Here is a 72,089-nt window from a genome sequence, read left to right as displayed (position 1 = left end):
GCCTTTTGTATTGTGTGTGAGGACAACTTCAGCTGAATCAGCAAGACAAGGCAGTTTGTGGTGGATTTCTGCCATGCCAGCCAGGGAACTTTCAACATCTGCCATGAATTCTTAAAAATGTATGTCAATAAATTTGGCGATTGCAAAATAGTGGAAAATCCCTGCACACAGGAGATTACATTTTGCGGAGGTCTTTCTTGTCTTATTTTCAATGTTGTTTCTATTCTGTACATGCATTTTCCCCTTAGGTTTTTCTGTTTTATTTTGTAATGTTTAAAGGCCTTAAATTCACTTCCTTATATCTTATGGCTAACAGGCACCTCACCATCCACATTTATTTATGTTGAATAGGAACAGTCTACTTTGATGGTCTGCCCACATTGCTCACATCCACTTTTTTATTGTGAAGTATTGAAGACTGAGGGGGAATTATCTTCTTTTTTTTTTGTACTCCATTGAATATTTCCCATGGTCATGACTGAATAGCAGTGGATGTTGTCACATTATATTAGGTAAATTGTCACAATTGCATCTTTATCCTTTGTTATTTAGTAACTTTTCAGCAAAATATTTTTTTAATGAAAGTGTAAAATAATACATTTTCAAACCAATGTTTTGACGAACATCTAATCAATTATAATAATTGAATCATACAATAAACTGTATAAAACTACATCATTGAATACAGGTGAAAACATGCACCAGACTGGTTTTAAAGAGATAGTCACTCAAAAATGAAAATGAATTCACCCTCAGGCCAATGAAAAGATGTAGATGATTTTTTAAAAATAAATTTTGCATTACATCACCAATAGATCTTTTGCAGTGAATGGGTGCCATCAGAATGAGACCTGATAAAACAGCTGATAAAAGCAGAACAATAATCCACAAGTAATCCACTACAGTCCATCAACTAATATCTTGTAAAGTGAAAATCTGTGTGCTGCTGATTCAGTATCTGCTTGAGTCCATAATGAAAATATACCAACTTTATTTTTTTTATTTTTTTTTTAGAGCTGGTTTGGATGGTTTTCGCTTGTGAATGAAAAATGGATTACTTACTTGTGATGTTTTTATCAGATGTTTAAACTCCCATTCTGACAGCACCCATTCACTTTAAAGGATCCGCAAGTGTGGTGACACTAAATTTCTAAGAGTCTGTTCCAATTAAGACACAAACTCATCTACATCTTGGATGGCCTGAGGGTGAGTACATTTTAAGCAAATTTGTATTGATGAACTATTCCTTTAAGTACACAGTTAATTTTGGGGTAAAAATAGTCATAGTGGACATTTTTCATGTATATGCTGCGTTTGTGTTCCCTTGTCTATACAACAACTATGGCAATAATAATGGATATGATTATATTGCAAATATAGCCTGTAGAATTGAATTAACCAAAAACATTCTAATTTGCAGCTGGTTAAGCTCCCTGCAAGAATTAATTATTACATTATTTGTGCAGTTGATTTTTTGATTGAAAACTTTATGGATAGTATTATGTTTAACATTGCACTACACTACAACACCATGTCAAAGGTAACATTTTGCTATCACTTACATTTTATAGTGTTGGCCTCTTGGACATTTAATGCACTTTTTTAGTCTGTGTGAGAATTTAGGAAGTATATGCTGTGGTATTCACGGTACAACTTTACCTTGAAAAACAGGTGACTGCATTGATTTATGTGTTCATACGTTATGCTTCTTAAAATTGTTATTCCCTTAAACACTAGAATTCTAACCTTTGGGCCAAACGTTTGTCCAAAAGCAGTGTAATGAGTCAGCTGTGTGAAGTGGCAGTGAATCTATGTGTGTTTTGCATAACTCCAATGCTCCCTCTTCCCCATTCCGATCAAACCATGACACGGTGAGTCGGCTTAATCTACTCGTTCTTACTTGGCTTTGCGTGTGGTTTCTATGTAGTCAATTTGTTGAGATTTCAAAGGACAAAGTGAGTATGAAGCAAATAGCGTTTGAGCACTTGTATGTGATTTAGTTTGTGTGTGTTCTTCTGTGGTTTTTCAGGTGGATTAGAGACGTAAATGTGAAGGTAGGTTAAACCGCCACAGTGATGGAGGCTTGGCTACATGGTGACTTTCTTTCATTCTCCATTCTGTGTTATTTTTTATTTTATTTTTGGCTTGTAAGGTATTTTAGTAATGAATCAGACTTTAGAAAAGTGAGACAATTTTTCAAATATGTACAATATGAAAGTCTCGGCTTTTGATCTTGTCTGTTACTATGGCAACAGTCTTGAAATTATTTGAAAGTGTGAAAGGAAACTTGAAAGCCATTGTGACATTTGATTTCTTTAAGGTTAATGTTTTTTACTTTAATGATGACTTTTCGCTGTCAAAGGTCTTAATGAAAAACAAAACATAAAGTATAACTTAACCTTATGAACCCTATAAGGTGATTTTTAGTGAGTCAATACTATAGATTCATTAAAAGGAGTATTACCAAATCTTCAAACGATTCTGAAGTTAGAAAGACTGCTCTAAAAAGTATATGTTCTGCTGAAAAAATCACTTAACTTAAAAAAATCTTTGATTTCTGCTCATTTAGACAAACTCTTTATTCCTCCTTATGTTGTTTCAAAAGTGTATTATTTTCTATCGTCTGTGGAACACGAGGGAAACTTTTGAAGAATGTTCTGGACGCTCTGGTTGCACAAGGAATGGCGGTTTTAGGCATTAAAAAGGACACAAAAGCAAAGACAGAATTGTGAAAGAAATCCATCCAATAGGTCTCCTTTAAAATGAATGAGAAAAAAACGATGCTCAGTTCATGAGCATAGAATTTTCTGAAGTTCAGCTCATTGACTCAATGATCAGTCACATTGGTTAATAACTCAAACTAAACTATTTTATTACTGGAAATATAGCAAAACACATATAGAGCACATTTTATGATAGTTTTGCATTCATAGCATTCATATTGAAGATTGTAAGCTTCCGTACGATTATGGGTTATTATTTTTATATAATGTTTTATATTTTAATAGTCTAGTTTTATATATAAGCAAGTCTTTTTGTTGTTGTTGTTTTTTTTTAAGATATCGAAGTTTTCTTGCCTTATGTATGATATGAAGATAGTTGATTTGTTTGAGAAATCCTCAATGATATGTTGTCATTCTCACTTTCTATCCATAAAACAACAAACAAAAACATCTCTTATCTCTCTGACCTTCTGTGCTTCTACTTTTTTTCAATCCTATCCACTTTCTCTCTCCTTCTCTGTGTGTGTGTCTGTGGTTTTTGTCTATGTTATCTTTGCTTAGGTCTGTCTGAAACCCAAGTGCTTCTGATGACACATTACCCAAGTGCTTTGCTCTGATAATGCCTAACTCTCTCTCTCTCTCTCTCTGCCTTTCTGCATGTGTGTGTGTGTGTGTGTGCATGCATTTGTGTGTGAAGGGGAACCCAGAGTGGTGGCTTCCCAGTTTAATAGCGATGTGGTTTAGGGTGGATATGAGAGAAGTCAAAACGTATTTTCCACCTTTTGTCTTGCAAAGTTGCACGTATGTGCAGAAATGTGTTCAGTGAAAGTGTGCGAGTTCAGCTGTTCTGTTTGAAATACCAAAATGTGTTTGTTATAAGTAAAACTAATATGATATATTAATGTTTTTCATCTATCAAACACATTATATATAATACACACACACTCATATATATACGCACACATTTTTTTTATGTAATTACCATTTTAAGATAACACTTCATGAATTTATGTAATACAAGTTTTAAATAAAAATGAACTAATTTGTACTCTCTGCTTATGTTTTTTACTACCACATTTATTTGTTATCATAGTTTCGGCACAGTGCAAATGTGTTAAGTATTAACCTCGAATTCTTACAGTTAGCATAATTTCTTTTCCTCATGCTTCTCTTTTGCATTTCTTCTAAACATCATCAGCATTATTTTTTAACACTTTCCCTTGTATCAGCTTCTGTCGCTCTTTTTCACACATCCTCTCACCGTCATGCACTGTCCATCACTGACAGCCTCTCCTCCACTGTATTGACCCAATCACACCAACACAAATCTAAAACCTCTCCAAATCCCTCCCCCCGCTGTCATAAGAGAATATTTCTATGATATTAATAAGGTATTGTGGAAGGTGTGTGTATGTAGCTTTAGGGGAAGTGACTTGTCGAGTTGTTTTCATTTCGTACTCCAGCTCTCTTACGCTAACCGCTAACAAATCGCACACATATACTACTTCTCCTTTTTTCTTTTCTTTTGTGTATGATCTACTCATATTTGTGTATATGCATGCAACATTATTTGAGAGCATGTAACACATTCATGGTACAAAATGTACTAAAAATACACTCATGTTTCTAATATACTTCGTTTTAACTTGTGTCTGCAAAGACATATATATTTAAAACTACACACCGCCAAACTGGAAACCCCCTCATGAGGGGCTACTGTGTCTAATAACATAAATTAATGCATATCAATGGGAGTTGTGTTTGTTTTTGTACTTTTGTGTGTTTATTGAAGCAGTACTGCCATTTAATGAACCACTATAAAATGAGTGATAACGCTTGAGCAGGTGTTGTGGAATCCCCTGACTGCATTGCACTACACACACACACACACACACACACACACTCATCAGGGCTCACATGCACTCATGCCACACCCCTGCAGCACAACTTTGCTCACACAACTTTGATAAATAGACTTTTAAAATGAACTTTTCACTTAGTGGGCCTCATTTATGCAACACAGACAGAATTAAATAATCAATTAAAAATAATATTATAATATAAATATAAAATATTAATATAATTTTTGACATTAAAAAAGTTTTAATGACCACCAAGACTACATTTATTTGACTAAAATAAAAGTTATAATAACTAATAGTAATTACAGTAATATTCTGAAATAATATTATGATTTTTAAATTACTATTTTTATATATAGAAATCTTTATAAACCATGATACCTTGTTTTCAGGATTCTTTGGTGAATTAAAAAAAAACATTTATTTGAAACTCTCCTTTTTGGGAATAACTGATTGTGTTACTTGGGGAAAATGTATTGTTTTTATTATGATTTTATTTATGTTATTATTATTATTATTGTATATTATTATATTATTTATTGTAGTTTCTTATTTTCCCATTTTTCTTCATTTATGGAATGTTTTTAGGAATGATTAAGAGAAATTAATTCTTTGAATTTCATGAATGACTGTCATTAAGTTTACATCACATTCATAACAGCTGGAGTCAAATCACATGTTGAAGTGTTTCGATTCTAAAATATAAGTGGAAATGTGCTTGAAATGACATGTATTACAAAAGGACAGGTCTGTGGAAAAAAATCACCATTTACTCCTAATCACCACTGAAGAGGAGAAACCGGAAAGACTTGTGACCAAACCGTACTGTCATTTACAGATCAACTTTCGCTTTCATTTCACAGTATTCTGAACTAGTTGCATCACTGTAAATATGAAGATTCTGGAAAAAAAAAATTATATAGTATAACTGAGTGACACATTCAGAGCTTTTCAAGCTGGTGATGTCCAGTGACCAATGACGAGTGGCCCAAATTGTGTGTGTGCTGCTTCATTTGCTGTCAGGATCATTTAGAGGGTAACAAAAGCATGGCCAGCAGCCTGGTGTTGGGGGTTCAGGGCAGGGGGTATGCATGCATGCGTGTGTGTGTGTGGCGGGAGTGTGTATCGGGATGAATAATGAGCTCCATTTAGTCTTTTCATTCTGCTCTATTTCACCAGGTGAATGGAGTACAACACACACATACACAAACTGACTTAGCGCGGGAAGCAAGAGGCTGCTTTTTACTTTTTAGCAGCAAAACAACCCCACAACCCCCATGCATACACGTGCACATTCTTCATTCACATTCACTTTTCTGCCCTTTTCATTACTGTTTTGCCTTAATATGTGTTTGAATAGCTTGGCCTGTATGAGCAATTTTAATGTATACAGATTATTTCCCATAAGGAAATGTTCACTACAAGGATATGTCATTATTTTCAACAGGACCAGCAGTCACCCAACAGGCCCCTCTGGGCTTTCAGCTTACACAGAAGTGGTAGTTCTAGTTTTGCCCCTTTGTAAATGTTTGTGCATGTGGGTGAAGTGTAAATCTGAGTATGAGTTTCTATATGAAAAAATAAAATGAAAATATATTTTAAAGAACAAAATTGGTCCCCAATGACTTCCAAAGAACAGGAAAAAAATTGAAATAAACATTGACATTTTTCAAAATGTCTTTCATAAATGAGAGTGAGTAATTATGACAATTTTCATTAGCACACTGTCTCTTTAATAAGAAATCAACCTTTGTATTGCAGTTATTAGTTTTCAAGTATGCGGAGTAAAACCATGCATGTATTTTTCAAACTCATAATTTGAGAAACTGAAAACTGAATTTTACAAAAGCATATCATTTTATATGTGATATCACATAGAAATTACAAAGATGGCAGTTAATGCACCAATTGTCATTTGGAGTCCAGTGTGCTTAAGTGTTGCATTCTTAAAGGGTTAGTTCTCCCAAAAATGTAAGTTATATTTATATATAGATTCACCGGGCACTTTATTAGGTACACCAGTTCAATTGCTTGGTAACACAAATTGCTAATCGGATGGCAGCATTTAGGCATCTAGATGTGGTGAAGATGACTTGCTAGATAAAAATGAAAATTAGCCTATAAATTACTCACCCTCAAGGCATCCTAGATGTCAATGTCTTTCTTCTCTCAGACAAAACCAGTTAGAGTTATATAAAAAAAATTGTCTTTGATCTTTCAAGCTGTTTAATGCCGCTCAGTGGGTGTTGCAGTGCTTCAGTCCAAAAGTAGTGAAATAAAAAGCGCCATCCATAAAAAAAAAAAAGTTTCATATGGGTCCAGGGGTAAACAAAAGCTTGCTCTCACTGTTGTAAACGGAAACTCTTCCAGAAGGACGATGTATGAGGTCGACTTTGTGCATGCACTGCTCACAAGTGATGAATGCGGAAACGCAGCAGATAGATCAAAACAAAACATCGGTCACTAATTAGAAGTACAAAACGAGGATTTGGAAAGGAGAATGTCGGACGATTTCAGTAAGCCAAGAGGAAAGGTTTTCCTTTGCTAAAGAAAGAAAACTTTGCTTCCTTTCCACAAGTTAACAAACCTTGGTTTTCACAAGACTCACCGGCGCATATGCAGCACAGACCTCATACATCCCTGTGATCCGCTGCCAATAAAACCTTTTTGATTTGTTTACTCCTTGTCTCCTCGCGCCTTCGTTCATATGTTCCTTGTGTATGTATCATGACAGAACGGCTGACCGTAAGACAGTAAGTGTCACCCCTTCTACCATGTTTTTGTTTTCTTTTTTTCATTTTTCCCCCCTGTGTCTCAGAGGTATGAAGACCACCCTGCTGTGAAGCCTATCGGCCGCACCATTATAAATGCTGTTAGCCGTGGCTCACTCCAGTCTGCTGTCTGCACTGAAGACAAGTCAGCCGGACACTCAGAAGTCAAGTTAACCGCCCAAACTGGTGGTAGATATGGCAAACCCGCCGGACATTAATATGGGAAGCTTACACAGTATGTTTAGCACTCTCACCCGCTGACTACATGCCCCCCCCAACGATCCTGAAGAGGAGACTAGGGAAGAGGAGAAGGGTGTCGACTCTAGCCCCAGTGTTCGCTCCAGTGTTGGACCAGGCCACACCTTTTCCCCCCGAACCAGAAGAAAAGACTAGGGAAGAGGAGTGTTCCCTACTCCCAATCCCCAGTTCAGCCCAGGGAGGGCTCCCAATCCCCAAGTTCAGCCCAGGGAGGGCTCCCAATCCCCAAGTTCAGCCCAGGGAGGGCTCCCAATCCCCAGTTCAGCCCAGGGAGGGCTCCCAATCCCCAAGTTCAGCCCAGGGAGGGCTCCCAATCCCCAAGTTCAGCCCAGGAAGGGCTCCCAATCCCCAGTTCAGCCCAGGGAGGGCTCCCAATCCCCAAGTTCAGCCCAGGAAGGGCTCCCAAGCCTCAAGTAAGCCCAGGGAGGGTACGGTCCCATGCCATGACCCACAAAGGGTTTTGGAAACCGTAAGCATCCCCAAGTAATTTTGGGGGGTAGAAGGGCTCCAGCCGCAGAGGCCAGGGCAGGGCTGGGGCTGCGGCCTTGGATTCTACTCTGCCTTGACCTCCTGAGCTGCCTGTACCACCATGTCCTCCTGTCTTCCCTACTCCGTCATGTGCTCCATTGTTTGCTTTGCCGTTATGTCCCCCTGTGTTCCCTACTCCGTCTTGCGCCTGGAGTTGACAGATCCACCATGATGCCCGCTCTGGAGGCCTCTCTTCTAGTAACCCTGCTCTTAGAGGCCTCCAGAGCACCCACCCTGCTTTCCCATTAGATGTTATATGGCACGAGACGCGTCTTCTGGTAGGGAGGAGTAATGTCAGGGCCAGGTTTTGTCTCCATGTGTTACCATGGCCTTTTCTGAGTTTCCTGTTCCTGTCCCCATTATTTTAATTTGGTTCCAGCTGTTTAATTAATTATCCTATTTTGCCTTTGTATTTAAACCGTGTGACTCCCTGAGTCCCTGAGCCGTTAAAAGTCATCCTGTCATTCTGATGTGTTGGGTCCTGTGATCCCTTTGTAAATAAAACCCTTTTGATTTGTTTACTCTGTGTCTCATTGCTCCTTCGTTTCTCTGTTCCTCTTGTGTGCATCATGACAATATCAACACATGTTGAGGTGTAATTATGTTTTTTAAAAAGTAACAGGATTGTCAGTTTTAGCTATTTTCACATTTGAGAAGAGAGTTGACATTTTATGATTCCTTTAAAAGATTTCAACTGTCATTTGAAAAGCTGCTGGTTATGGAATAAAAAAAATATATATATATATATATAGATTGCATAAAAAAATATGTAGATTATCATATAGTAAAACTTAGCTTCTGTCAGCTATTCATTATTTAATTTTAAACGTATCTGGGGGAAACAATGCCACCCGTTTTGTAGAATGAACTGAATAATTTATAAGTTCATGTATTTAAACGGTTGGTGTCTCAAATTACAGTACTTCTGACATGATGTTTTCCAAACTGTGACCATTTTGAACTACGCTTTTAGGTCTAGAATTTTTTATTCTCAGTAGAAGTGCATTCCACTGAAATGCAAGAACTATTTGCCTGCAAGAAGCTTAGTATTTTAGCTGATTTCAGTGATTTTTTTTAAGTGTTCTTTTATTATCTGTTTCCTTGGTGTTCTTGCATCACTTTTGCCGTGTGTTGTAGCTTTTCTCTTTGACCTACTTCTCATCTATGAACTGTTGTACTGTTTTGTGTGTGTGTACAGTTAATATTGTTTTTCTGTGATTATCTGCCACTGGCACACTGCTCTATAGGTTTCTGCACTCTCACAAACGAACGGTCAAACGAACGCATGCCAAGACAGGGCCAAATCTGAGGACAGAGACAGTTTCTTCAGCTAATCACCATCAGTGCAGCGCTCCCTCGCTCTGCCCTCCTCCCTTTCTCCTCTTTCTTTTCTCTCGCTTTCTCTTTATCTGATTAATCTGTGTATGTTTCTCTGAATTTGAGAGAGTGTGTGTGTCTGAATTCACGTGTCTGGTTGCCAGCGGATCGTTTTGGGTAGGGGTCTGGTCCTGTGTTCTCTCCTCTATCGCTAATAAACCATCTGTCACCTCAATCCCTCACTGTGTTTGAGACTTGGTTTTGGTTTGCTTTTGTTAACACTCAGCACAGGCTTTCTCTTTATCTCACAGTGTTGCCTCATCATTTCAACCTTTACCTTAACAGACATATATTCACAGCGCTTCCTTCATCTTCCATCTTTCTCATTATTTCCGCTGTTGTAATTCTGTCAAAGAGATCAAATGTGTCTTTATAATTCCATTTGTGTGTTGTTTAAATGTTTGAGTCTGTTTTGCCATTGTTTTGAGATTATATGCCCTTGTTTTAAATAAATTAACTAGTTAATATACTTCTGTTGAGAACAGATGCCTTAAATTGATCAAAAGTGATCGTTAAAGGCTTTAATAATGTTTCAAAAGATTTCAGTTGTCTGTTATATCACATAAAAGGCATTCTTTAGAACTTTCAGTTTAACTATTAATTGTGAAAAAAATGTATCAGCGTTTCCACAAAAACATTAAGCAGCACAACTGATTTCAACATTGATAATAATGTTGCAAATCAGCATATTATAATGATTGTTATTATCAAGTGCCTGGATTATAATGTGCTTCATAAAAGCACATTGTGAGATGAATAATGTCCTGATTTATTCTTTAGGCTGATTTGAAGTTTTCTGTCTTCTATAAAACAAATAAATTGGTAAGGCTAATTTGAATCCTAAACATTCTTTGGATAATTTGTATCATATTATTCAGTCAAACGAATGTACTTTGAAAAACATCAGCAATGATTATTACTAAAAGGATAGTCCACCTGAAAATGAAAATTCAGTCATCATTAACTCATTCCCACATTGTTCCAAACCTGTATGACCTTGTTTCTTATTTACAACAAAAAAGACAATTTTGCATACTGTGTTGGTCCCTCTTTTCCATACAAATGAAGGTGAACTGGAGCATTAAAGCTTCAAAAGTACCATAAAATAATTTAAAAGTTGTCCATATGACTACATTAAAGGTCCTTTGAAGCTGTATGTTAGATATGTGTTATAAATGGATCAGAATGTTAACTTCATTCATCCTCCTCTCAAGCAAGTTTATAATTTGAGAAATGCTGCCAAAAGATCTTTGATTCAGTAAGTTTGAAATTGAGAACTAAATCAGATAAGGAACAAATGCAGTCAGTACAAAAGAATGATTTGTTGCTTTTCTCATGAACTTAATGTAGGGTGGATGTCAAGATTTTCAGTAACAACTCTGATATGTTTTGATTGAACTGCCCTTGAATTTTGCGCTTTTAATGCTTTTTAAAATCATGTTTTAACATTAATTTGGAACATACATTTGAATATAAATAATGTGTTGTTTTATAATACATTTGGAAACTCTGAACAGTCTTGATGGTAGTAGGTCAATTATGGTTATGAAATGAGTTAAATCTATATGACGATAACTGGTCTATAAAAGATTGATTGAATACGTGTGTTGATATGTGAGAAAATGTATATAAAACTTAATTTTTTTCTAAAATGTGAACACTAAGGAAGGACCTGCATGACCGTGACTGAGCACTTTACATTTTGCACTTTAAATAATAATATCGCAAGTGTCCATATTGGATATGTAGTTTGTATATGTATATGTTATATGAGTTTATTTGCAAAACCAGTTAACTCCATATTTCTTTTACGGTTCAATCATGTTTTTATTGTTTTATTGTGTTTAATAAAATATTATTATTATTATTATTAAAATGTTTTTTTTTTTTTTACCTAATCGAAATAAACCAACTGCAATTTGATTAAATTTTTTATTTTATTTTTAAAAACAGTTATCTGTTTTTGCTAATTAACTCTTCATATATGAATACACACACACACACACACACAGTCACAACCTCAACATATTTAAATGTACTCATATTTAACAGACATTAATTGTTGAGATTATCTCCATGATCTACCATAAGAACGTTTTTCCTTTTTCCGCACATAACACTGTTGTTTGTGCATCAAATGCGGTGTTTGCATGTAAGTATTGTGGTTTGGGTTACAGGAAAGTTTAAATAAGAAAAACATGTTTATCTATGCCTCCTACTGTTTATATTTCATGTCTGTGTTTGAACATTTGTATTATTTGTCATTATTGCAGCATCATAAAAAGACAGGAATTTTTCCATGTTTATAATTAATGTTTGTGTTGCAAATTTTGTGTCAGTCTTCTTGATCTTTCACACCAACACACACACACACACACATAGACTTATCATAGTGGCTCAGAGACATTGTACCTGCTAGTGGAACGGGGAGTGGCGACTAGGCCTGACCACAGAGGAAATCAGCCTATTGTAATCTTCCCAGTGGGTGCATGTGTGTGTGTGTGTGTGTGTGTGTTTGTGTGTATGGGTGGGTAAGTCATAGAAAGAGAGAGAGTGCAAGAGTGAAAAAATAAGGAAAATGGTGCTGCTGCAACATCCGGCTAATAATTTATTGTGACAGGTCGAACAAACTGAATTTATGTGCCAATCTACTTGCGACACAGAGATGCCTTGTTGAACACAAGAGAGGAAAAGGAGCTCTGACTCAACCGAAAGATATGAAAGAATGCCAGAATTATTGTTGCTATCTCATGTCTCCTATAGACTCACATACAAATCAATTCAAATTGGAGACATAAATGAATGCACGTTTCTAATTGCTTTGCACAAAGGCTGTGTTTTTGTATGTCAGTCGCACAGAAGGTGAAGTTTGCATTGAGGTGCCTGTGCATGTTTGTGTCTGCTCTGATTGTGTCATCATGTAAACTATCCATTGACAGGTAAATTGGTCAGAGCTGACTTTAACCGCAGTGGCCATCCTGAAACATAATCTCACAAACCGCCCTGATTACACTGCGCCTTTAAAATCAACACTGGGGCAATTAGCAGTGGTCATTTAGTAATGTATGTGATGGAACTGTATGGCGTTTTCTTTAAGATATCATTGTGGTGTGATATCAGTTCTGATTTATGTAAAGTAGACTCTCGTTCAACTATTGTAACTTAATTTTTATAGGATATATTGAGGTTCACTCACACAACCTAAATTGTATTTTTAGGTCTGTAGAACTGAAGAACAGACCTAAATCTTTATATATATATACATGAAAGCAAATAAATAATCAGTGTAAAGTAAATGTAAATGCAGTGGTTAGGTACTCATGCTTGCAAGCATTTTGTGGTGCCAGTGAAAAATACAATGTATATAAATTGTCTGTTTAAAATTTTAATTAATTCTACATTTTCAAACGTTTTAGGATTGGTAATATTTTTAAAAGTTTCTGAAAAAAGTATCTTATGTTACCAAGGCATTTGTTTGTTAAAAATACAGTAGATCAGTAATATTGTTAAATTGTGATATATTTGGACATTTTCTTTTCTTTTTGTGATGGCAAAACTGAATTTTCAACATCATTATTTCAGTCTTCAGAGTCACATGATCCTTCAGATATCATTTAAATATGCTAAGATGGTGAAACATTTTTTGTTATCATTAATGTCTAAAACTGTTTCCTTGCTTAATATTTTTTTGCAAACCATTATACTTCTTTTCTGGATTATTTCATAAATAGTAAGATTTTTTTTCAAGTGATTATTGGAAATAGAAATCCTATGAAACTTTTGTAATAAATGTTTTTTCAGTCACTTTAGATCAATTTATTGCATTTTTGGAACAGCATATATAAAATATTTTAGTATTGAAAATTATTAAAAAAATGTATAATATGATATAATCAAATAAAAATGTCATGTCAAACATATGATCATCATATAAAATGTTGTAGTTAATGTAGTTAAAGTGTTGTAGTTAATGCTGTTGAAACGTTTCATGTGTAAAATGAAAAAAAACGCTTTACATTAATATATACTTTTGACATTAAAAACCGAACCATTTTCATAAAAAATGTAAGTTATGGGGGTCAGATCCTCCCTTCCAACCCTCCTGTATAATTCGCACCCTTAGTTCTGATTAGACGGCTACAGAGACATACATGATGTCATTATTGAGCTCGGAAACGTTCCACACACTGTTTCCAACACAAAGGTCACACTCAGAGGGTGTGTGTGTTTGAGTGGAAGGAACTCTTTGCACCTGTGTTTTTGTTTTTTTGGTGTCACTTTAGGGTGGTGATACACCCCCCCCCCACCCCACACACACACCAGTACCATCACCACATCATTTTTTCATTCTTTCTTTCTTTCTTTCTTTCTTTCCTTCTTTCTCTCACTCTCTCTCTCTCAGACAGAGAGCAGGTGTGTGGGGTTTTGGAGGGCTGTGCTCCTGTTCTGAAAGTCTGCTCATGTGTCTTCATTGACAGGCCTTTCCGTTCTTGTAACCCACAGCACTCGCACACGCACGCACATACACACACACACACACACACACACAAACACACATTTACTGAACAGATGCTTGCACAAAAGAACATCAGCTGACACAGTAGCAAAACTCTTTTCAGACGATAATTCTCTGTTTCTCCTCTCATCTCCCCCTCGTTTTACCTCCCTTTCACCCTTTTTAAATAAAAAAACTTTTAGGTGGTTGAAAATGATAAGGCGTAGAGTAATTCATATTTGATCATCATCATCTCTGTCTGTCAGAAAACCACCCTATTTTGAACACGCATATCTGTCTTACAGTACATCAACGTTATGTGTGGGTGAAAGTTGTGATATTATTCTAGTGTACTGAACCATGAATAGCTCCACAGCTCTTCTCTAGCACCGTATCTGTGTATATTTGGCACCTCTGGTTTGTTTTTAGGTTATATGTGGGTTTGGGGAGGCCAGCGAGCAGGTGGTCAGGATGCTGGGCAGCTGCAAATTTAGGCCCTGGTCTGATCCGGGCCTCCGCCTTCAACAGCCACACAGGAAAAGCAATATCCTCAAGAGACTCAAGTGGAGTTTCTACACCACAAACATGCACATATACATGTTCAAATGCTAGTATACAACCCATCATTTTCATTTTTTACTTCATTTTCTCACCCGCACCAACACACACACACACAGTGGGGGAGCATCTGTTAGGGCTTGAGTTGGAAAGTGTTTCCATCAGTGTGAAGCCCTGGGGGACTGACAGCTCTCTACAAAACACCTCGCTTAAAGATCTCAAATTCACCCTCAAAAAACAGTCAACACACCCATATGAACAAATAGAATGTGTATCTAATGTGGTCTAATGTGTGTGTTGGCATTCAGGGAAAGCATTCCTAAGTTAGCCTGAGAGAATACAGTTGGTGGCATTTGCATATGTCCTACTACAAACCCTGATAGAGAGTTAATAGGTCATTCCAGATTCTCTCCATTCATATTCAGCCTTTATCATTTCTTTCCATGTTACAAGCTATACAGAACCATTTGAATACTACACAATTATAGTTATCACTCTGCCACAAGTGTTTGAGTAAACACTGAGTATGCCACTTGGTGAGATGGTCTTTGGAAAATGGCTGCGTTCACTTATGTGGTGTGTGGTGGTGTTTCTTCAAGAGAATTCAAATCAAAATTATCCATCGTCCATCTTACAGTGGACTCAAAAAGTCATTATACTCTTTGGCTTAGGTAGGCCACACTTAAAATGCATTAATGTATTTTGATTTTATTATTTAAAATAAAAAATACATTTTATTAAATATTTAAAAAGACATAGCTTAAACACTTTTTATGTTGCATTTTATTACAAGAAATATTAAAGTTGTGCTATATAAAAAAATAAAAAGATTTTAAGCATTTAATACTCTGTTAGCAGTTATGAAACAAAAGATATTTTTCATAAATAAGACCAATATATATTTGAATGCTGGCTTTCTTTACCTAAAATTTTACTAGAAAGACTTTTTGGAGCCACTGTATAACACTTAATTAAAATTAATAAATTGATTAAATAATAATATCTGCTTCAAATGCTGACAGTAGTTTTATTTTGGTTTTATTGACATCTGTGCAATATACATTTTAATTATTTATATTGGAAAAGAAACCAGTAAGCCAGAGATATTGATTTTTTTTTCCAAAACACACTTTATTTACAAGGCAGTTATAAAAGTTTGTATAAAAAAACGTATGAAAAAGTTCATAATCAGTGTAAAAAAAGTGTTTGTACTTGAAGCTAATACAAAAAGGCAGCGAATAACAAAAACGTTATTGCTAAATGCTTTTGATTGGACACTGCAATCTTAGTATCAAAGGCTGATTGTAATATCAAAAACAAGCCGACTAGGTATAAAAGCAACAATCATTTCAGTGTTTCAAAAATTAGAAATACCAATGTAAATCTGATTACAAATTGACATGCAAAAGTGTCTATGAAAACATGATTAAGAAATGTTTTATCATCTCAAAGGCAAACATGTGACCATTTAAACCCTTGATTTGAAAATGCTTGGTAAACCTTGTTTTTCCCATTTAGCGAATACAAAAACTAAAAAAAAAAAGTTTTGTTCTATTTAAATCTCTGCATAGTTGATCTAAACCCTGAAATAGTGCTAATACAGAGAAATTCGACATTGTGGTTTCGATCTTGAACGCTTTTGAAATGGCAACACTACTAAACAGGCAGAGTACCTTTGTACACTAGATATATCACCGTAAATCTACACTAGGCAAACTTGAATGTTCAAACTTGGCAAAGTCATTTTTAGGCATTGGGCATGGTTTGTTTTGGCCAGGAATACATAGCAGTGCTGTTAGGCATTGGGTGGAAATACATACGATCTCTGCAAGGGCAGTTCTGTCGGACACCCACAGATACGGAGTACAAATCTTGTCTAGTTTTGGGTGTATGATTTTGATAATGCTAGGAGGACACACACTCCTTACAATTAACACACATTTAGCGATTAAGAAGTGAGCAATACTGGGGTCAAACACTGGCAAAGGTGCCCACCGTAGTTAATTATTATTCTTAATACAAAATAATAATAAATTACTGCAAATTGTTCCTTATATTAAAATCCATAAAATTAGAACCCACATAGAGAATTCATTTCCCATATATAATACAAAATATATAATACAATATTATTCAATTGAAATTAAAAAAAAGGTAGAAAAACACAACATGAAAAATGTCTTTGGTTGCTTGAATCAAATGATGGCACAGCTTAAACATTGAGGACTAACATCGACTGTGCAGTCTACAAATTGGCTTTTAGCCTCTCCCAAATAATGTACCACAAGTGTAGGAGTGTCCCTCTTTTACTTCTTTTGAGAATGATTGTCTTCTGTCACTCTTTTTCCCTTTCTATATTTGTCTCTGTCTCATTCTATCTGTCTCTTTACATGACCAGTGCTCGCGAAGAATAATTGCTGAGGTATTTGTGCGTGGCTTCGGAGGGCATCGTTTGCTCTTCTGTCTTCCCACAAAGCACCTGTTCCCATGTGCTCAATTGCTGAGAGAGAGAAAAGGAGAGAGAGAGAGAGAGAGGAGAAGTAAAGATGGAGAGAAGTAGAAAAAGTCAATGATGAAGGTGATTGGTCAGGTTTTGCATGGCCTTCACAATTTTATGGCACAATTCAGCACCTGGAGTCATAAAGTCAATGTGTGCTACTACAAAATGGGCTATAAAGTTTTACGAACCAAAAATACATATTTAAGCAAAACATTTCATTAACATTTGTTTTCAAAATTTACATTTTGATGCTTTCTTTCATATTGGTTACATCTCGGTCACTCTTATACGTCCACAAAAATTAATGTCCAAATACGTTTCAGATGAGTACATATAGGGCTTTCTGGGGGTAGATATGGTACCTGCATAGGGCTTCCCATGGGTCTGCGGGGCAGCTGAGCTTTGTGTCCATCCTCAGTTTTCTCTGCGTTCGGAAGCATCAGCACAGAGCTAGTCAACAGATCCTATAATTTCCAGAGAAGAGAGACGTCAAATGTTAACTTAATGCTGAGAAATTACATTTACTCTGATGTGTGTATACAAGCAATATCAAAATACTCACAGGCATGTCATGGGCGGAGCCACTGGAAGGGAAGAGCTGGGTGTGGAGATCTTGCCCCTCCCACTGCAGACAAGCTGACTCCACCTATAGATCCCAATCCAAAAGATCCATTAACATTATTGACTACATCCAAATACACCATGCATAAATGACTGTATATTACTTCCATAATCCTGCGAATAATATCTAATGTCTAATTCACACACCTGCTCATACACCGAATGATCAGACAAGTTTGACAGCATACTGATATTACTAACAAATTCAAATAGCAACGTACAGACAAGAAGCTATTACATTTGAGCTATTTGAATATCACATTGAGATGTATTCAAATGAAGGGGCCCACATTATCCCAAACTGACCTCCTGTTTGATCTTCTTTAGGGGGGGCTGGTCAAGGTGCATCCCCCCAACGTTGATCTCACACTCCTGAGGCTCCTGTTTAATAGCACCAACCACTCCAGAGTCCAGTGAAGGACTATGGACCTGGAAACAGAACAGAATCTTGAATAAAATATTCCAAAGTAGTGATGCACCACATATCGGTATCATATCGGTTAATGGCCGATATTAAAGGCTTATTGGATTGTATTGGATATTTAATTGTGCATGCTCATTTTCTACTAACTCGAACTACTAAGTTATTTTTTTATAATTTAACACTAATAATTAATATAAAGATATAATAATGATTTAGCAAATCTTAAAAAAAAATACTGTACAGTAATGCTGTTTTTTTGCGTTTTATTTTACATTTTACATATGGTATAGAATTTTTTTTTATCAGCCATAGCATGAAATATTATAATACTTTAATATATATAATAGTAAAACAACAAATACATACATACATTAATAATATAAAAATACAATTAATTACATAAATTATATATATTTTTTAATATATAATTTATATAATGCACCTTTTTATGTAAATGTATGTTATTTAGTCTCACCCTCTTCAGTGGTCCATATTTGGTGTCTTGCATTGTCAGTGTGGATTTGAATGGAGTTGGTGTGCGAGGAGAGCACTCCATGATGGAACGCCTCAGGTTTGGGGTCCTGAACCTGAAACGGAAAGCACACACGTGTCTCATTACGATCACATTAATCACATTAAGTCTCAATTATTTAATTTAACTTGTGATTTTGCTTTATATGTGTATGGGAAAGAATGCAACTATAAATGCAGAGAATATTGGAATGGACACTTACAGCTCATTTTCCTTCTGAGGCCGAAGAGCAAGGTCTTTGTGCAGTGCTTTCTGGGAGCAGACAGGCGAGGACGTAACAGGTAAGCTTTGACTTTCTGAGTCTGGGCTCACTGATCCATTAAAGAACTGCAACAGAGAAAAATAGGACAACAATAAGATATTGAACTGAAAACCACAGCTGTGGGTGGACCTCTAAATGGGGTCAAAATCAGCTTAAATTTGATTTCAAAAACTGAGTTTCACATATGAGTAACAATACTGTCTCTAGGCTAAAAGTATCACGGTTATTATGGTAACTGTATGATCAGAGCATCACTAAAATTTAATGAAGAACACTGCAAGAATTTGCTATGCATAAAATTGCAAACATAACATAAATGGAGGAAATGTAAAAAATTGCTTGCATTCTTGTAATTGCACATCAATAATCCAGTGTTCATTGGAGATTATTTTCAATTGCCCCCTGGTAATCAAGAAAACAACAACATTCCTTCATGCACAATGCTAAGCTGACATCGAACAATTTTTATATTAAAATCAAAGGCTGTCTTGATTATCTAGTGTTTGACATTGCTACGAAACTAATTTACTAAAACAACCAATCATAAGGCAAAATCAACAGTGCCACTGATTAAACAATCATTCTGAAAAGATAAAATGAGTTAAGGCGTCATAAAAATGTAGAACTAAGAGCTGATGCAATACGCTCAAATATCTTTTTCTTACCACACACTTTATGACCTTAGAAACACTCATGGGTTCTATAAATGGGTTATGTTTGGTGACGTGACTTTTAGATGAGGCCTATGCGTGTTGACTAATGCAGACTGATATGTATTAATATGAAGAGATTGGTTCAGGGTGATCAGATAATCAATGAGTTATTGGGTGACTGATTGATCAGGGTAAAGCATTTTCAGGCTACCTGAGAAGGAGAAAAATGCAGGTGTCTGTTTGCTGAATGTTTGGGTGTAGAGCAAAGATATGTGAGGGCACTGCTGTCATTGCTGTGGGCGGGTGAACCCTGATTAGATTGAGTTTCCATTTTAGGAGATCTCCTATCGGAGTGTATGTTGGACCAGATAGATGGGGCCTGAGAAGAGGAGACCACGTGAGGACAGCGAGGGTTTCTAACATGGGATTCTTTCATGGTCTCTTACCGAATCAATAGCGTCAATAAACTCTGGTAAAGAGGAGCTGGCGTCATTGTTTGGGCTGTTCGTGTTGCCATGGGCGCTTTCTTCTGGTAGACATCCCTGCTCTAGGGATGGAGCCGGGACTGAAACCACCACACCAACTGAGCTATCCGTCAAAGAGCCTCTGTTCCACCCACCGTAGCTGCTCATGGAGATCTGTGAGAGAGGGCGAGAAAAAAGGTTTTAAGAGAAGCTCTGTGGGTGTAGAACAGAAATGAAGCAAAATGAAGAGAGGGATGCATGCAGGAAGAACAGTCAGAAAGAAAGGGAACTTGTCGAGTTGAATGATGTGAAGTGTTGGGAGGGGGTTCGGAGTTGCACAAGGAGTTAAACAGAGCTTGTGGTGTGATAAGGCACAATTGCATCATTTAGCCAAGCAGTTAAAATGTGAAATAGACCCCCAGATGCTTCCTCCAATTAATCACACACACACACACACACACACAAACACATACACTTACTGGTAGTGCCTGCTGTCCCTTCAGCTCATTTTCTGTTGACATCAAGAGCATCTCAATCTCTTTCACCCTTTTTTCTTTCTCGGGGTCCTCTTCGCTGTAGTGTCTCTATATCACAGGAATCAAAACAGTGCAAAGTGAACGAAACAATCTATTTCTTTATTTTCCTCTGTTGTGATACTGAACTGAATGCAGTTAGATAAAACAATAAAATAAAACGTCGTATTGTTGGCTGGATTCAATTCAAAAACATACTGCACAAGTGTAGTTCGATTCACAAATGAACAAGACAGCTCTTTTTATGATTGTCAAAATGCTCCGGTTTGAATTAGTCTACTAATGAGATACACGTATACATGTACTGTTATTTTAATTGAATGCATTCATGCTGAATTAAAAGTAATTTTAGTGTGATTTGCTCTTGGGTTACCTGGATAGCAGCAGTGCCATGTTGGGGAATGTTCATGATGTTCAGCTGAACAGCAAGTGGAAATGGCACCTGAAAATAAGAAGGAAAAAAAAGGTGTAAATGACAAACAGCCTTCATATGAAATGTTTTAATAGGCAAACATTTGTGAGATAAGGTTACTCGTACCCGTTGTGAGTCAGACAGTAGTGAGTAGTACGGATACTGATTGCTCATGGACGAGGCAGGCATGGATGCATTGGTCGGTGTCTGAGTGTAGTTCAGCAGGTGAGATTTAGCATAGCTGTTATTTAGCGGAGTGGGGCCGACTTTAGCGGCCTGCTGCAGGTAGCCTTCCTGCTCGACTTTCCGTCGCATTGTGGAGTTCCAGTGGTTCTTTATGGCATTATCAGTTCTGATGACCAAAACATAACAATAGAATGTCATTATCATATACCAATGCATAGAATGTAGTTTGTAAGCACCATTTCTTTACCTGCCCGGAAGTAGCTTGGCAATCTCAGCCCATCGGTTTCCAAGTTTCTCATGCGCCTGGTAGATGATCTGATCTTCTTCCTCAGTCCAGGAAGTCTTCTTCACCTCAGGGTTCAAGTGGTTGTGCCAGCGCTCTCTACATTGCTTCCCAATCCTCCCCTTTAAGTGCTTCGCAATCACAGACCAGCGTTTGGGGCCATACTTCTGAACCAACTCGATCACCTGAGAAAGAGAGTGAAAAAGTTAGAAGTGTGGGAAAAGGAAAAGGAGGTTAGAGCTGAAAGAGGGAGTGTATTACAGCCCAGCACAAACCCATAGAGAAAGGGAACTAACATTGCATAAGTGTTTTAGGATTGCATACAGATACAGATAGTGGTATTACGTTGAATATCTGCAAAATACACCTGCTAATGACTTCTGCTGGGTCATAAAAACGATGCTAAATAGAGAAACACCTGGTCCCAACAGTTAATCATTACAACACAACACCCACTTGATGGATCTTTATTTTCTCCTTTAACTTTCTCCTGGTTGCATGCGGATTAGTTGGTTTTGTAACTGCAATCCTGTGGCTGTATTTTGGTCATCCGAGGTAACATATTGGTTGTGGTTCGGGTATTTTGTGTCAAATTGTAGATGTCTTACCCGTTGGTCTTCTTCTTTAGTCCACGGTCCTTTTATAAGTTCAGGGTTGAGAACTTTCTGCCAGCGATGCTGACACTGAACATCTGTGCGATTCTGTGACACACACACACACACACTTAAAGTTAGGTAATAGAGAATGGAATCTAATTTTAGGTTGTCAGTGTGGTGTTTACTTTGAATTAAAGTAAATTGTTGAGTTTAATATGAGTTCAATGTTCTGCACATGAGATCCCAGGTGTTTCAGAAACCCCACACAGAGTGAATCAGAAATGAAACAGCTTTAGTTTCTGATTCTTGTTCATGTTTTGAGATTGATGCAAAGAAATCTATAACTAGAAGTAGACAATTTTTGACTGCATATAGCTCGAAGTTATGTGTGTATGTGTACTGTGTGTTTTTGTACCTGAGAAATGTTATACATTTATAAGTGAACATATGTTTCTACCTGAATGTGCATTTGTGTTTGTGTGTGTGTGTTTGTACATCCGTGTGTGCATGCAGGTGCACAGTGGATTCTGAAACCCTGCCATACCCCCCCCCCCCCCCCCCACTTGACTCTGTTCCAAACTAGGCCAACCAATGAGGAATAGCCAATTATGCAAAATCCTCCAAAACGTGCACACACTTCTACAGTACCTGATCCTTTGGCTATTCATATGCAAATGCACATATATAAAACACCACACCTAACATAACCTAACCTTACCCCCTAAAGCTTAAATACACAAGCTGCTTACATGGACACACACTTAAACAATCGTAGACACAAAAACACTCACAGGCAGAAAGCTGGCAATGACTTTCCAGTCTTCAGAACCATGATGCTCTACCAGCCTCTTCAACTTTTCATCCTGTGAAAAAAAAGTCACATCAAACTGTAGCATTGTATGCATAATCAAATAAATAGTTAATTGTTAAATAAGCAATAATTAAATAATGTTTACATTATACAATAAATATATGAAGCTACATGAAAAATAAAGGGTTATCAGTCAAACTAAATGTAAATAAAGTGTGTTCAATTTGTTACTGAATACAAAGGTACCATATCAAACATAAACAGCCAAAAGCAATCCTCAAACAATACAAATATCAAGAAGGTGCAAAAAAATTAAAGCTTAGTGAGTGCAAACCCACTTTGAACTAATATATAAGTTTTAATGTCTTTTTTATTCTATTTATTATTTTTTCAAAATTTATAAAATACAACAATAAAAATAATAATAAATTAATAATAATAAAAACAAAAATATTAAATTGTCAAAATTAATTTGTTATTATTAATTTTTTTAATAATAAAAAAATAATTAATAACTGGAACTTAGACTCATTTTTTGAAGTATAGATCAGACGGTTAATCAAAAAAAAAATAACACCCAAACAAAGCCAGACAACAGTAAGCATACCTCCTCACGGGTCCAGCGTGTCTTGCCGAGGTGGCGTTTTCCTGTCTTGGCATGAGGACCATCGTAGTCATGATCATAAATCTCCACATCATCATCATCTTCGTCGCTACTGTAAACACTGGGGGGGAGGAATAGATTGTGAGATAAAGAGAACAGGGTATCAAGGGGTGGGGGTAAATAGTGAAGCAGCAAAAGCAAACATGAAGGATGTGGAAAAAAATAAATAAGGGAGTGGGGGACAGGAAATAAGACAGGAGCATATCCTCATGAACATGATAGATGTGTTTGATGACATGTGTAAAAAACACCCTTTCACCCCATACGTCTATCACATGCTATAGAAAAATTAAGCGATAACACAGTCAACACAAAACTAGAGCTGATGAACCAGTACAGCCGGCAGGTTAGGGTGCAGGGGGACACGCTCAGAGAAACCTGTTCTGGTGTTTTTGGTTTCCACAGAAACAGTGAGCGTGTGCGTGGACTGGCACTGTTTCATGATGGAGAGAGCATGTTCAGACCTGCACAGGTACTGTCAAAACCATCTCACCTGGCCGGCTCTTGGCCAATCAGGATGGAGCACAAGCAGACGTGGAGAACAAAGTTCTCCTGGCCTTTGTGCCACAGGTGTATGTGTGTTTATGTACTTTTAAACCTCATGTTTATCCTTAATGCCAGTGCTTAAAACAAAAGATTAAGATGATTGCTCACTTCCTTGACTAAAAGTATTTAACTGGAAATATAAAACTCAAACCGCACCTAGCTCACTGAAATTAAGAAAAACTAAACAAAACAAAAAAAATCTAGTCAAATAGATACTGTTTTATTTTAGTGTGCATTGAGGGTTGCTGACTAACTGTACATGTGAATTTAAATATTTGTCAAAATAGTCTAGCTGTGGCTGAAACCATATTCAGAGGAATTTTTTTAAACATCAGTCTTAGTTTACCATTATCATCTCATGTGACCAATATAACAAATGCCTTGTTTTTAACCTGTTGCCTGAGCATGTTAAAAATGTATATTACAAAAGCACATGCATGATAACTTTAAAATGTGAAACAAACTTTAAGTTCATACAAAAGTCACCCTCATGTTAAGCAATTTTCTTTTTTCATCCTGTCTACTATTTCTTCAAACAGAAATATTACGTGGCATGACAAGCCGCTGTCACCATTCACTTTCATTGTAAGGAAAAAAGATGCAGTAAGAGTAAACGGTGACCGAGCTGTCAGATCCTCACGCTCTCCCTAAATCTCTTTTTTTCGTCCGACGCAAAAAATAAAGCCATGAAAGTTTGGAACAACACGAGGGTGTTTAAATGATGACAGTATTTCATTTTGGTAGTGAGCTATCCCTTTAAGACTATAATACCAGTCATTGTAAATCCGACAACTGTAAAGCGGATTTAGAAAACTCAGTGAATATAATCCATCCGGTTTACACATAATCTCAAAATTAATCCAAACGATATAATGCTGGACTACCTCCATAAAACCCCAAAAGATGGTGAAAAGTTAAAAAATTAATTATTCACGCGAACATGCCTAACGTTAGGTGTTTCTTCAGTCGCCCGCTATTTTTCAGACACACTAACGTTACGTTGCCGCTGACATTGTGCCTCTCGTCCATTGTTTCTGAATCATAACGAGTGTGTATTCTTTGGGAAAGTACCAGATCTCACCGTAACCTGTCCAGCGGATTTGCACGCGCACGGTGAATGAATGAAAATTTAAATGAACACGAGCGCGAGACCACCGCGCTGGGGCGAGCGGCGAGCCCGCATGCCATCCACCTGTTCATCGCGGCGCGGCGCAACCAGAAGAAACAACTAACTGTTACGTTATTCCGCGGAGAAATGCGTGCGTTTGTAAAAATGCAACTAAATATGAGCGCACCACTTCTGAGGCATGCACTTAGTAAATGTAATGCTGTCATCGCGAACTGTCTAGCAAGTCTTGAGTCTTAAGTGTCCGCATGTGGCTCTGGAGCGCAGTCTCAAAATATAAAGGAAATAACGTACATGCGCTCATCAAAGTTTAAAGCAAAATGAGTAACTCTTAAAACTCACCTGTGTCTGTGCCGCCTCGCCATCCTGCTGCTCAAGAGGAGGGTAGAGAAGTGATGGTGAGTGCGCTCGGCTCAAGTGTACTGCGGTGGAGTGCTGTCAGCTCCTCTTCGAGGAGGAAGTGCCGATATTAAGCTCTCTACGGAGTGTGCGAGATTGTAAACAGATCCATCAGACAAAGCTAGGGCTGTCTCTCCCTCCCGCTAAATTTGGCGCCTCGGGTTCTGCGCATGCGCACAACCACTCTACTATTCAGACATCAGAGCGCCTTTTGAGGGAGAGCTCCGCGCTAATAGTTCACTGTTGTTCTTTTGGAACAATTATATTGTGTTTTTCGAGGTAAAAATACAGGGAGGGGTGGCAGCGGGTTTCAGAGAGAACAATGTGGACTCTGAGCGGGAGTGAAAGTTTGGCAAACAGGGGGAAACAGAGCGTGAGGGGTCTGGGCATCTTCTCTGCGCGGTACTGAGGCTGTGCTCTAGTGACTGATGGAATCGTACAGAAATTTCGCGATTCCTCAGGTGCACGAGTCGTCTGGAAGATGAAAAACTGTGAAAAATATCATTACAAATTACTTATTTTATTTGCAAAATGATAACATCATAGTTAAACAGAGTGTATAAAAAATACATTTCACACTTTTCTTTCAAAACGTGTTCTCTGCAAACCAAGATTTCTGAGACTTTTACCAGACGTTTTAGAAGCACCATAAATGCAAATCTGTAAATAATAATAAAAAATTTAAACGTTATCACGTTGAATAATGTATATTAAATACCAGTGATTACAGCAAAACGTAAAATGTGTAGCCTATCTATAACACGTTATCATATTACGAACAACCGGAAATGAACGTTGATTCATTTGATTTAACTGATTGATTTAATTGTTTGATTGATGCTTTACGATGCTTTTAGTGGGATATGAGGACTGATTAGAACCATAGGAGTCATTCGTTCAGGAATCGAAATTCACATGCTTTGATTCACTAAAAAGAACCGACTCAATAGAGTCATTTGTTTTTAAGAATCGGTCCGCACCGTGATTAGAGGTACTGTCTGTGCTTAATAGCTTATCAGTACATCAAACACTGAGATAATATTTAAGTGATGTATTTTAGAAATGACAGAGTATTTTAGTAAAGATGAACGAATTAGGCTACATGTTTCAGATTATGCCATTCGATTACTGTACTTTTTAAAGTTCCCATTCCAAATATGCAGGTGTTCAGTTATGGAAAGCAAATTGCCCAGAAAACATCTAGATTTCATTTGAATTGTTTTATTATTATTTTTTTCACTTCTCTCGCTTTCAACTGGTTGCAACAGTTTCGCTTTTCCTTTTCCAGAAATGTACCACCTCTGGGTTGCTAATAATTTCATTTTGCGTCACGTTGCACAATACATATGGCACATTTTGTTACTGAAAGTCACAGTCAGGTTATTTATCTGGATGAAAAAGTAGTGCAGCTTGTTTAAGTTCTCCGACATGTCCAACCTGTTGCCATATGATAGTCTGCGTAATTGCATAATCATCGAAGAGTGCAACCAGCAAACTCACTCTGTCACACACTCTTGAGGTTTGTGGTCTATATGTTTTGTTTTATAGGTTGTCTGCTCATTGCGCTCACTTGGTTGGCATATTGTGACCGTCACTTATCATATCGGTCAGCGCGAGCCATTGTTTCTGACCAGTGACGCTCACGTGCTCAGCAGAGCTCGTAGTGTCTGCGCGCTTGCTGAGAGCGCTCATCCATCCATTCCATTGCAGAACAAGGAGGGGTTATTGCGGGGGTGCTTCATTAAAAGACAAAACACTTACACAGGCGCCATTTTATTTCAGTAGTTTACTTCCTTATGATGAGGTAGGTGATTTATGATTAGACTACACAACAGATCAAAACTACAACGTCACCATTTGCTGTGGTGTCATTCAATAACAGCCACACAAAAATGTATGAATTGCATTGCGCAAATAACCTAATATCAAACCAGCAGAATCTAAAAATACCTTTACAATATTTTAATTCTTGTTGTTCACATTATAAGTCTAAATATTTGACTGCAGAGTGCCAAGATTGACCAATCAGACTTAACTACTCTGGAAAAATGTGCAATAAATCCCAACTGGAGTATTAATAATATTAAAAATAATCTTTAAAAATGAGGTACTATTAATAATATTACTAATATTGCAGTTATTTATTCAATATAGCATTAAGAGTATTGCTCATCTGTAAGGTCCTAGGTTTCTGAGTAAAATGCAATAACTAACCGGATGATTCATCTCACTGCGCCCCCCCCCCCCTTTTGCCCCCCACTCACACACATGTCTGAGGCTTCTTCAAACATCAAATGCTCAAGGAGAATCACTTAATGTGAGTGCATCTGCATGATGATGTTAAAGTGCACAGTTTTCCATTGCAGCATGTTTGTGACCTCAAACTATTTGTGAGTCAGTCTGGAAACAGACACCACATACAGACTACAGACTTAATGATGTGTGAGACTGACCTGTGTTTAAGGCCTAATTAAAATGATAAATGTTATTTCTGCCCCCCCCCCCCATCACTCACCCTCCATCATGATATACAGCCATCGACACAACCTGTGGGTAACACTTTTTAAAAAGATGCAGTGAATGAAACATCCCCCACCGTACACACATACCACACACTGGAGGTGAATCATGGGTCAGTCAAATGTTTATCTCCTGTTTTGACTTCTACTAGTTGCTACCTTAGTTTAGTTAACCCTGTCAACAATAGCAAGAAAACACAAAGTAGATATGCATATGTCATGCATTGAATCTTTTTTCAAATTGACCTTCATGCTTACTTTTTTTTTTTTAAATGTTATGTATACATATGAATTCATACAAAACCGCAACCTCATAAAAGTTACGTTTCCTCATTAGATCAGGTTGATTTTTCTCCACATGGAAAGAACCCCTCCCACCCGTGCAATGAGGTTCTTTTTTAAACACACTCCCATGCAATTCATAGCTGTATTAAGTTTTGGATAACTGATTTCTAATTGCAACCTGCTTACATATGTAATTTTTATGTATAAAAATTACATTATATAAATTCATATAAAATCACCACTCCATGAAAGAGTTGAGATTGGGTTGCTTTTTTTGCACATGGAAAGAACCCCTCCCACCCTTCACAGCCCATGTACACTTGATATAACTGGGTCACTCTAAGAAAGCAATATCTGCACTGCTGAGTGTGTTTTTATGCTAAATTTAGACATGTACTCAAAGTTTTAAATGTCATGCAGATGTGAATGAAACCTATTTAGCACGAACAGTATGAGATTAATGACTGTGTTGAATCTTTCTCATTATGTCTCTGTGCCTATATCTGATGTACAGAACAACGCATTCATACATCACCTCAGTATTCCTGACTTGTAAGAAATTAAATGGTAATCAAATGAATACCATTAACCAGAACTCCTATATCCTCTTTTTTATATCCTCTATTTTTAGTTTAGATAATCACCTGATGTTTCCATGCAGTCAAATATGAATGGTAATTTATGAGATATGAACAGGGAACTAAGTTAATTTTCCTCTCCAGTTTTAGGGTCATAAAGATCCTAAAAAACTACAGCAGAGAGGAGGAGAAAGACTGAAGGTGGTTTCCAGGAGTAGGTTTTGCAGCTGATGAGTCTTGTGTTCCAAGGACAGATAAACTTTACAGGGGATTTTTTTCTCCACTTGGGCAGATGTATGGACGTCAAAAGATCAATAAAACACATGACAATAAGTGAAACATATACACATTATAGATAGGCTAACTATATTTGGAAAACCCATTGGCAGTGGTTCCCCAATCACGCAACTGTAAAATAATCTCATCATATAATGTCGTGTTTTAATTTTTTAATTCTTATTTTTAATAATACATTTTGTTAATAATTCAGCGGTATTAATGCACCGCTAAAATGAAAATGTACGAATCTTAGCATGTTAACTATAATATACGCCTACATTTCAGTTATAAACTTACTACTTTCATAAAAAAACTTTTTGTTTTTTGAATTTTAGAGGCTTTCGGAATCTACATTTTAATACACTTTTATAGTCTGCGTATTTTCTCACTGCGCATGCGCGTCTCTCCTGTTTGTGATGGCCGTCAACATGGCAGCAGTGGAGTGAGACGCATGTCTAAAACTTTACACTGACAATTGATTTCTTGCCTCGCGCACTTTGTTTACGTAAAAGAAAGCCGTCGAACAAAAAATGTCCCGTCACAGGAATGTCCGAGGTTATAACTACGACGAAGGTATATTGGAGGAGTATGATATTTAACCGTTTTTGTGTAAAGAGGCCTGTATGGTTGCTAGTTAGCTGGTTTATTTATCAAGTGTTCGGTGCTGCAGAGTATGACAGACTGCTGTCGTGTCACTGTTTCAGATGGAAACAGCTGAACTGTTCACATCATAACGAGTTCTGTGCTTTTAAACTCAGATAGTAGTTTCTAATTATAGTAAACATAGACAATATTACATTACATCAAGCCTTTGTATTTTATTATTATTATTATTATTATTATTATTATTATTATTATTGGTGAGCAAATCAGCTTTGAAGTTTATATAAGACAAAATAACATCTGGTTTCTTTTTCTCGTAAGATTAAATTTATTTACTATTTTTCAACCCTGTATTGAATGTCAGTTTTGTTCATAACGTTTTTTTGTGTTGCTTCAGTTAGAGTGGCTGAATAAGCAAAGCTTTTTAGGCCCCATCAATGCTTTTCTGTTGCTGATGCAGCGTGCTTGCTTTAACTAACTGGCAATATAACAGAAAGTCTACATTTCTTCCTTGTTCATAGACTTTGAGGATGATGACATGTACGGTCAGTCAGTGGAAGATGACTACTGCATCTCTCCTGCCACTGGTTTGTGTTTAGTATTAAATACATGTATAAATTCCATATTATGAGGGTGCCCATCATTTAGATATGCCATAAAGCAATTGCAAAACGTTTCTAATGTAGTTTATATTTTTAGTTTGAAGATTTGTGTAATTATAATTTGCATATGATTATGGTGATATTTGCTTAAGTTTGTAAAGATTCGAACTGAACCCAGTAACCTTTTAATTTTACTGGATTCTATGACCCACTGCAATACCATTTATGAAAATAATTTTTTTTTGTTGTTGAATAAAATTAAAACTCCCATATTCATTAACACGTCAAATAACTGTATAATTAGGGTGTTAAGTTTTGTCTGTTATGGAGATGTTTGTGGAATTATGTTTTTCATAGCTGCACAGTTTATCTACTCGCGTCAAGACTCGAGGCAGGCTCGACATGTAGAGACCCTGGAAGAGGCAGAATATGAGGAGGAGGAAGAGGAGATGCCAACATCTCCTTCCATTGCAGGCACACTAGACCCACTACAACAAGGTAGGTACACACTGACTTTATTGGTTAAGATGGCCCAATACCGATTTCCGATTTTTTTTTTTTTCCATCTTTAAGCAACAAACGAGAAAGAAGGGAAGTGTGCATAAACAAGATGTTTATTTGGTATTTAATAGGCCAAACTGGCTTTTGGCTATTGAAAACAAGAACCATAATCATCTGAAATTAAGGGCAGTAACTGCACAGTAAGTAGCCTACATTCAATACAAACATAGATGGTACAGCCATCAGCATTTAGCTTCTGTTTTTGAATTGGGTTGAAACTACAGAGAACTGGCCTTAAATGAAAAGATTAACTGTAACCATGTGAAATTAAAGGCAACAACTTCATAGTTCTACAATCCAAACAACACAATCAACACACATTCAATAAGATGTTTCTAAATAAGCATATTTTAGTTTTTAAATGTGGTTTTAAATTTAAAACAAGGTCTTTACCAGTGAGACTAAATAAAAGCATGCTATATAAGTATTATTCCAAAATGTTAAAATAAAATAATGTTGGTGCGAAAAAAAGATGCAAAGTGTTTAATTCATCCAATTAATAATAATAATAATTAAGGTAATGATTCACATCTATATTTTTTTACTTGAGCCAATGAAAAATAATAAACTATTGTCTCAAGTAAAAAAATATAGATGTGAATCATTACCCTAAAATTATTTAATTGAAATGAAACACTTTTTTTCAGTGTGCCACAGCAGGTGATTTAAGTACGTTTGGTACGTTTCATTTATCATCCAACATGCGAGAAGTTGAGATGAACATCCCTTCACTGTCTCCGCTTGTGCAGGTCACGGACAGGTACAGATACTCTTGTGCAGCTTCAGTGAGCGGGAAAGGGACTCTTATTTCTGTGCTCAGGTGGCAAGGAACTCGACCGGAAGTTGAAGTCGGGTGGGGGCTGCTATCTTTTAGCAGAACTTCACTTGCGTTAGCATTCCCATTGACTCCCATTCATTTTGGCGTCACTTTGACAGCGAATAACTTTACATCTGAGGCGTTTAAAGACTCCATTTGTCCATTATTTATTTCTAAAGATACACGACAATGTATAAAGGGCTCCATTACCTTCTATGTTACATTATGGCCCCGTAGAAACAGTTTTCGCATTACCGTACAGACAGGAGGAGAAGCTCGCAGGCAATTAACTTAATATGGCGTACTGGCGTTACATTTTAAAATACTATACAAAATAATGAATCAGAATACTTACTCTTGCTCACTCACGCCAAAGTACTCCCCACTCAAGCTCGCTGTCTCTGCAAGATTAACGATGGCAGTTTGCACGCACAGCTACTAGAACATTTACATCTGTCAGACAGGTTGCTGACATCGTCAAGCTTTGTTTGAGTCTGCGCGTCAGAAACGGAAGTGCTAAAAATGCTAAAAATGGGCTTCACTTGTCTCAATTGAGTTCCAATGGGGTCGCTGTGTCCATTTCTTTTACTGTCTATGTCTGTGCCTCAGACATGTAGCTCTGCGCTTCCAGTGCTGATCGGTTGCCCCCAGTGTCCTGCGCACAGATTTCGAAATACTTCCACACAAATGGCATAGAGATTGATTACAATCTAGTCTGTGAATGCGGGCGCACTTCTGGAAAAATCGGCCGAAAAAAGACCAAAAAACCATCCGATTGCCGATCGCGTATTTTAAGCAAAAACCATCCGGTTCCGATTTATGGCCGGTCAACCAGTTCATCCTTAAATTTTATAGCGGTCCAGACTAATTATATGCATATTTTCTGCTGTGTATAATGTTCATGTTAGTATATATAATTCAAAGTGAAAACTGACGTGACTTGTAGCAAAATGTAATATCCATCCTATCGATTTGTGTTCTGCATTTACCCCATCCAAGTGAACGTGCACACACACATCTTGGACATACACCCAGAGAAGTTTGTTGCTCTCTTTTTTATGAGAACTATGGATATTTTGTTGTTGTGGAAATAAAGATTAAATAGCTATTTAACTTCCAGTATATTTATGGTGAGTTTCTGTCAGTTGCCCTATTGAGGTGTTGCATTTTTGTATCTTTTAATAAATGCCTCTGATCAGGGTCTGGTGGACTAAATTAGCCTAACCAGCTTCCTTAAGACAGGTTAAACAACTAATTTGTTCAAACGACCCAAAAACCTTTTAAAGTTTTTAAATAATTTTCAAAGAAATATTTTATGCTGACCAAGGATGCATTTATTTGTTGAAAAGTACAGTGAAAAAGTAAAATGGTTAAATATCATTACAATTTAATGTTTAAAACTTAATTTTCAGCAGACATTACTCCAGTCTTCAATGTCACATGATCCTCAGAAATCATGGTTATACTGATTCACTGCTCAAGAAACATTTCTTATTATTATCAATGTTGAAAACAGTTGTGGCGCTTAATATGTTTTGTGGAAACCTTGAATATAACGTTTTAAAGAAAAGTATCTTATCTTACTACTAACCAGGCTTTGTATGAACAAAATCAAGTGTTTTTATACTGATGTTGTCCTTGTCCTTGTCCTTATTTTCCTGTTTGTTTGTGTTTGGACAGGTCGGTTGTATTCCTGTTTGGATCAGATGAGAGCTGTGCTGGGAGATTCAATTCCAGACTCCACACTGACTCAGGCAGCTCTGAAATATGACTGTGACCCTCAAAGAGCCCTTGATTTTATTCTAACTGAGGAGAACACCAATACACACGCCCTTCCAGCCAGAACCAACCCACAGCCCGAGCCTATCACCACAGCTGCACCACAGAAAGGTACACAAACACGCCCTTCCACCCGATACACACCACCAAAAAACCCTACACACCCTTATAGCCATTAGCTACCCAGAATACATCTTTGCTACTTCCACTTAAAATGTGCCCTATTATGTATTTTAATCCAAAATGAAAATGAAAACCACTCCAACAAGACCACAGATAGAAAAAAAACATGCATAAAGTTGGCAAGAGGTTTCAGGGAGGAAATGCTAAATTTTAAATTTTCAAAACTGGGGAGAACCTGATTTTTTTTTTTTACAGTGATGGAGGCTGTAAATAAATAATAATCATGCGTTAAAATAAATTAAAAAAGTACTATTTTTATAAAATACTACTAATACAAATATTTATTATTATTATTATGTAAATTAATTATAATGTTAAAGGACACCTTTAACTTATAAATCTAAAAATGTAATATACAAATTTTTCTCTATGCTTCAATTGATAACTTTTTTTCACTTTTTAATCGCTGATGTCCTTAATTTTAGTGTATAACGTATTGCCTTTTTCTTGCTTTCTCTGTGGTCTCGGCTAACCAATGAAATTCGATCACCTTCCTTAACCTCTCGGTTGCACTCTTTGACTACAATTGGCCATCGTAAGGTAAGGAGCCTTATTTCCTCCCTTACACACTAAGACTGTATCAAATGCACTTTCATGCAAACGAGACAGTGAACAATCTTATAATCTCAGTGATCTGTTAACCATGCCTGACCCAAACAAGTCCATACCTGCAGCTATAAATCCTCCCACTGGTATTGGAAGTTTGGGAAAAGACCATTTTAAAGTGGTTTTGTCTCAGAATTTAGGTAGTGATGGTGGGCGCTCTACTTTAGGGCAAAGTTCACTGGCGCAACTAATAGCAGAGCATGAACAGAAGTGTACAAATGTTCCTCCTCTAATTCCCTCCACTGGTCTCTCATTGGATAATACAGTTCCTCTCACTACCAGTCCCTTTGGCTCTTTTCTTGGTCCTGCTGCCCCACTTTCTGCAGTGCTCTCTCAGGGTCCTAGTGTCCCACCTATGTCTGGTTTGTCTGTTGGTTCTAATGCGACACTCTCGTCTGGTCTCTCTTTGGGCACATCTGTCCCAGCTGGTCTGGATGTGACATCCTCATCTCTTTTAACCTGCTCTCTCAGTAGTCTAGCGCTACAGGATCCTAGGCCATCCGCCCCTCTTCCTGTCTCGTTAGGAAGTGTCAGCACTGTCCTGCCAAGCAGTGGACTGTTGGGAGTACCTGGGCAAACAAAGAGCTCTGGAAGCCTTTCATTGGCTGAGCTGATCAATGAGCATCAGGACAACAGTCCCAAACTCTATGACAGTTTACCAGGACTCCAAAACACAAACAATTCTCATACAACTTGTCCTCAAAACAATCAAAAGTCTATCCGAACATCTGCTGGAAATGTTCCTCCTGGCTTTTCAGAGGCACCATCCCTAACCAATCTCATGTCCCAACACCAAGTGTCACTTGGTCTGCAATTCCCAACATGCACTGCATTGCTTAAGAGTGAAAATGGGTGTAAGCATCAAGAATCGAACAAATCTGCAGTAGCTGTACATAAGCCCCGCCCACTTAGCTTAAATCAGAGTGTCGATCTAAGCGCACTCATGTCCCAAACATCTCCAGATGGTCGTTCGCCAACCCCATTGAGTTTTACCCGCATCTCCACCAGTCAGAAAAAACGTGTCTTTGCTAAACCATCTATTTTTGCATTAGCGATGTGTATTCGTGTGAGAAACGAGAAGAGCCGGTGCAATAAAGCGGCTTATAATGCTTTCTTGTACAGCAGACAGATAGAGAGAGTGAAAGAACGAGTGCAGTGTCCACCTCTCCATCACATCACCCCGTTTTCTTTTAACACGCTCTCTCCGGATGATATAGTCAAAGCGAATCAGAGAAAAGCTTTTACTCGAGACTGACTTAAACTGGAATCTCTCTTAAAACTCTCTGGGTATTTTGCAGCTCAGGTTCATTTTATGTTTTACATGCCACAGCCACATTTTTGGCCATAATTTAATGGAGCAAGGCTATATCGAGAAGTTGTCAGACTGAACAGATTAGCATTTATAATTTTAGGAAAATATGAACTTTCAGATGTCAGTCATAAGGCAGCACTCAAATGGTTTGGACATTTGAGCCCTGAAATTATTTAAAGCACTAAGACTGCTATTTTATTTAATTGCCCAATAATTCTATATACTTTTGTATTTTCAAATTTTGTATAGTTATTTACAGCTAACCATTACACTGAAAAGTTAAAAAGGACTCTTATTTGTTTTTGTCTGAAACATCACAACCTCAGATAGTAATTGAGTATTACTTTTAAAGTCTTTCATATTTTGAATTTTTCATTTGGATTTTCATATTTTCAAATTTTTTAAAATGATTCCTTAAGCTAAATATGTATTTTTGTACCTGATTATGTAGTTTTATGACATTTTGAGAAATGATGCTCGCATCTAGAGTTGCTCTACATAGCAAAAAAGAAAATAGGGGAGCAGATACAGTGCAAAAATAAAGGGAAAAAAACAACAACAGATTCTCTCTACATCTGTTTTGCTGCCTTTTGAAATGAGGTGCAGTGTTGGTTTACCACAAACACAGAAAGAGGGAAGACATTTGGGTTTGGGGACACCTGGAGTTTTTTCTATTACGTGTTTGACACTCAGCGCTGTGAAAGTGCATTTTAGTCATTATAATAAAAGTTCGATACACATTTTCATATTTATTTTCAAATCAGTTTTGATTATTTGCTGCCTTTTTTATTTGTTTTAAAGCACTGATGTACCTAATTGACTGCTGTGGCCATGGGCCTGACGTTTTGTATATAATCTGAAATAAAGATTTTCCAGTTTCATTTCTGAGATTGATGTTGAGGTGTGTGTGAATATGTGGGGGTGGAGGGGAACTTTTGTGTGTTGAGGCTGAGCTTGTTTTTTGCTCACCTTAAAGGGTGTGTTAACTTGTGGTGTTGTGTGTGTGCGCATATGTACTTATAAAACAGAGAGTCTTTGTGGCCACATAAAGGTGTTAACACGCCCAGAGCATATTGGAAGAGATTTTTACAAAGGCTTTGCTTTCATTGTGGTAGACCATCCACCATTGGAAATGATACACACATGCACAGATCTGAAGATGGTCTGAAAACACTCAAAACACACCCGTGCACATTTAGATTGACGTTATTTCCTCATTGCACACTGACCTGGTCTCCAAAACCAGTTCAATCCTGATAATCACTTAAAAAGAAGGGTGTTCATTGGGATTGTTAGTGAGTTAGACTTAGCTAAGCCTAAATAAACTAGAAGAATCAATTAAGAGCCAAAAAGCTTTGAACATTTAATCCCTGACAGTTCTTATTGGGTTTAAATGTTCACAGAATTTTTTATTTTTTTATTTAAATACACAAAAAATTACTAGTGGTGCTGCATGTATGTACTTCTGCCATAATGTACTTCCATTCCTCTGCAGAACACAATTTTGTCCATACTATGATAGTCAATGGGGTCCAAAGACTGACTTTCATTTTATGAACAAAATATTGTATCAAACAGGTTTTGGACCGTTTTCATTTGTGTAAACCTTTAAATAATGCACTTTGATGTGTAGCCTTTCCTGCATAGTTTGGGTCACACATGAAGGAGATCTTTTCTGTTTAAGGAAAGGTGTGTTTTTACATTTCTAAGAAATCACCGTTATGATTTTGCATCTGGTGGATAATTAAACTGGTGAAATTCCCCTAGACTTAAATGGAAGGAGAGACATGTGCCATATCTAGAGACCAGAATATCTTGTTGGTGGGCTCTTTTGACTTGGAACATTAAGCAGCAGCTCTACAACCTCTTTGAATATTCTTAGCAAAATCCTTGGCAAACATCTGGAAAACTCTAGCAGGACATTGGTGCTAGAGTTTTGCATGGGCAAGCGTCCACTCCTTCCTCAGAAAATGTAAAGATCCTGTTTTACTGTTAAGATTCTTTGACTACAGACTTTTTATCTTCCTTTGTCACGTGCTCTTTTTAACTCTCTGTTTGCCGAGACAAGCGTGGGTGAAGGCCTGTGTTTGAAAAGCATGGTGCATCTCACCTTTCACACTTGCTGTCTTACACTCTGTTTTGCAAATTCTATCTTTTTTGCCATCTGACCACCTTAAGTCATCTATCCCTTTTTCCCCCTCTCTGTTTTCTCTGCCTTCATTTGCCACCCACACAGGAAAGAGTGACTGGTTTACAGCTGGCCGTGTTACTGCTCTTTGACGTTTTCTCCCTTTTTTGCACTTTGTGGCTTTTGCAGAAATGGTGATATGTCATTGTGCCTGTGCTGTGAGATGTGCAGCACTACATAGATTGGTCAGAAAGCGAGAACGAGAGAGGTTATTGACCCTATTTGAGAGCATCAATAAAGATCATTTTGTAGCTAGTTTTCTCTTTCTCTGTCAGACTGTTTCTTGTTTTCTCATACTTTGCACTCCCCTGAATCCTGTCAGTAGAACTAGAGATGATTTTACCCAAATTCGACTTTGAAGACCTGCAGAGGCTTCAGATACAGTAATCTCTATACCTATTTAATTTAGCTAAAAGTAAGAATGCAAATTAATGGTTAGGTTTATTAGTGCGGTTTGCCAAGTTAAGCATCATTGTTGGATTGGCAGATTTGAACAAACCCGAATTTCTAGAAATTAAAGTTTGCAATCAAATTGTAATGAACTTTTTGTGCTATGAAGATTTATTTATTTTCATCTGACGGATGGTAAAATGAGTGATACGATCTCAGTAAGTAAGTAGTAGGAACCTAAGTCATATCGAAGGGTCTGAATGTCATTGAGACATGGTTGGTTTTACATCTGAAGTAAGAAACTAGCAAAACTAAAACTGGTTCTAAGCTTTGATTCTGAAACTTTCGCAACCACTTAGCAATGCCTTTTTGGCTACATAGAATACACATTCAGGGGTGTTTTTCCCAAAAGCATCATTAGCCAACCATGGCTGCCCGTTGAACTGTCCTTGTAACAACAGATCTTGTGACCTTAGTTGCTTTTGAGAAATGCACCCCAAATTATGGAAGCCCTAGAAACAGCCTAGCCCTTGTAACTGACCTGAGAATCCAATTAAGTGTTAAGCAACTTGCTATTATTTATAATACTATTATTAATATTATATTTATTATTTTTCTAATTTAGCTTTGTTTAATTTTTTTTAAGTTTGTCTTTATTTTGTGAGCTTTTGTTTTTTACATTTTTGCAATTTTTTTATTTTTAAACTTTTTTTAAATAGATGAAAATCATTTGTAATAGTTTAAAATAACAACACTGAATTACTGAAAAATAACAGAAACCACCTAATAACTGTTTTAAACATATAAAAAATCAGAATCTGAAATGATCATGAATTTAATGGTAAAAGACTGTAAAAATGCTACAGTTAAAACCTTTCAATTGGTAAATTGCTATATACTGTGAAAAACTGTATTGGACATTTAATGTATTTTACATTAGTATACCGTTTTTAGAAGTGAGAAGAAATTTAGAATTTACAGGGAGCAATTGACATTCTCAGAATTACCTGCATTACATTTAACATTTGATGTTTTTTTTTTCCGTTGAAATAACTGTTTCTTCAGTGTGTTGTTACATCTAATGTTGTAAAATTAATATTTATTTCATTATTACAGTTCATGTGTGTTACCATGATGGTCTTTAGTGTTTGTGTGAATGCACCTTCCATATGTTAACATTTAAAAGCTGGTTGTGGTGGGCTTTGGTTCATCATGTGACTCTCATCACCACCTGCTTTTGATGGTTATCAGTTAGGGATGTTAATTTTAACTGGTTAACCATTAACCAACCATTAAGAATTTTGATTGATTAATAAAAATCAGTTTAAATGGTTAAAAAATAATAATTTATTTATTTATTTTCAGGAATTCAAATATCAAATATTAAATATCAAAATATTTAAAAAGGTTTGCTGCAAAAAAAAAACGAAGTCACGTTTATTTCATTCAGAAATAGGCCTAATGCGGATGCGATAATTGTTTACAAACATTATAATAAACACTGTAAACATAGGCTATTTTAGTTCCCCTCACTCCCCAACAATCCTTTCAAGTAACAGTTTTTAGAAAAGAACAAGAATTGAAAATATAAGAAGCTATAGCAATACAAACGACAAGCCAAAACCAACGTTTGGTATCTCAACCAGTGTTTATTTTGGCAGGCCTTTTTATATTTAGTCTTATTCTTAGTCTTGATACGAAATCGCCTAATAGTCTTAGTCACATATTAGTCATTTGAGTCTTTCATAGTTAAGTCTAGTTTAGTCAACGAAAAGTCCTTGCATTTTTGTCAACTTTTAGTCATTACTTTTAGTCAATAGTTTTAGCAAACTGTAGTTAGCTAAATGTATTTTGGTAGTTATTTTATATGTAGTTTTCAAATTAAAAGAATCATTCATTCTTCTCTCTTTAGATATATATATTTAAAGAAGCACAATTAGACAAATACAATAGAGATACAAATTAAAAATTTTTTTAGATACAGTAGGTTTTTTTTACTTAAAGGGGGGGTGAAATGCTCGTTTTCACTCAATATCCTGTTAATCTTGAGTACCTATAGAGTAGTACTGCATCTTTCATAACTCCAAAAAGTCTTTAGTTTTATTATATTCATAAGAGAAAGATAGTCTGTACCGATTTTTCCCGGAAAAACACGAGTGCCTGGAGGCGTGACGTGTGGGCAGAGCAAAAGAATCACGAGCGCCAGTAGGCTTTTGCGTAGAGAGCGTTTGGAAGCTGACATTACCTTGAGGAAAAAACCATCATCCAAAACAAACCATGGCTAACAGTCAGATTCAGCCGTATATTTATGATCCAGAATCAGATCCCGAGGCTGAAACTGAACGAGAGCAGCAGCAGCAACGACGCGCTCCAAGCGGGGCTCGAACCCGGGTCTCCGATGGGAGGCGGATGCACTAACAAGGAGGCAGAGATATTTTAAGCAATTTTACTCACCGCCTGCGGTTCCAACACACGATCGTGACCCTTTTTCGTTGGGACTGCATCATCCTTAAGAAATAAACGATGTGCAAATCCGTCGTCAAATTGGGCCTTGTTTGTAATTTTTGAAACTTTGTCAATGTTTAGCATGGGAATCCAACTCTTTAACAGTGAAAAAAACTCAGTATGCATGAAATAGCATTTCACCCCCCCTTTAACATGTATACATTTATTTGACATACTTTGTTGGGTAACATTAAGGACAGATAGGTATTTGATTTGGAATGCTGTCCCTTTAAGATGGAAGGCATGCATGAAATACTGACACGCGTTCAGTTTTCACTCACCTGTTCTCATTCACTTAATCCATAACCTACTGTATTTATGTGAAAAACTCTACACGATAAACATTTGGACTGCTGTTTCTGTATTTGAGCGCTGAGAACTTATTGCGCGCTGCAGGTCCCGGTGGGCCACTGGCCAATGTTGGCCGACCCTCCCGGTACACAAATATATATATATATATTAGTGGTGGGCATAGATTACTGAATTGGGCTCTTTCACATCTTTTTGTTTGTTCAAACTGCGATTTGTATCTGTTCGTTCAGATGCAAGAGGGACTTCGAGGAGAACTTTGCAGAAGAGAGCTTGGTTCAGTGTTGCTGTCCGTGATACGCGCCTCTTGATCTCTCTCGTGCGCACCGAACACAGCGCGCGAGTAACCAGCTACTCTGATCAGCCTTTCCGCATCTTGTTTTTGGATGCTTTAATATTCAAATTGACAAGTGGTAAGGCTTAAAAACACATGAAAAAGATAAGCTTTCGTGACGATGCACAGCAGTGGCCCGTCAACTGTCCTGAGCATCTTTTTAGGCTGGCCTCAGCCAGTCGGTTATATAAAATATCAATACCTAACCCAACTTTGAGAATAGATTAACGGCGATATTTTTTTTTTATCACCCGATAAGAGTCTCAGGTTAACGCCGATAACGGCCCACCACTAATCTGTGTGTGTGTGTGTGTGTGTGTGTGTGTGTGTGTGTGTGTGTGTGTATATATATATATATATATATATATGTATGTGTATGTGTATATATATATGTATATGTAATGACAGAAATCTTGATATTACATCACATTTCTACGCAAATGGATGAGTCAGTCGATCGCGGAGTGTGTTTTGTTTGCATGTGTGTTTTGCCTTCCCTCCCTGTTTAGTTTGGTCTACTCCATTGCATATCTTGAAACACGCCCCCTTTCACATCGTCTAATTTACAGAGAGAGAGAGAGAATTATACGGTGCAGCAAATTTCTCTGAGCAGCAGGCCACTGTATATGTTCACTTAAAACAGTGATCCTCAAATCTGGCTCGCGAGATCCAGTTTCCTGCAGTGTTTAGCTCCGACTCTAATTGAACACACCTGTCTGTGATTTTCTAATGATCCTGAAGACAATGATTAGCAAACTCATGCGTGTTTGATTACGGTTAGAGCTAAACTTCACAGGAAAGTGGATCTCGCGAGCCAGATTTGAGGATCACTGACTTAAAACATAACCGACTGTGTTTACGTGAATACTTGCAGTCAATTTTTAATTGATAATTTTGTGTGTATGTGTACATTCAGATGTTACCATACGCGAAAGATTAATTAATTCTGTGTACGCGCATTGTCTAAAATACTGCTTTCAGTGCGTGCTTTGAACGAGTGCGCATAAGCTCCGAATTCACTCGAATTGTTTAAAACGCTTGAAGTGGCAAGATTTAGAAACAAGTGCAAACGATCAACAATCAAAATCTTTATGCTTGAAAATAAGCCAAAAGAAAAATAGGATGCCGCTTTCTGCCATCTGGTTTCCTTTTGCTCAGCACAAAAACGAACCGAAACTCTGCTTACTAGGCTACTTGTTGCACAGTTTTTTGTTCATTTGCTTAATTTATTATTTAAGTAAAAATATATTTATCAAATAGGCCTATTTATTCATTTTATATATATATATATATATATATATATATATATATATATATATATATATATATATATATATATATATATATATATATAGCCTAGCTTTATTATTTCTCTGCTCGCAGAAGCGCTGCAGGTGAAGGATGTAATATGAAGTCCATATGAATCCTCATGTTATGTTGTTTGCTGCTTTTTTACACATGTAAAATAAATTTCCGGGAAACAAATGTTAGTATTTTTAACAGGTCACAGACACTTATCCTTTATAATTCTATTCTAATTTAGAATAATATTGTTGATTAACAGTTAATAATTGTTTAACGAGCGTCTGAAAAATAACCTAAATGAACATCCCTATTATCAGTGTATCACAGAGGTACAAACAAATTTCACTAAGTTAAATCCATAAAACCCAAAATGGCTACCATTTTTTTTGGTCAAATTCTGGCAACCACAGCTGCCAGTTTTTTTTTTTTTTTATACTGTAAATTTTATTGATTCAGCAATGTGCTAAAATTCACTCACAATGACTTTCACTCCATTCACTCAAATGCTTTACCCTAACATCAAGGCCCTGATATACTTCAAACGAAATCGAAGAACGAACCCATATGACGTCATTTTGAACAAAATCAGGCCGAAACAAAGTTCGTTTTGAGTTTGTTTCGGCAGTTTGAAATAGTTAACCAAAGTGAACTTCCTGGGGGAGTTAGTTTTGACTGAGTTTCTATTGGTCCGTGGCGATTACGAAATTGGTGGGTGTGTTCTGAAACTCCACCTTCTTTGACACGCAATGTTTTACATTTTTTTATTTTTTAGGTTCATTTCGGCGGTAATCTACACACGCCTCCAGCAGCGCGGGGGTGTCGGAATGTTCAAAAATTGGATACCGTTGCTCAGCCTTTTCGAACTTCTTTTTGCCCCCAAACGAAGAACAAAAAACTTTGTTTGATGTATACTGGGGCCTTCATGGTAGTGCATTTTGTTCATGAGGCATATGCCACTCACATTTTCTTAGTGACAGTAAAAAAGGACATGACTAGGTCGCTGCTGGTTCCTATGCAGTTGTTCTAAGTTGGTTACAAAAGTGTTGCTACATTGTTGCAAAAGTTTTCTTACAATGTAGCTTTAAATAGTGTCTTAAAGATGGAGGTGTTGAAGAATGTCCCATTCATGCAGACTTTTAGGCCTTTGTCAACCTTTGCCTTTCCCTGTTTATGAAAGAGATTAAATAAGACCAGTCTGTGATGCATCTGAGTGCATCTGTCATGTTCATGTATTGTTTTCAGCAGGTGTGTACCGCATGGGCAAGGCTGTATGTGAGAAAATCTTTAATAGTGCGTGAGATGTCAATTGTGAATTGAGGATGTCTGAATGGCAGTAGTGAGGTGAGTGTGTGGGGATTCCCCATAGTTATGGGACAGCGGTGCTACACTCGACCCAGTAAAAATAACTGATATGGAAAAGAAGGTAATGAAAGATAAGCTGGAGAAAAGATAATGTAGGCTGTAAGTGTTTTGGAAAGTCGACCGTTCCTCCTTGAGTTTTTGCATGGGTTTATTTGTCCTGTTTCTTTCCAGGAGTTGCTACACTAGCGCCCCCTACTGGACTCTACTAAAAAAACATGCCTAACACATTGGACTTTCCAGACTTCTTTAGTTAGATGGTGTGTTTTGATGATATCCAAGTGGTATTTTTATTTATTTTAACTATTTTGTTTACCGTTTTTATTATTATTTGAATTGTAATTTTATTTGTCTTTTTCTGTTATTGTGATTCTACCCCCACTGCTCAATTGGATTTGGTTCATATGTCTAGGAAACAGGAGGTGCAAGGGCTAGCAGGTAGTTCACAGATCTAGAAGGATGGAGTAAGAACAGAGTGAGAGATGTGTGTGCAGTCACTGACTGACAGCGAGTAAATGAGAGAGCAGATAATCAGGTACAATCATGTCTCCTTGGTGTTTGAATAGTCCTGGATCCGTTTTTCTAGGAAGAGCACATTTACATATCCTGAAGGGTGTGTGTGTGTCTCAGGTTTTTTTTTTTTTTTGTACTACCTGTAGAGTATTTTTTTGTGTGTGTTTTAATGTCATCACAGTCAGGTAATTCTCTCATGAACAACACCCGACACGGTAAAAAAAACAATACTTTATTGACACGATATCTGATGTTTATAGCTAACAATATTTCCAAAGCATATTTATTGTGCTAAAATAGGCAATTTAGATACTCGGTAAGGAAAATAAATAAATCACGTTTATTGAGAAAATTTAAAAAAAAAAAAAAAAAAAAAAAAGGTTAATCAGGAGTTTAAACAATGAATTTGGCATATGGAAAGTATTAATAATAAATGCTGTTAAATTAATAATTGTTTGCTGTTACCACTCTTGCTCATTTCCTTGATGCAGTTTTTTTTTTTTTATATAATTGATACAACCATAAAATACTTATGGTTGTATCAATTATTAAAAAAAAAAAATTTTTTGTTATTTAAACTGTGTGTGTAGTGATCTCTTTGTCAGAATTGAGTTGAATTTGGCAGCACAGAGCGTTCTGGTGGCTGTGTGTGTAGAGATATGTTGTGTGGGTGTGGTTTGTGTGTAAAGTGTTGCTGGTGTGTGTGTTCAGATGGGAGATATTTTGTGGGTGTGGCTGAATTTGTGTGTGCGAGAGAGCAGGTGAAATGATATCTACATTCCCCAGCACTTCCTGTCCCTGCAACAGGTGTTTTGTTGTCGTCTTGAGCTCTGTATGTGTAAAGGGTCCTTGTGGTGTGGCTATTCCAACTCAAACACATCTGGGGACTTGTTTGGTCTTTATTTTTATATAATTATTAACGTTTCTATAACAATGCAAATACATGTCAATTCCCACGTTATGATACCTTAAAAATGATTAAGATCAATGTTTTTTTTCCCCAAGGTGAGTCAGACATCTCGCTAAATTCTCCCGAACTTCAAAGTGTGTTTTTTCCCGTTGCATTTTTTCCCTTGAAATTTTTATTTTATTTCAATAAATATAAGATCCCCTTAACCTACTCATTTTCTCATCTATTCTCATTTAGTTCTTGGGGGTTAGAGGCTGCATTATTTTAGCACATTAACCCTCTATGTGCTGGAAGTGCACAGTCAGTGTGGGAGTACGAGTGACGTGCCGGAGTTAACCCTTTCCTGGCCAGAGCGTTCGCTGCTCAGTACGAGATGACTGGCTGTGGCTGTTGCCACTGAAACGGCTCTACTGCTATGACGAGACACCGAGCACTCGCTGTAGCCATTTACCTTACAGGGACAGAAAAATACTCTCTCATCCTCGTTTTTGTTCATCCCTTCCCCCTCTCTGGCTCCGAGAGCCTGTTTTGGTGCAGCGTGGAGGAGTTGACTCATGAATTTCAGTAAGATAGTGAGAAAACAAGGCTCAGCACATGTCTATTGCACTGACACACACATCTGCTCATCTGAAAATGAGTAACTCATTATACTGTACCAAACCGGAAACTTGCCTTCATAAAATGTACACCGTCATACATTTTATGAAAGTAGATTAGTGCAAAAGAGTTGCTTTGTGCTGAAAAAGTTTCTGGGAAAACAGAGGTCTTTTTCTTTAAAGGAATAGTTCACCCAAAAATTATTCTTTACTCTCCCTTAGAGATGTAGAATAGATTCTTGATGAGATGTATTTCTTCATCGAAACAGATTGGGAGAATATCACATTACATTATTTTCTCACCAATTGATCCTCTGCAGTGAATGGGTGCCGTCAGAACAAGAGTCCCAACAGCTGATAAAACATCAATCTACTCAACTCTGTTCCATCAATGAACATCTTGTGAAGTGAAAGCTACGTCTTTATATGAAACAAATAACTTTAAACCGTAGCTTCTGATTAACCCTAAAATCCAATGCTTTATCCAGTGAAAAAGTTTAATCTGTGCATATTTCTCTCCAGATTCAGACAAGACAATTTTTTTGTTATAGGAGAAAGCAATTTTATAGAGAAATAGCGTATATATGTATATATATATATATAAAATCCAAATTTAGTGTATGCATGCTGTTTTGTACATTCTAGCTAAAGCACGGGAGGCATCAGAGAGTCGTGTTGAAGCAGAGGTTGTCCCAAAGGTTGCCCGCATGACTGTGTCAGGCAAGAAGCAGACCATGGGCTTTGATGTGCGAAGGTAAGCCAATCGAGGTAATGTGGAAGTGGTTTAAAGATCTGGCCTTGTAACCCAAACATTGTAGGTTCAAACCTTATAAGGGGTGCTCTATATACTATGATCTTTTACGGTCTTGAACTGTTGAACAAAGCATTTAACCACAGCTCACTCCACGGGGACAGTCCCTGTAATATGTATCACTGTATCACCGTGTCCTAATCAGTCAAGATAGGTCACGTTTTCAGTGATTCGTCAGTCTAGAGTGAACACTAGTCAAATGCTCAAAGCCACTTACAAGATATTTCATAGTATGTGATATAGTTTTAGATCAGTATACAGTTACAATTAACAGATTTTATGATTGGCAGGGCAGTGTTAGTATTATTTATATACTATTATAATATTTAGTAATAAAATATAAAGTACATTTTGAATTAGCTTTTACTTTAATAAAGTCTGATTTTAGTTTAGTTTTAGTAATTTAATGTGCTTCTGTATTTTGTCTTTTATGCAAGTATTTATATTAAGATGCAGTTTTATTTCAGTTTTACTAATTTTAGTACTTGACTAAAAACGTTACTTTGTTAACATGCTTTTTTGAAATGTCAAAAAAAAGACCTTCGTCTTGGTCATCTGCTATCCACAGAATAGCATATGGCACAGAATTAATTCTCCGAACCAGGCCAAGTTTGTCTACCTGCATTGCATTCTGGGATAGCAGAAAACCACAGAGATGGCTGGTGCCTGTAGATTAATCTCACACACTCACAAACACAAACCCACAGCCTATCACTCCCACTCCTTCAGCCACAGACCACACCCGTCAAACACAGTGAAAAGGGTGTAGGGGTATCTGCAGGTGGAACAACCAGTGTACTTTTATTTAATAGGTTAATTTTGTTCCGAACAGTTTGTTTAAATGGCTGTTCAATAACAGTTCCCACATAAGCTTTCCATTTCAGAAAAAGAATTGTAGGTTTTCACTGAAAATATGTCAGCATTTTGAGTTTAAAAAGTTGAAATGTAGAATGTTTAGTACACAAAGTTCAGTACATTAATATTCCGAAAGTATGGGGTTAGTAAGATGTATTTTTTTGGTTTGAATGAAATTAATACTTTTTAGTCAAAAGTGACAGTGAAGACATTTATCATGTTAAAAGATATGGTAACATTTTATTTTAAGGTGTCCTTGTGACACGTTTCACCTACTACTATTATAATAGCAATTAATTATGCACAATTACATGCAAATAACCCAAGTCAAGTGCTAATCCTAACCCTAACCATATAATAAGTACATGTAGTTAGTTAATATTACTCAGTACTTGTATGTATAATTGTGTAAGGTATAATAACATTATAATAACGTTGAAATATATATATATATATATATATATATATATATATATATATATATATATATATATATATATATATATATATATATATATATATATATATATATATATATAATTTATTTTTTACTTTCTATTCATCAAAGAGTCCTGAAAACATATCATGTTGTCCACAAAAATATTAATAATAAAAATGTTACTTAAGCTCAAAATCAGCTATATTTATAAGAATAATATATTTCTGAAGTACCATGTAACAGTGAAGACTGGAGTAATGGCTTAATTTTTAAATGTATTGAAATATATATTTTTTAATTGCAATAATGTTTTGGAATATCACTGTATTTTAATGAAATAAATGCAGCCTCGGTGAGCAAAGCTTCTTGCAAATGCAAACAATACTGACCCCCCCCACCCCAAACAAGAAAAATTGATTAAATAAATTAGACCTAGGACGGTAACACAGTATGACAATGGCTTGTATGTTTATCACAGCCTTGTTTTTGTTCAAGGCAAATTAGCTAAATGAGGTTTTAATTGACTGTAAGGACGAGAAGAATAAAAAACAAGCAGAATGTAAAAAATTCTGAGCTAGCATTTGAATTTTGTGTCTTTATAGTGCGGAAGAAAACGGAGTAGTTGCCCCATCAGTTCGTAGAGGGCCGAGTCCAGAGGTCACTGCTGCACCAACCACAGAGACACCATCCAAACCATCGGCTGTGAATGAAGACTCTGCCGCCCCGACCCCGACTCGACCAGCTGGAAAGAGCAAACAGCAGCTCAACATCCGTGCTGAACTGGAGAAGAGACAAGGAGGAAAACCGCTTCTCAACCTGGTGGTCATAGGCATGATATTCTCGCTCTCTTACTATTCATTCTGCCACATTATCATCCACTTAATATTTTGGTGTTGCATTTGAATTAGTTTCATTCTTTTGATTAAACCAATTACCATAAACTCATCCCCTAAAGTATTTGGAATGCTTAATGTATCTCAGGGCTTAGATTTCTCCGGCACTGTGCCGGATTTCCAGCGTGCAGCGTTTAATGCTACATAAAAAAAAATCTTGTTGATTGATATCTCTTTTGAGTCCATGCGTTCGCCTACCAATGGTATGAGACGTGCAGCTTTCACTCTCAACCAAACTGACAGTACTAACCAGTCAGAATCCGCATAATAATATTCAGTTGCAGAATGAATGGAGAAGCGCAACAAAAAGCTGTGAGACGAAATGGTCAAATATATCCATCTAGTGCATATCTACATAGTAAAGCTAATTATAAAGCAGCGGAGCTTTGTAAACAGCTCAGAGTAATCATGCCTTCTCCATAAGAATGATACGATTGCCAGAACATTTTTAATTGCTTAACGTAATCTGGAAAAACCGTGTGCATTATCTCACTAGATTTATAACGTAAATCATTTATAAACCTTTGGCAACACAGGAGATACATTAACCTATGTCTAAATATGCCATTGTATTGTACATCGCGATTTCAAAATAAATGTTTCTGCACTTGGCCAAATATTAACATTTAATGGATTTAAACATGGTTTAATCAAGCTGTAAAGTGAAACGGCACCAGGCCTGTTGGTGCCCTCTGCAGGTATTTGTTTTAATACATAATATATTTAAGTTATGTTCATCTTATATATAGGCATATTACATTATGTATTTTAACAGTGTTGTTCAATACAATCTTGTAATTTCTTGGTTTTTATGTTTTATTTGAGCCAATTATTATTGCCTCATTGTTAGTTTATATATAAATGGTCATACTTAGGTCTGTTTTTGTTACAAAAAAAAACTCTGTTGTCAAAATAATCAGTAGAATAATTGATTACCAAAATAAGCATTAGTTACAGCCCTAGATTAGTTAAAATATTTCTAAATACAACTGCATTGTTTTACTTTTTTTAACAAAAAGATGAACATTTTATTGAATACTTCTTAAAAACAGTATTAAAACATTGTCACATTCTAGTGAACCAAGTATCTGAACTTTGTCTCATCTCATTAGCCAAATGTATTGTCACACCTCTTGTGTCGATAAGCAATGATATAGCTCATAATTTTCCAAGTGTATGATGCAGCTTTAATTCTGCAGGTCACACATATATTTATAAAAAAGAAAATCAGTTTGAATAAAGAAAGCAATAACTTTGTCATAGTATCCTTTCAAGTGTTAAAGTTGTCATTGCATGCTTTACATGTGCTGCCCCGACCCCGGAAAAAAGTTCATGCTCAGGATTTTTTTTTTGCTTTAACCCCTGGTCTCTATGTTAGATAAAAAATATAAATATATATATTTGCAGTAAATGTGAACCTTGAACTTTTTTGTGTGTTTGTAGGTCATGTAGATGCTGGTAAGAGCACTCTCATGGGTCATCTGTTATATCTACTGGGGAACGTTAATAAGAGAACCATGCATAAATATGAGCAGGAGGCCAAGAAAGCTGGCAAGGCCTCATTCGCTTATGCGTGGGTACTGGACGAGACAGGAGAGGAGAGAGACAGGTACTTTTAATATAAACTCATTCAGCTGTCATTACCAGTTTGGTAAAAGTGACCTGAACCAAAATGTATTTGTTTATCATCTTTTCTGTTTCATAGAGGAGTGACTATGGATGTGGGCATGACAAAGTTTGAGACCGACTCGAAGGTTATAACTCTGATGGACGCACCGGGACACAAAGATTTCATTCCGAATATGATTACAGGGGCTGCACAGGTACTTTCCCTAGTCAACCCCAACACACTTTCTCACAACATGTTGTTTTAAATCTTCCCCACAACACTGAATACGTTTTTCAGGAATTTGCAATAAACGGCAAACAAGTAAAACTTTCGAAAAGGATAAAGAGGCACTGTAAAATTGGCCCATCCAACTTGTGCACTATATTCCCAGTCTAATAAAACCATATAATACCTTTTGTGTATGAATTACACTGAAATTTCCAACTAAAAACATGGTACACTGAAAACTTTGACATCTGCCCTACTATAACTGATTGGCGTGCTCTTGAGAGAAGTGCAGTAACATTGTTTGATTCATGAATGAATGAATGAATCATTTTGTTGAATTGGATCTCTAATGAAGCAGTTCATATGGGTAAAAAATGATCTGAATGAATCACATCGGACTGGTTCAAAGTTCAGTTTACTGGCTCAATGGTCTGGCCACAGTGGTTAACAACTCACTACAGGGGAAAATTACCTTTGTGTAGTGATGTAATTATGGTCTGTTTCTCACACAATTATTGCATGACTTAAGAGGACTTAGAAATTCGTGCACAAATCATATGAACCACTTTTAATCATTTTAATCATTTAATTCACATTTAATATTGTTTTATTTGGAAACTTCAGTCCCGGTTCATGACAATTGCATGGGCAATTTTATTCAGAATTTTTCCACTTAAGAAAGACTTCCAGATTCAGAGTGACAGTGAAGTGAGTAAATGACCTATTTTTTATTTTTTGGTTGAACTAATCTTTTAATGAAGTCCTGTTCTTCATTTGCCTACACCCTTTTTGTGTGCACGAGTTTACGAGAGGACAACTGATGTCTGTGCATAATTTCTTGTGCAAAGCAAACTCTCAATGAAACTTGTTCTTTGTGGATTTGGGTGCCACCACCACTAGTAGTCTGTATATGAGTGTGTGTGTGTTTGGATTTGGCTGATACCTACAAATGCATTGAATGAAATTAGTCACCTTGTTCGTGCCGGATTTACTCATTTCCTCCTGTCAGTCTGCTGAGAAAGGGTTTTTGGGGGCAATGGGTGTGTGTGTGTGTCTATATTGAGGGTGGGTGTGTATTGGGTCTAGACTTTTACTGTATGATTTCGGAAGCTGAAATTGACATGACAAAGCAATACTGATCTGAGAATCAGATACATATAAAATGTAATTAAAAAATCTGTACATATCATATACGTCTATGCATGTTTGCGAGTGTGTGTGTGTGTGTGTATATATATATATATATATATATATATATATATATATATATATATATATATATATATATATATATATATATATATATATACATATATATGTATATATATATATATATATATATATATATATATATATATATATATATATATATATATATATATATACATGTATACATATATATATATATATATATATATATATATATATATATATATATATATATATATATGTATTTTTTTACATTATAAATATTGGATACATTATTATAAATACACTTTTATATATATAATATTATATGTGTGTAGTATTATATGTGTGTGTGTGTACATATATATATATGTAAATACACACAAATATTACACATCACAATACTTTTTTTGTGAGCAACTTCAGTGTTTGGGCTTCTTGGCAGGTGTCATTAGTGTCTGAGGTTGTGTGTTTGTGTGTTTTGCAGGCTGATGTGGCTGTGTTAGTCGTAGATGCCAGTCGTGGGGAGTTTGAGGCCGGGTTCGAGGCGGGGGGGCAGACCCGTGAGCACGGGCTGCTGGTTCGATCCCTCGGAGTCACACAGCTTGCTGTTGCTGTCAACAAGATGGACCAGGTGGGTAACCAGAGTGACCACAACAGCGTACAGTAATCCACAGCAGTGTCAATCATAATTGTATTTATGTCTGAGAACTCTGCTTCAATCCCTCTCCCACCACTCCTGCTCATCACATTGTGTGTGTGTCTGTGTGTGTGTGTGTGTTTGCAGGTGAACTGGCAGCAGGAGAGGTTCCAGGAAATCATCTCGAAGCTCGGTCACTTTCTAAAGCAGGCTGGTTTTAAGGTAACTTAGTCTTTGTGCATGGAGGATGTTTATATATTTCCCCCCATCTACATGTTTTCCCCTAGTAATTTTCCAACAAAATTGTTACTGTCATTTATGAGTGTGTCTGCAAACATTTGTCTGTTAGTGCTTTTGGATAAAGTAAAGCTTTATCTGATTGATGACACATCCAGAAACTGCATTTAAAAAATATGTTTCACATGTTTCTGATTGAATCTATTATATGTGCTTACAGGCTGATACTTGTCAGTCTTTTCTGCCTGGTTTTTCTTACTTCTGTGTTGCAAATGCTGTTATCTCCATTGATTGACCCCTTATGACTTGAATATGTTTTGCAAAATGTTTAGTGTGCTGTTTTCATGAAGTTGATACGATATAGCTTGTGTGGAAATTGCACAGATGAGGCTGTGGTGTAGGGGAAAATTTTTTCCTTTTTGCATAAATCATTTGAATTATGAATGACTTAAAAAGCTTACAAAGTCTTGTACAAGTAAGATAGTTTGGATATTTTGCCAAATACAGAATATTTTTGTTTGAATGGTGTCAAATAAGGACAAGTTATAAATGACAATTTTCTATTTTGTTCAAAACCGTACATATTATGACACAAGAATAGAAGAACATTTTTACACTGTAATAATGAAATTATTGAAATCAGCTTTTTACTAGTTTCACCTTTGCTCAACATGTTTCTAGTAGGTCTAGTTTCTAAAATATTATGAGTGCGATGTGTTAATTTTTAACAACATAAGAAATTCGTAATTTTTTTTAATGTAAACGTAGCTCTACTGTCACAGCAATGGAGACTAATGTGCATACTCTATCTGTTATTTTTTGGCATTCTCTAGTATTTTAGATTATATAAATATATCTTTGTTTCATCTTCTAGATCTTCATTATGTGTTTTAGCAGTTACCTGTATTTATAATGTTGGATATGTCATCTATGATGTACCAGCACAAAGTATAACTGTATATATCCGTTGGCCAATAAAAACGTGGGTGGTAAATGGTTTGGAAATGTACAGCAACATTTCATGGTTCCTTTCAGCCTGTTGATTTGATCCATCAACAGCACATTCCACTAAGGAAATTATCTGTGCCATGCGTTACAAACATGCTTATCTTTGCAGGATTCTGATGTGTTTTACATCCCTACCAGCGGCCTTTCAGGAGAGAATCTGACTACTAAGAGTAAAGTTGCAGATCTTACAGCCTGGTACACTGGACCATGCCTACTGGAACAGATAGGTGTGTGTGTGTGTGTGTGTGTCTATTCTCATATCTTGTGTGTCTTTTGGTTTGCATTCAAGGAAAAAATGTCATGCACATAAATATAATGTAACAAAAAATACAATATAATGTTATTTTATTATTTAAAAAAAGAGCAATTTGCAAAAGAGGAACTTTGACATCTTGAGATATTTTTCTGTTTTCAGGTGGGAAAATCCTTTCTTTTGTGCAAAATGAGGGAGAGTAGATAATGGTCAAATGGTCTGCAGAATGTGCGACTGTGACTAAATTGACCAAATTTAGACATCTGAAAGGGTTATTTATGCATTAGTGTGTTTTCCCTCCAATTCTTATGCAAATAAATTACCAAAGGTTTTTTTTTTTTCTAAAGGGGTCACATGATGCGATTTCAGTTTTTCCTTTCTCTTTGGAGTGTAACAAGCTTTTGATGCATAAAGAAGATCTGTAAAGTTGCAAAGACTAAAGTCTCAAATCCAAAGAGATATTTTTTATAAAAGTTAAGACTCGTCCATGCCCTCCAAAAATGTCTTGTTCTAACACGCCCCCACATATCTATGTCACGATGTGGGAAGATTTGTATAACGCCACCCAAATGTTCACACAGAGAAAGAAGGTGCAACTTTTATTCTCGCTGTTGCCGTTGCCACCATGTTGTGGAATAGCTGTGTTTCGTTATTAAACATGCCTAGAGCTGATCCATGCTGGTCACTGAGAAAATGCATCAACTTTGCTCTATGGAGTCCCGGCCACCGCCGTTCACTCGAGGCCGCCGTGGCTCTTTGGAAGGCCGTTAAGTTGTATTTACAACACTGTTCCAGAACAGTTCAACCCATATGTTCAGATGTTAGCAATGTATTTTATGAAGGACTGTTTCCTGATCTGCCGGCTGTTCTGACTCACAGCCTGTAAGTATGTTTACATATTTAAATAATTTGCCACTGATGATTCAAACGCAAGTTTTAAGCAGTGTAGAGTAGTGCTTTTTGTTTGTTGTATTTCCGATCAGTTGCAGATATGGTTTTATTTTTACGCAGTGCAATATGCAATGCATTGCAAAAAAGACAGTGTGAGTCATTATAATCCATACTGGATGCAACAAATGCCTCGTTTGTAATGGTTAAATAAAAAAATGAATGTTTTTGTCTGGTTGTGCTAGGAAACGGCATCACAGTTTGTTAAGGGGCATAACATTTCCATCACACGCTTGAGGAATTCGGCCAATCACAACGCACTGGATAGCAGGCTAATCAGCACACCTTGTTTTTCAAAATGATGAGCTTTGTAAAAATCGTCGCGTTTCAGAAAGACGGGGCATAGAGGAGAATAATGTTCATTATGTGGAGATTATTTTTTAATCCTAAATCACATATAAACACATTTCATTACACCAAATACACCAAATAAAGTTATTTTAGCTACATCATATGACCCCCTTAAGTTGCAAAAAAGAAATCCTCCTTGCTAATGTGCCACATTTAAATGTTTGAATGAGCGCTTCTGTGTTCATTAACAGAGGTGTGTGTAAGAGTAGAATCCTCTGCTGTGATGATTTTCACAGAAGTTCTTGTGTCATGATGCCGTGAATTGATTGTCGGCTGACTTGTGAGAATCCTCAGCAGTTTTAGTTTGACTCATCAAAACCTGATGAGGCAAACAGAAAACCTTCAGACTACTGCATCTTTCCTCATCTCTTTCTCACTGTCTATCTGCAGATGCGTTTAAACCACCCCAGAGGTCAGTGGAGAAGCCCTTCAGGCTTTGTGTCTCAGACGTCTTCAAAGGTCAGCATTGAAACCACCGTGAAAGCAAAGTGTACCAAATCTAATCATGCACATATCAAGGTGGATTCTGTCTAAAAGAGAAACAACCCCATATTTAAAAAATCTAAAAGAGAAACAACCCAATACTTTTACTTTCTTTATAGCCAGTTAAGAAAATACTTTTTCCTTTATGATCACCTAAACAGCCTCCCTGTTTTCAGATCAGGGCTCTGGGTTCTGTGTGACGGGGAAGATCGAGGCTGGCTTCATTCAGACAGGCGATAAAGTTCTGGCCATGCCTCCTAATGAGACCTGCACAGTTAAAGGTAAATGCACAGCAGCTTTATCAGCTTGGAGAGACTGGCAATGCTTTAAGAGGACATGCAACAGTGCCCTCTTCTGGTGTTGTAATGAAACGTATAAATATGAAAAATTAAGACTAAAACACTAAAACATTTATTTTTATATTTTTGACAAAACATTGCATTAGTTATCAGTTGATTCACAATAATATTCAAACTATTAACTCTTCTGACTATTACTGACTTTTATGTCTGTCCTACTGAGACAAGAAGAGATTGCAAAACTAGTGTAATGAAACCAGAAAATGTATTATTAATATTATTGTGGTAGTTATGATATTGCAGAATTTTGTTTTGCCAGCAAAATAATTTCATATACATCATGAATATATTGAAAATATACGGGTCAGTAATTTTAATACTTTTTTAGTACTGCCATTACATTAATAAATTACATATTAAATGGTATTAAAATAGAAAACCATGATTATAAATATATATATATATATATATATATATATATATAATAAAATTAATGAAGCCTAGGTGATTATAGAAGACTTCTTTAAAAGATTTTACCAGCCTCAGACTTTTGAATGGTAGTGTAATGGTAGTGTAAGCCTAGCCCTGATTGCCACAAATTATGGCCATTATTATCATTTCATAAATGTTTCTGAATTGATGCATCTGTCTGTCTCTAGGGATCACTCTCCATGATGAAGCTTTAGACTGGGCGGCTGCTGGTGATCACGTCAGTCTAACTGTAACTGGCATGGACATCATCAAAATAAAGTGAGTGTGCAAAGAAACATTCTGTGTGAAAAATTCTGGACACTGTTGATTCTGGAATCATGTATGATGTTTTCTCGTCACTCTCTCTTCTCTTTCTAGTGTTGGATGTATATTCTGTGATCCCAAAGAGCCCATCAGAGCCTGTACAAGATTCCGAGCAAGAATTCTCCTATTTAATATAGAACTTCCTGTCACGCAAGGCTTCCCCGTAAGAAAATGCCTTCTCTCGGTTTAGACTTCTACTGTATTTATTATTTATTTATTTATTATAACATTTACTTGTTTTGTGTGTTTGATTGTCAGGTACTGTTACATTATCAGACTGTAAGCGAACCAGCCACTATTAGGAAGTTAGTGAGTGTATTACACAAGAGCAGTGGAGAAGTTCTCAAGAAGAAACCAAAGTAAGCGAATGAATGATATGGAGTCATATTTGTGCACATTATAGTTAGTTATATTATATAGTTATTATTAATGCAAAATAAAACTATTAAAAATAGATGTTGGTAATAAAATATAGCTGAGGTAAAATCAAATGTAAATATTACATGAAAACAATTGAATTCAAAAACTTTGAAGAACTAGTATTATTAATAAATAACTAAATAAATTAATAACTGAAGCAGAAAAAAAGTTTTTAAAAACCCTATAAAATATCAAAAGCACAAAATTTCTATCCCTAAGCTAAATCATAGTTAATAAACACTTAAATATTATTTATAAAAATTTTTAGTATGGATAAAAATAAATAAAAACTACCTAAGATAAATCTTTTCCCCATTTTCCAAGTTTGTGATCCCTATTAAAACTTCCTGATATCATCTTTGGGGGAATTGTTTATTAATGCTGAAGAATCTGTCAGTTTGTGGTTGAAGGTGTATGACTGTCTTGCAGGTGTTTGAGTAAAGGACAGAATGCTGTGGTGGAGATTCAGACACACAGGCCTGTGGCTCTGGAGCTCTATAAGGACTATAAAGAACTGGGGCGGTTCATGCTGAGATATGTGGGCTCCACCATTGCTGCTGGGGTTGTCACTGAGGTAAAAGGCAGTACACATCCACCTTTAATCACGAAACACATTCCTGTTTTGTATTAATCAGCTTTTTTTGATATTGCATCATGAGAACGTGTTGCCTGTTAATACTGCTAATGTTTATACTGTTCTAGATCAAAGAGTAAGAACCAGTCGGAACTGGATCCTCCAGAAACCTCTATAAAGAAGTGCAATTCCCCCTCAGAGCTACAGTAACACAAGCATAAAGTGAATACACACAGATGCCTGCAAGGCAACATCTAGCTACAGTTCACATTTCACCTTATTAAAGGCCCTGGAATGAGTGTGAATATGTGTGTGTGTGTGTGTGTGTGTGTGTGTGTTTGAGAGAGACTGCAGTTTGTCCCGCCCCTCAACTTGCAGTATACAGTTGATCTGTGTTATAATTTATCATAAATTTAAACTTAAACCCTCCTAAAACACTCAGAGAACATTTACCTGTAATTTACTTTGGTTTGCTTCCATTCGTTCATTGCATCATAAACTGAACTCATGTTTTATTATTTAACGTTTTATTTAGATTATTGTAAAGTGCATCATTTTTGACTACAAGATGGCAGCACATGATGGACACATGATTTAGTTTTGGTTCAAATGGAAGGTTTTAAAGGTTAGTTAATGTTAAATTAGTTAAGGATGTGTACATTTGTGAAAGGGAAAATAGATTAAGCAACACAGCTGGCTGCTCTCATCTCCTCCATCAGTTTCTCGTGTGAGCGAGCGGGACAGTGTGAATGAAACCTGCCCTTCCAATGCTGCTACTCAGTCTTTTCCTGATCGTTAATGAGAAAACCGAAGGATTGAGAACCAGTGGCCAAATGGATATTCTGTGGAGAAACTCATCCGCATGTCTATAATCTAACAGTAATCACTTTAAGGACCTAACGGACTTGACTCCTACTCATCTGTTTTTGACTTGATTATTAAGGGGTTTTAATTTAAAGAATGTTTTGTTTGGGTGTATCGAAGCTGAAGTTGTTCAATTGGGGAAAATCTTCTACATCAGAAAAATAAAGAAATATATTGATCACTGTGGAAAACCCGAGTGTGTGTGTATTGTTGGGCCCGTAAATATATACATAGTATTTATTCAGTCTTACTTTTATTTTTCCATTTTGGAAAGTGTTTGTTGATTTTATCATGGAAGCCTGTTTCCACCACATAATTAAATATCGGAAGTGAGATAAAAAGTTGCAGTCAACTTTTATTTATTTTTTTATTCCATGGTGGAAAAAAACTAATAAGCAAACAGAATTGGAAGATGTAAACTCAGAATTGAGAGAAAAAGTCAGAATTGTGAGTGAAATGAAAAAATGAGCAGTTTATATTTCACATTTTTGAGTATACAGTATATCTCACAATTCAGATTTTTTTCCCTAGAATTACGAGAAACATTGTCCACAATCTATGAGAGATAAACTCAGAGATAGAAAGTTGCAATTATCATTTTAAATTTTTTATTCTGTTGAAATTAGCTTTATACTTTATGACCCTGCTCAACATTTACAAAAGTGTCAATTATTCTCTGGACAGGAATGTATGTTTTTTTCCTGCCTGCAAGCTGATTGTTTTCATCCTTATAATTTTCATGAATTCTTGATTCGGCGTTCACCACCTTTTGGCTTGATGCTGAATGACATGAATCCCAGTGCATTGATGTTTTGTGAACACACTTTACTATTGCAGTATAATGTGAGTTATGCAAATCATGTAATTTGCCACTTATTCCAGAAAGTGCTCACTCCGACAGATGCTCATTATATGTGCTCAAAAGCTAACAGATGTAGCTAATAAGTTGTTTTCTTATGTGAGAATGTGCTGCTGTAATTTTCCACTTCACGGCCTGATAATCAAATGATTTCATGAATGCAGCTTGTTCAGAATAGATAAAGATTTGAAGATGACGACACATTGATTCAGTGAAGCTCGGTTTAATCAATGCGTCTCTGCCTCTTGGTTGTAGAGAAAAATATGCTGAGTAATTAGTAGTATGTTTCCACTGGTAGGCACAAAGTAAATATACTGAAATTGAAGATAAATAAGGTGCTTGGACCTTATCCAACACAAAAGATCGTATTTAATAAGAAGAATTACAATCAAAAGTGAAAACTGGGGGATTTGACCTTTTAGTTTTATAGCACTGGACTTGCTGCAATGTAACAAACGACTTCTCGACTGAGCATTGGGTTATTATATGTATGTGCTCTGTGCTGCAGAGTTAGGTCAATTACAAGTGCAGTAATCACAGTCTCAAGAGATTCTGACATTAGCTCTGCTTTGAAAGCTTCAAAGAGTTTTCTGAATTACCCACAAAGAACATTTTTGAAAATAGCAACTTTTTAATGCTGTCTTTCTCTAATTTCAGCTCATTGTTCTCTTTGATCCTCGTTTTAAATCATCCAAAATAGTTGCCTAATGATCGTTTCCTTCCTTTAATTTTCTCCATCACTGTATTCAATAGCACTTTGACAGTAAGTCAAAGTTTTCAGTAAGTTTTTTTTTCTTTTCTTGTTAATTCTCATTATCGGTGTTGTTTTTCCTTAGAATGGTGGTTTATATCTTTTCTTGAGAAATGAAATCTCAACATCCACCCACTTTTTCTCTGGGTCTTTTGATTCGGAATGAGCAAAGTCTCACTCTCTGCTCTTCTCCATAAAACTTTCATGTTCTAATGCTGCTTCATGAAACATTAAAGTTATATAAAATGATAAAATATTTTAATTAAGCTTCTCATTGACATGATGTATATACAAAGGTTTTTTTTTTTGTCTTTCCATATTCGGATTCTTACACATTGATTATTTGCATTCACTCTCCTGTTGTCAATATTGTGGAAGCTTGTTCGAAGTTCCCTGTTCAGAATTGGTGTAATATCTCACTCAAAACTTTAAATTGACAAATTTTTCTCAAGAGACCCTTTCATCTGTCTCTCAGTGAAGAGTTATCTCATGAAATTGAAATTGAGGCCTAGTGCTGCATTGAGAACCTGAGTCAGATGAAGTGAGTGTGAAATTAAGTGTGATTGGATTTCTGCCAACAGTACCATCTTCTGCAAAGTAAGAAAATGGCAGACATCCACCAGCCATCTTGGTTTAAGTGTGGCCTGTCTCTCTTCGATTAAAATGTTAATCACATGTCTGCAGTTTCTGTTGGAGACCTGGTTGCTATTAGCCTAAAATAAGTCACTTAATTTTCAAACTATTTACTCATAATTTAAGTCAGTAAATTTCTGTACCTACATTTTTTGTCATTGCTATATTTTTAATGATATAATTTCATCAAAGCAATTTTTCTTGCAGAGAAGCTAGTTTTTTCAACAAAAACTATTAGGAATTATAATTTGTATAACTATTGTATACAAATAATTGCATAAGTCAAACATAACATTGAATATCAGCATGTAACTTAATATGTTGCTATAAAAAGATCTGAAAATCCACACAGAGAGTTTTGTACAGGGATTTCATCTTTTTTTTGTTAATCGGTTCATTTAAAGAATCACTCGAATCTGGCGTTTGTGTAATTTCCTCCTGCGAAGCTACTTCGTTGTGTTACTCCAATACTTTATGGAAAGGTAGCTTGTTACTGGAAAAAATACAGTATTTTGAAAAACTAGTCTACTGACAAAAGTAAATTGTTGTCGAATCATTTACTAGTCACAATACAGTAGCGTTACCGGTGTTGCACATGTCCTCAAAAGAGTTCAGTTTGAGATAATTTAATATATAAATATTTTAAGGAACCAAAATCTTGCTCTTAAAGATGAGCAATTCGACACTGAGTGAACATGGACAAAGGCGTTTCATTCATTCATAACTCGTCCTTTGCTAACTTGCTATCATGCCAATAGAATGCTATCACCATGCTAGTTATGTGCTAATCATGCTAGGAATATGCTAGCATCATGCTAACAACATGCTTATATGGCGTTAATCATGTTAGAATAATTCTAGCAAAATGCTAATCAATCTATAATCATGCCAATCGTGTTAGAAACATGCTAGCAACCCGTTAGTAACATGCTAATAATGCTATAAATAATGCTGTTAACTTGCTGCTAACCATGCTAACACGTTAGTACCTTGCTAATCATGCTAGAATCATGCTAGTAACATGCTAATAATGATAGAATCATTATAGTAACTTAACCATGCTAGTAACATGTTAATCTTGCTAGAAACATTCTAGCAACAGGCTAGACACAGCATATTGTAGTGCATTAAGAAAAAAATACATATAACGACATTTCAACTTTACAAGGTTAAGCAGCCAAAACATTTCCAAACCCACAAATATAGCCGTGTAAGTTCACGTTTGTCTGTCTGTCTGTTTATCTCTTACATTGCCTTCAAAACATTAAAACTTTAAACTGTAGAACTACTTAAGGCTATTAAAATGTTTTCAACCTTAATGGCCTGGCTTTCTCAAGCCAGTTTTAAAGTTTGACATCAAACTTTACTCCTCTAGTTTCAGGCCTGAAGTTCTGCACACAGAAACACAGAAACACAAACAGTCCCAATCTAACCTCTTAATACTGAGACACATTTATCGGCCTCCTCCACACCTGTACATATTTTGCTTTTCATTTCCTTCCAGAACAAGCTTCCTCAAAACGTGTTCCTCAAATAAATTATCAGCATTGGGTGTTATTTCTGTGCGCACTACAGGATAAAAGCACCCACTTCAGTTGCCCAAATGAGCATTTTAGTATATTATAAACACGTTTGTCTCTAAATAATCCCTTTAAATGTGTTGAGGATTAGTCTTGTATAATTTTAGTTTTGTATTGATTTATTTAGTCAAATTTATTGTAAATTTATTGCAAAGTCATAAATAGCGGTGTTTAATATCCAACTCGAGACAACAATTTCCTTTTCAAAGAAATGTAAACAATATCTCAAAACCTCCAGCACTTTAAAGTCTTTTAATGTCCAACTAGTACTCGAATTAATGAGTGTCATATCTGCTGGAGGAGCCATTTAGTTTACTTTGCAACCTCTCATTTACTTGAGTAAACAGATTGCAAAAGAGTCCGGTGAAAGCTCATTTGTACCTGTGCTGACTGGTGCGCAAACATTTCAGGTTTTTCTTTTGTCTGCAAAACTGGTTTTTAATCTTATTTTTCTACAATGTCAAAAGACAAATACCTAGTGCTGGAAAACTATATTGGTGGGAAGTTTGTACCATGTTCCAAGCTAATAGACTCTTTCAACCCATCGACTGGAGAGGTTTATTGCAAAGTTCCAGACAGTGGATCTGAGGAGGTACGATTTTTCCTGGTCTCTTTCTTATTTTTCTCAATTTCTTTCTAATATTTGAAGATGTCGGTTGTGCATTATGAATTCTGTTCTGTGTCGCTATAGATGTACTGTCTTGTCCATGTGTCTGAATGTGTATTTCTCTAGTTAAACATTTTCAATTGTTTTGTAATGTAAAAAAAATAATAAGAATTGAAGTTTTACCTTTAATAATATGTAACTTGTCACAAGATTATTTGGCTAAAGACACCAGTTCCAAGGAAGGCAAGAGTAATGATACGGAGTCAGGGTGATGTACCTTTGCTCTCATATTCTTCTCACAGTAAACACCGCTCATAATCAGGTGGGCGACGCTCAAGGTCCAGTGTTTAATTAGTAACTATTATAGCTCTCACCAGATGAACTTGTCTGGGTCAGTGGAACAGAAAAGAGTTTAGCTGTAGGATGTACAGTCCATTACTGTTTTGCACTATGTTATATTATAGATTCACTTAGTTTTTAAAATATATTTTCCATTTCAGTCCATTTTTATGCAGTTAATAAAGAGTTTTGATACTGAAATGATGGCATTACATAACAATATCATATCCTAAAATGGGCCAGTGCCTGTAGAAAGGAAGATCTACCCAATTCACGCGGGTTAACCCATTTCCTACTGCTTATAGGTGGATGCTGCAGTGAGGGCAGCCACAGAAGCCTTTCCTGATTGGTCCGCAAAGAGTCCAGCAGAGAGATCCAAAGTACTGAATAAACTAGCTGACCTGATAGAGGCTAAACTGGACGAGTTTGTCCAGGCTGAGTCTAAAGACCAGGGTAAAACTCTAGAAACTGCACTGTAATACAGGACACACTAAACAGATTACACTAAATAAGTTCAAAGTGCACAACAGACCAAAGGTATGCTGCGAGTCAGCAATGTACTTTTCTTGTGGTCAACAGATATGGGGTTTTTCAGTGGCTTATATAACATCTAGAAACCTGAATGGCCACACATATCAGGGTTTTTTTTAATGGAATTAATTTTATTTGAAGAGCTTTTATTTTATTGTGTCATCTAGCTCTTGTCTATCTGGCTTTAGCTTAAACTTTTAATTAACAGCTAGCTTGCTAGCTAGATAGATAGATATGTCAGTATTAGGCTACTGTCTTTCTTTCACTGAACATTTTCATTCACTTTCATTCATTTTGTTTTAGAGGTCTCTTAAAGCATTAAATGGACTCATTTCCAAATCTTTTTTTTTTTCCAGGAAAGACTATAACTTTTGCCCGAAATGTGGACATTCCACGATCAGCGTACAACTTCCGTTTTTTTGCTTCGTCTGTCCTGCATCACACTAATGACTGCAGTCAGATGGATCACATGGGCTGTCTCAACTACACAGTACGCTGTCCTGTAGGAGTGGGTATGTGTCTGTCTATATTATTCTCATTAGTGCATTACTCATTTTCATGTGTGTTAAATTTCTCTGCCTATAGCTGGTCTCATAAGCCCATGGAACCTGCCGTTGTACCTCCTGACCTGGAAGATTGCCCCGGCTGTTGCTGCAGGCAATACTGTGGTGGCGAAACCCAGTGAAATGACCTCCGTCACTGCCTGGATGATGTGTCAACTATTGGAGGAAGCTGGTGAGAGATTTGTGTTTATCTATGTCAGATTTTAAAAAGGAACATTTCACCCAAAAATGAAAATTTGCTCAATTTACTCACTCTCAGGCCACCCAAGATGTTGATGAGTTTGTTTCTTTATCAGAACAGATTCGTATAAATTTGGTTGTTCATCAGTAGATCCTTTGCAGTGAATGGGTGCCATCAGAATGAGAGTCCGAAAATCTGTTTGGACTGAAGGCACCCATTCACTGCAGTGAATCCATTGGTGAGCAAGTGAGAAAACGCTAAATTTGTCCAAATCTGTTCTAATCAAGAAATAAACTCATCTTCATCTTGCATAGCCTCCGAACTGAGTGCATGTTTCTGTATAATCCGTGTGTCCTTTTTCTAGGCTTTCCACCTGGAGTGATCAACATTGTCTTTGGTACGGGCCCACGAGCCGGGGATGCCCTGGTGTCCCACCCTGACGTGCCGTTGATCTCATTTACAGGGAGCACAGCTACAGCAAGACTTATAACAGAGCGCAGTGCACCGTACTGTAAGAAGCTTTCCCTGGAGCTTGGCGGAAAAAACCCGGCTATTATATTTGCTGATGCTGACATGGAGCAGTGCATCAGCACTACTGTACGATCCAGCTTCTCCAATCAGGTTAGCTCATGCAGAGCTTAACCAATCAGATTGCAGAAATGTATTGTTTCAGTAATTGTAATAATTCACTTTTATTTCAGTTAGAAAAAAAAATTATTTCCGTTTTTTTTTTTTGTTATAGGGAAAAAAGATCTTGAAAATCATTCAGTTTTAGTTCACCATAACAACACTGATGATAACCTGTCTCCATTAGCAGAATTTAACAACATGTTGGTTTAACTATGAAATTGTTATTATTATATTGTACGGTCTCAAACCTTACTTTTGAATGGGAAGACAACATGTAGTTCAGCTTTCTGCCACACTGTGGTGCTCAGAGCACATCAATTGTTAATACAGCATTGTACATTGTTCTCTCACACTCTTTCTCTTTCTTTCTCTTTTTCTCTCTCTTAGGCCTTCACTTCACACACACAAACACATCACCTCTGTGCTAATATTTACAGTGTCTGTATATAATTAGTTTACGCAACCCAGTGAAAATTGCTAGATTTACTTAAGACCTTATTTGCATCTTTTTCTCTTCTCTTCTCTCAGGGAGAGATCTGTCTGTGCACCAGCAGAATCTTTGTTGAGCGCAGCGTTTACCCAGAATTCCTTGCTCGTTTCGTGGAGGCGGCTCGTCGGTGGAAAACTGGAGCGCCCTCTGACCTTTCCAACGACAATGGAGCGCTCATCAGCAAAGAGCATCTACAGAAGGTCTGATGATAATCACAGATGTGTTTCTTTTGATAAAACAAACTGCGTTTTCAGTGTTAACTGTCAGACAGTGTGAGATTAGAAAGTGGATGTATATGAAAAATACAGTCTTTATCTTCGTATAAAAGGAAATTACTATGTTTACAAATAGATAGACATGTAAAACATTTCAATTGCCTGCTAACTCCTACAGGTTAAAGGTTATGTTTCTTTGGCGCTGGAAGAAGGTGCCAAGGTGCATTGTGGGGAGGGTGTGGACAAACTTATCCTTCCACAACAAAATGCAGGTGGCTACTTCATGTTGCCCACTATCATCTCTGGAGTGAAAGACTCGTCCGCATTGATGCAGGAAGAGATTTTTGGTCCTGTAACCTGTGTGACACCCTTCGATGAGGAGGAGGAAGTTATATCACGGGCCAATGGTGTCCGCTATGGTTTATCCGCCACAGTGTGGTCCCGAGATGTGGGGCGCGTGCACAGGGTTGCTAGGAAACTGCAGGCTGGGTTGGTGTGGACCAACTGCTGGCTGGTCAGAGATTTAAACCTCCCCTTCGGTGGCATGAAAAACTCGGGCATTGGTCGAGAGGGGGGAAAAGACTCGTACCACTTCTTCACTGAGGTCAAGTCCATCACCATCAAACACTGACACAGAATGAGGCAGTATACGAGTCACTGTGTGCTTCATGTGTCATCTCAAATATGCATACAAATTATATAGAGGAAGCAATCAGACTTGATATGACTGGGAATAAAGTCCAAGAGAAAATCTAAGTGCTTCATACTGATTTTGGTGATTGAATGTGGGTGAATCTTCTCAGTGGTCTTAAACTGATATTTTCTTAGAATATTTGATTTTAAGACATATGAGTCTTCAATTTTATTGCTTAGAAGTTGCTATTTTACAGGTCTGCTTTGTCTTATTTTTAATTAACTTCTTTTAATTAAATTCCTAAAAAAGCAATAAAGACGCAAATGAGTTTATTTTTAATATAAAAAATATATAGCTGTTAAATGGAGGGGCAGATCTCAGCTTAGTAATTCGGTTTTGGACAAATTTGATCAAATCTGTGAGTTTTGACTGCAGAATTTAATATCTTGGAGAGATACTTAAAAAACAGTGAAAAAATGATGATATTGATTCAAAGATGAAAGGATAAATGATTGATGGGTTTCAAAATGACAATGAATAGACATAAATAGGCATTTTAAACTAAAGTTAATTCATGTTTAAAAATGTATTTACAAGAAATGTAAAAGTTTAAAAATGATTTTAAATTAACAATTGAAATTACAATGTCTAAAGTACATTTGTTGATTCATAGAAATGCTATTTGGCAAAAGGATTGAGAGAAACAATTGGCCAGTGCTTTTTTAAATGCAATTTAAAACTTTTAAAATGCATATCTGAACCTGGATTACAAAGTCAGTCATAAGCCACACAAGTATTTGAAGAAATAACCAACAATACATTGGACAGGTCAAAATTATAATGTTTCTATGCCAAAATATTAAGTAAAGATCATGTTCCATTAAGATATTTCTTGTACATTTCCTGCCATAAATATATCAAAACTTTATTTTTGATTAGTAATATGCATTGCTAAGGACTTCATTTGGACAACTTTAAAGGCGATTTTCTCAATATTTTGATTTTCCACTTTCATAACAAACCAATGGAAAGCTTATTTATTCAGCTTTCAGATGATGTACAGTAGAAAATCCAAATTTAAAAATATTTACCATTATTGATGGTTTTGTGGTCCAGGGTTCACATCTTTTTATTGTCAAAATACATTTTATACAAAAAAACTGTAACATAATATATATATATATATATATATATATATATATATATATATATATATATATATATTACTTTTTCATTGTCTGAATGAATAAATAGATAATTAATTTGTTTTATTTTTAAATGTTATTCCTAGTGGAAAAGTGATTAACGCTGTCTGTGAAACTTTAAAAACTTAATTTACTCTTCATTAAATCCCATGTCGCTGTCTTGAGATATTCAAGCGCCACTTGTTCATCATTTCCAGTCCACAATGATATAATGAGCGAATACATCATAAATTCATCTACCAAACAGCCTGTTTGTCTTATCCCAAATCACTATGGTACATTTATAATAAGTGATTATTTTTGGACTATTGTAACCTGTTCGTGTCTTCACCGGTGCGGAGTAACATATACCTGCGTGAATCGCGATAGACATAAATTAAAGAAGTAGTTCCGGTTATAATGTTCTTCCGCGAGATGTGTGCAGTTCTGCTTATTAACCGCTAACCGTGTTGCTTTACAGAAATTTTATTTGGGATTTATGTCCTGTCAGAACAACATATGTATGCAGATATTGCTGTAAGGTTGGCAGGCTCTTGTGTGTTAGCTTCCCACTGCTGGGTGCATGGATTAATGTGCTGTTTCCAAGAATTATCAGAGTGTGAGTTTTATCAGAGTGTGGGAAGTGACTATCTGACACATACTGTAGCACACATACACATTTAATTCCTGCAAAAGCCCACAACTGGTCTGTGCTTCAGAATGTTTCACATGAATCAGAACAGCAGCTGAAGTGATGGACACCATGTTTTTCATCTCTGTTGAATCTTTCAGACCTTAAAAAATGGAAGCTAACAAACAGAGGCATTGTAAACCAAAAGTGTGATTTCTAGGCCAGGTAACGTCATGAGTAAATAAAATACAGTACATTTAAGTAGTTTCAAAATAGATAATTGTCTGTTGATTGCCTCTTAATTGCGTTCTTTAAAGTGTCCTGAAAAATACCTAAAATCCAAGAGCAGCCGTGTCTGCAGGGTGCCGGAAAGCAGTGATATCGTGCATCTGTATTGAAAGGTTTTCTCAGTTAATGAGGGGTGTGTGCACGTTTGTGTTAGAAAACTAAAGGAAACATGTGAATGTGTTCAGTCACGTCTCTGCATGCTCACACACCATCCGTGCTCAAAGGGCAGAGCCCTCACTGCCAGCTTTTATTTTGACTTAGCCACAGGCAATGCCCTGTACCACCCAGTGTCTATACACACACACACACACACACACACACAGGCATGCATATCTTGAGGATGCTTCCGATAATAACCATCTAGGGTTTGATACCTTAAGTATATGTTTCTTGTCATTTCAAAACCAAGAATAGCCTTTTTTCATAATTTATACATACTTAGTGAATAATAGCTTTTTATTGGTTTTGATGAATGCAATTCTACATGTTCATAAAACGTTGTATTTAATTCTAATTTTAAAAAATATATATATAAACTCAGACATCTATGGCATGTTTCCATTAAATCTCTAGATAAACACGTGCATGTAAAAATGTTTTGTGAACAGAACAGCAGGTCTTATCAGGGCAGTTTTCCATTGAGGCCCTCGGTGGGTGGTGGATATCTAATGCTCTGATGAATATTGCTGACTTGTGAGAAAAATCTCAAATCTAATCAGGTTAAATAAACTACGGGAAACACAAGGAGAAAGCCCTCTCCTTCTCTTTCAGTCTCTCGCCATTCATTAGCTTGTCTCTGGTGTGCGTGACCCAGGAAGAAAATGGCGGAAGATCACGTAGCTTGGAAAACTTCCTTCAAAAGGAAAAAAAAGAGCTTTGGAATATGTTTGTGTCTGTACGACCCACCCAGTCCACCCTCCATGCCAACAGAGGAGTGGAGAGAGATTTCTAATGACCTCTGTGAGGAACAGGTGTAGATGTTTTAGAGATGGTGGACAGGGAAAACTGTGAAATACTCTCATCAAACCTGGTCTCAATCTCAAAATTTGTGCTTTTATTACTCATAGTTGTGTCACAGAGTGCACAACTGCAACTTTATATCTCAAAACTTTTACTTTATATCACACAACATGACCTTATACTGTATCTCAAAAGTACAACTTTTTTAAACTGCAGCTACTTTATTACACATATTTTTGACTTCCCATATTTGTCTTTATATTTCACAGTATTACTATTTTAAAAATGTTATAATAACAGTGTCATTATATAAAAACATTTATTCAAACAAACAAAAGAAAAAAAATTCTGACAGTGGCTTTTTTTCTCTCACTATGTGTCTGTTGCGACTATTTTATGATTGCATTTTCAGATAAATAATGACTTCATATCTCACAACTGCAACTTCACGTGTCAAAATTGTATTTATGTATCTTTATATCTTAGTTTGCTACTGTACTTTATTTCCCATATTCATCTCACAATGTTACTATAATCTCACAATCATCTTCTCAAAATGTCTTACTTTTTCTCCTCTTTGTGATTTTATTTATCACAATGTGTCTTTATTTCACCTTGTGACAATTAAAAAAATTATCTTAAACATCACAGTATGCCTTTATTTAAAAATTTCTCAGAATTTTGACAATTTCTCACAACTAAAACTTTATATCAAAATTATGATTATATCTTAGTGTCTCAGAATTTGCAAATTCTTGCAGTTGTGGCTTTATATCAAGCAATTAGACTTTATTTTTAATTGAGCTTTATTTTTTTGGCATTTATGCCTTCATTATGATAGCATAGTAGAGATAGTGAGACAGGATCAGGAAAGTTTGAAGAGCTGGGACTCAAGAAGTATTTTCACTGAGACCGAAGCAGGCTTCCATTCAGTATAAATGATTATTTTAGTCACTAAATATTCATGTTTTTATCTCAAAAGCTCTCTTGAGTTTCTTTAAGATCATCAGACAAGGCGTCATGGCACATTGAAAGCTTATCTGATGTGAGTTTCAACAGAAGATCATCATTAAACACAAAACACTGGCTGTTTAGTCCTCGACGGATTATAGACACTTACTGTCCAGCTTTCTGAAAGCAGTTGGACTCACTGTTATGAAACTCATGACTAGGCCTGGACGGAATCTGTGCCCACAGCATTCCACAAAAAAACTCTGTATCGCTTTCCATTCATAAAACTCTAGACATGCCCCTCACCAGTCTGTTTTCCTAGTATGATCATGTTAATGATAACCAACTGTGACTTCCAAATATATTTAACACATTTTACCACATTTAAATCCATCCCAACAATATTTCATCCCACAATTAGCAAAGAAATTGTGAATAACTTGTACTGATTTCATGTAGGCCTTGACATGACTGAGGACTTACATAATTGTGTATTTGCTGATTAAAGTTTAAGCTCTGTGACACAAAAAGCCAAAAAATAGAGAGATTTGGGTCAAACAAATCAAACATAAAAGATGGTGTATTTGAACATCTTTGTGAACGGATGTGGATTTTGTATGTGGCAAACATGGTTTTTTTTTAAATAAGGTTTTCAATAATGCTGTGTCAGAACACATTGAACTCTCTGTGTTTATATAAGAGTGAGGCTTATCTCCCAATTCGGACATCATCCTTCATTTGTCAGTCATGTGGGAGTTGTAATTCCCAGTCCTCCTTAACGTGACCGTGGGTTTGCAACATGCACTGTGTAGTCGATGCTCAAGTGAATCCAAGTGTTGGATCACTTTCTGCTGACTAGCGATTCACCATTTAACCAGATGGTCTCGCTCCATGGAAACAACATAAACTACACACACAGCAACACAAATGATGCACACACGTTTGTGCATGATGATGAAATCATGCTCAGTGTTTTTCTGTTTGTGTCTGATATAGTTTTATAAGATAAGAGATGTACAGAGCACACGATTATTTTATGGAAGTGAGATA

General features: G+C 36.4%; 3 protein-coding genes across 6 annotated transcripts; 2 read left to right on the top strand and 1 right to left on the bottom strand.

Annotated features, from left to right (window-relative positions):
• Positions 1 to 15,678: 15,678 nt before the first annotated feature.
• On the bottom strand, positions 15,679 to 25,731 carry myb (v-myb avian myeloblastosis viral oncogene homolog). 2 transcript variants are annotated; one of them, XM_052594602.1, is made up of 16 exons: positions 25,528 to 25,731; positions 23,457 to 23,574; positions 22,830 to 22,901; positions 22,051 to 22,143; positions 21,407 to 21,627; positions 21,100 to 21,325; positions 20,935 to 21,003; positions 20,508 to 20,612; positions 20,011 to 20,202; positions 19,776 to 19,943; positions 18,852 to 18,976; positions 18,593 to 18,704; positions 18,000 to 18,122; positions 17,635 to 17,718; positions 17,435 to 17,536; positions 15,679 to 17,072 (listed from the first exon to the last, which is right to left on the bottom strand). In XM_052594602.1, the coding sequence occupies exons 1-16, from the start codon at positions 25,548 to 25,550 to the stop codon at positions 16,959 to 16,961; spliced, it is 1,947 nt and encodes a 648-aa protein (XP_052450562.1). In that variant the 5' UTR covers positions 25,551 to 25,731; the 3' UTR covers positions 15,679 to 16,958. The 2 variants fall into 2 exon arrangements, with proteins under 2 accessions (XP_052450562.1, XP_052450561.1); XM_052594601.1 differs by lacking the exon at positions 19,776 to 19,943 and having other exon boundaries at positions 25,528 to 25,723.
• Positions 25,732 to 29,635: 3,904 nt separating this feature from the next.
• Positions 29,636 to 59,203, top strand: hbs1l (HBS1-like translational GTPase). Of its 3 annotated transcripts, XM_052594588.1 has the most exons (18): positions 29,638 to 29,818; positions 30,370 to 30,435; positions 30,808 to 30,948; positions 33,509 to 33,718; positions 46,763 to 46,871; positions 48,825 to 49,051; positions 50,559 to 50,724; positions 50,821 to 50,938; positions 52,628 to 52,774; positions 52,928 to 53,002; positions 54,135 to 54,252; positions 55,968 to 56,036; positions 56,237 to 56,341; positions 57,019 to 57,109; positions 57,209 to 57,317; positions 57,413 to 57,513; positions 58,004 to 58,148; positions 58,277 to 59,203. In XM_052594588.1, the coding sequence occupies exons 1-18, from the start codon at positions 29,776 to 29,778 to the stop codon at positions 58,286 to 58,288; spliced, it is 2,052 nt and encodes a 683-aa protein (XP_052450548.1). In that variant the 5' UTR covers positions 29,638 to 29,775; the 3' UTR covers positions 58,289 to 59,203. The 3 variants fall into 3 exon arrangements, with proteins under 3 accessions (XP_052450549.1, XP_052450548.1, XP_052450550.1); XM_052594590.1 differs by lacking the exons at positions 29,638 to 29,818; positions 30,370 to 30,435; positions 30,808 to 30,948; positions 33,509 to 33,718 and adding an exon at positions 46,061 to 46,085; XM_052594589.1 differs by lacking the exons at positions 46,763 to 46,871; positions 48,825 to 49,051; positions 50,559 to 50,724; ... (9 more) ...; positions 58,004 to 58,148; positions 58,277 to 59,203 and adding an exon at positions 34,336 to 36,596 and having other exon boundaries at positions 29,636 to 29,818.
• Positions 59,204 to 63,162: 3,959 nt separating this feature from the next.
• Positions 63,163 to 68,194, top strand: aldh8a1 (aldehyde dehydrogenase 8 family, member A1). Its single transcript, XM_052594609.1, has 7 exons — positions 63,163 to 63,427; positions 64,087 to 64,234; positions 64,669 to 64,824; positions 64,898 to 65,047; positions 65,421 to 65,677; positions 66,215 to 66,376; positions 66,570 to 68,194. The coding sequence occupies exons 1-7, from the start codon at positions 63,293 to 63,295 to the stop codon at positions 67,020 to 67,022; spliced, it is 1,461 nt and encodes a 486-aa protein (XP_052450569.1). The 5' UTR covers positions 63,163 to 63,292; the 3' UTR covers positions 67,023 to 68,194.
• The last annotated feature ends 3,895 nt before the right edge of the window (positions 68,195 to 72,089 follow it).

This window comes from Carassius gibelio, chromosome B23 (genome assembly GCF_023724105.1).
Source record: "Carassius gibelio isolate Cgi1373 ecotype wild population from Czech Republic chromosome B23, carGib1.2-hapl.c, whole genome shotgun sequence".
In the NCBI taxonomy this organism is placed as follows: domain Eukaryota; kingdom Metazoa; phylum Chordata; class Actinopteri; order Cypriniformes; family Cyprinidae; genus Carassius; species Carassius gibelio.
The sequence above is the reverse complement of the archived record's forward strand: the minus strand, read 5'-3'. Positions and strand labels throughout refer to the sequence as shown.

Excerpts from the sequence above, each read along its gene's own strand:
- myb (XM_052594602.1), bottom strand. The coding sequence starts at position 25,550 with ATGGCGAGGCGGCACAGACACAG. Across the intron at positions 22,144-22,829 it reads TCATTGCCAGCTTTCTGCCT|AATCGCACAGATGTTCAGTG; the intron begins GTGAGTGTTTTT and ends TGTGTGTCACAG. Across the intron at positions 17,073-17,434 it reads CCATGGGAAGCCCTATGCAG|CAATTGAGCACATGGGAACA; the intron begins GTACCATATCTA and ends TCTCTCTCTCAG.
- aldh8a1 (XM_052594609.1), top strand. The coding sequence starts at position 63,293 with ATGTCAAAAGACAAATACCTAGTGCTGGAAAACTATATTGGTGGGAAG. Across the intron at positions 64,235-64,668 it reads GGCTGAGTCTAAAGACCAGG|GAAAGACTATAACTTTTGCC; the intron begins GTAAAACTCTAG and ends TTTTTTTTCCAG. Across the intron at positions 66,377-66,569 it reads GCAAAGAGCATCTACAGAAG|GTTAAAGGTTATGTTTCTTT; the intron begins GTCTGATGATAA and ends TAACTCCTACAG.
- hbs1l (XM_052594588.1), top strand. The coding sequence starts at position 29,776 with ATGTCCCGTCACAGGAATGTCCGAGGTTATAACTACGACGAAG. Across the intron at positions 30,436-30,807 it reads CTGCATCTCTCCTGCCACTG|CTGCACAGTTTATCTACTCG; the intron begins GTTTGTGTTTAG and ends TGTTTTTCATAG. Across the intron at positions 52,775-52,927 it reads CTGTCAACAAGATGGACCAG|GTGAACTGGCAGCAGGAGAG; the intron begins GTGGGTAACCAG and ends GTGTGTTTGCAG.